The sequence below is a fragment of the Miscanthus floridulus genome, chromosome 2, assembly GCF_019320115.1.
Source record: "Miscanthus floridulus cultivar M001 chromosome 2, ASM1932011v1, whole genome shotgun sequence".
Taxonomy (NCBI): domain Eukaryota; kingdom Viridiplantae; phylum Streptophyta; class Magnoliopsida; order Poales; family Poaceae; genus Miscanthus; species Miscanthus floridulus.
This window is the reverse complement of record NC_089581.1, coordinates 17,095,338-17,165,738: the sequence shown is the minus strand read 5'-3', so window position 1 is coordinate 17,165,738 and position 70,401 is coordinate 17,095,338. Positions and strand designations below refer to the sequence as shown.

At 45.7% G+C, this 70,401-nt stretch overlaps 4 protein-coding genes and 2 pseudogenes across 9 annotated transcripts; 2 read left to right on the top strand and 4 right to left on the bottom strand.

Moving 5' to 3' along the window:
* Positions 1-36,261: 36,261 nt before the first annotated feature.
* LOC136536155 (calcium-transporting ATPase 1, plasma membrane-type-like) lies at positions 36,262-38,196 on the bottom strand (annotated as a pseudogene).
* A 655-nt stretch (positions 38,197-38,851) lies between these two features.
* LOC136518507 (protein NDH-DEPENDENT CYCLIC ELECTRON FLOW 5-like) lies at positions 38,852-40,598 on the top strand. The gene is made up of 3 exons (XM_066512174.1): positions 38,852-39,462; positions 39,550-40,005; positions 40,107-40,598. The coding sequence occupies exons 1-3, from the start codon at positions 38,887-38,889 to the stop codon at positions 40,296-40,298; spliced, it is 1,224 nt and encodes a 407-aa protein (XP_066368271.1). The 5' UTR covers positions 38,852-38,886; the 3' UTR covers positions 40,299-40,598.
* A 129-nt stretch (positions 40,599-40,727) lies between these two features.
* LOC136518494 (probable helicase MAGATAMA 3) lies at positions 40,728-48,624 on the bottom strand. 2 transcript variants are annotated; one of them, XM_066512155.1, is made up of 22 exons: positions 48,519-48,623; positions 47,804-47,853; positions 47,474-47,604; positions 47,239-47,377; positions 46,972-47,111; positions 46,327-46,524; positions 46,024-46,221; positions 45,889-45,924; positions 45,597-45,682; positions 45,192-45,242; positions 44,627-44,735; positions 44,433-44,538; positions 44,158-44,255; positions 43,983-44,087; positions 43,814-43,906; positions 43,637-43,690; positions 43,094-43,152; positions 42,929-43,013; positions 42,492-42,851; positions 42,218-42,340; positions 41,453-41,539; positions 40,728-41,368 (listed from the first exon to the last, which is right to left on the bottom strand). In XM_066512155.1, the coding sequence occupies exons 2-22, from the start codon at positions 47,832-47,834 to the stop codon at positions 41,147-41,149; spliced, it is 2,511 nt and encodes an 836-aa protein (XP_066368252.1). In that variant the 5' UTR covers positions 47,835-47,853; positions 48,519-48,623; the 3' UTR covers positions 40,728-41,146. The 2 variants fall into 2 exon arrangements, with proteins under 2 accessions (XP_066368252.1, XP_066368260.1); XM_066512163.1 differs by lacking the exon at positions 47,804-47,853 and having other exon boundaries at positions 48,519-48,624.
* A 57-nt stretch (positions 48,625-48,681) lies between these two features.
* On the top strand, positions 48,682-51,060 carry LOC136518530 (probable helicase MAGATAMA 3; annotated as a pseudogene).
* A 384-nt stretch (positions 51,061-51,444) lies between these two features.
* On the bottom strand, positions 51,445-56,637 carry LOC136518516 (PHD finger protein ING2-like). Of its 4 annotated transcripts, none has more exons than XR_010774525.1 (8): positions 56,026-56,637; positions 55,855-55,926; positions 54,818-55,002; positions 54,188-54,251; positions 53,845-54,095; positions 53,695-53,733; positions 51,850-52,986; positions 51,445-51,767 (listed from the first exon to the last, which is right to left on the bottom strand). XR_010774525.1 is itself a non-coding variant. In XM_066512201.1 (8 exons), exons 1-7 carry the CDS (start codon positions 56,069-56,071, stop codon positions 52,885-52,887), a joined length of 759 nt encoding a protein of 252 aa, XP_066368298.1. In that variant the 5' UTR covers positions 56,072-56,637; the 3' UTR covers positions 51,445-51,711; positions 52,869-52,884. The 4 variants fall into 4 exon arrangements, 2 of the variants coding, with proteins under 2 accessions (XP_066368298.1, XP_066368281.1); XR_010774527.1 differs by having other exon boundaries at positions 51,445-51,811; positions 51,937-52,986; XM_066512201.1 differs by having other exon boundaries at positions 51,445-51,711; positions 52,869-52,986.
* Positions 56,638-58,412: 1,775 nt separating this feature from the next.
* LOC136518478 (YTH domain-containing protein ECT4-like) lies at positions 58,413-62,561 on the bottom strand. 2 transcript variants are annotated; one of them, XM_066512140.1, is made up of 9 exons: positions 62,260-62,561; positions 61,976-62,040; positions 61,700-61,859; positions 61,540-61,607; positions 60,755-61,306; positions 59,928-60,512; positions 59,642-59,854; positions 59,092-59,238; positions 58,413-59,004 (listed from the first exon to the last, which is right to left on the bottom strand). In XM_066512140.1, the coding sequence occupies exons 1-9, from the start codon at positions 62,294-62,296 to the stop codon at positions 58,852-58,854; spliced, it is 1,980 nt and encodes a 659-aa protein (XP_066368237.1). In that variant the 5' UTR covers positions 62,297-62,561; the 3' UTR covers positions 58,413-58,851. The 2 variants fall into 2 exon arrangements, with proteins under 2 accessions (XP_066368237.1, XP_066368243.1); XM_066512146.1 differs by having other exon boundaries at positions 60,755-61,303.
* Positions 62,562-70,401: the final 7,840 nt, after the last annotated feature.

Genomic DNA, 70,401 nt, shown 5'->3' with positions numbered 1-70,401 from the left:
ACCTTGTAGGATCATGCCGTTCGCACGTTCTACTTGGTCGTTTGTCCTGGGATGTCCTACGGCCGACCAGGCCACACGGATGTGGCGGTCGTCGCAGAATGTCAGGAACTTGTGGCCGGTGAATTGCGTCCCATTGTCGGTGATGATGGTATTTGGGATTCCGAACCTGTGGATGATATCCGTAAAGAACAGCACCGCTTGCTCGGATTTGATCTGAGTGATCGGACGAGCCTCGATCCATTTGGAGAATTTGTCGATGGCTACCAGCAGATGGGTATAGCCCCTAGGTGCCTTCTGCAGAGGCCCAACCATGTCCAGCCCCCACACAGCGAATGGCCATGTGATGGGGATGGTTTGGAGGGCTTGGGCCGGGAGGTGCGTCTATCGAGCGTAGTACTGGCATCCCTCGCAGGAGCGTACTAGCTTCGTGGCGTCGGCCACTGCTGTTGGCCAATAGAAACCTTGGCGGAAGGCGTTACCCACGAGCGCCCGAGGCGCCGCGTGGTGCCCGCAGACTCCCGCGTGCAAGTCCCAAAGTAGGGATTGGCCAGCCTCGGTGGTGATGCATCGTTGGAGAATACCAGATGGGCTATGCCTATACAACTCGCTATTGTAGAGGACGTAAGTCTTGGCTCGTCGTGCAAGCCGTCGGGCCTCGGCTCTGTCCGCAGGGAGCTCTCCTCGAACGAGGCGATCAAGGAAAGGGACTCGCCAGTCCGTTCCTTGGTCGGCCTTGGGAGGCTCTGCGTTAATCGCCATGGCCTCGGGCTTGGCTGGCGGGGTCTCGGTGGTAGAGGGGGCCTCGGGCCCTGCGGTGGGCTCGGCCGATGGGCCCTCTTCCGTCACCGAGGCGTAGTCGACGGATGGCTTGTGGAGGTCTCTGGCGAAGACGTTCGGGGGGGCCAGGGTCCGCGCCGACGCCATCTTTGCCAGTTCATCTGCGGCCTCGTTGAACTTTCGCGCAACGTGGTTGAGTTCGAGGCCGTCGAACTTGTTCTCCAGGCGACGTACTATCGTGCAGTACGCCTTTATTTTGGGGTCATGGCAGCTTGACTCTTTCATCACCTGATCGACGACGAGCTGCGAATCACCCCGTACGTCGAGACGTCGCACTCCAAGTACAATGGCGATTTGTAGGCCGTTGATGAGGGCCTCGTATTCGGCCACATTGTTGGAGGCGGCGAAGTGAAGCCGGATCATGTAGCGCATGTGTACTCCAAGGGGCGAGACCAGGAGCAGGCCCGCGCCAGCCCCAGTCTTCATTAGAGACCCGTCGAAGTACATGGTCCAGCATTCTGATTGGATTTGAACGGGTGGCAGCTGTGTGTCGGTCCACTCAGCTACAAAGTCGGCCAGGACCTATGATTTGATCGCTTTCCGAGGCGCGAAAGACAAGGTTTCCCCCATGAGTTCGACAGCCCACTTGGCTATTCTACCCGAGGCCTCCCGGTTTTGGATTATCTCTCCCAGAGGAAAAGACGACACCACAGTCACCGGGTGGGACTCGAAGTAGTGACGTAGCTTGCGTCGAGCCAAGACTACGGCGTAAACCAGCTTCTGGATGTGGGGGTAACGCGTCTTAGTCTCGGAGAGCACTTCGCTGATGAAGTAGACAGGTCGCTGGACGGGTAGAGCATGTCCCTTCTCCTACCTCTCGACAACTACGGCTGCGCTGACCACTTGGGTCGTCGCGGTGACGTAGAGTAAGAGGTGTTCACCCTCGGTGGGCGGAACCAGGACGGGGGGGTTGGTGAGCAGTGCTTTGAGCCTGGCGAGGGCTTCCTCGGCCTCGGTGGTCCAAGAGAAGCGCTCGGACTTTCTCAAGAGGCGGTATAGGGGCAGGCCTTTTTCGCCGAGGCGCGAGATGAAGCGGCTTAGGGCCGCAAGGCATCCCATGACCCTCTGCGCCCCTTTGAGGTCTCGGATCGGGCCCATGTTGGTCACGGCCGAGACCTTCTCCGGGTTGGCCTCGATTCCACGTTCCAAGACTACGAATCCCAAGAGCATGTGGCCAAGAATTGGCGCAAAGCCCCAGGGTTGTGGAGTTCGGAGAAATCCACCCCGGGCCATGCCTCGTCCTCGTCCGAGGAGTCGGAGTGGGTGCTCAGGTCGAGAGCGAAGTGCTGGCGGCGTTCCGAGGGGTGCTCGTGAGCGGCAGTGTAAGCGTAGGCATAAGAGGCGGCGGCATTTCTTAACCCAAAGGGGTATGGGGACAGTGCCGTCTCTAGATTCTACCCCGCCGGGGTCGGCTCTTTAGGGAGTGGTGGAGCGGAGCTAGACGACTGGGCATCGCCGTGAGCTTCTGGCGATTTTCCTTTGTCCATGCTTAGGCCAGACAGGTCCCCGGCCAGGGACCCCGTACCAACAGCTGGTCATAGGATATCGGCGGGGAGTGGCGTGCCGCCCCAGGTTCACGTAGCGTCGGGGTGGCCTTGCTCGCGTCGTGCCTGGCGGGCGCGGCGAGAGCGGCCGCCCGGGCGCCGCCTACGCCTGGGCTGCCGGGGCGTGACTTCATCGTCGGACGGTGGGGCTCAGGGAGTGAGGAGCACCATGTCGTACTCATGCCCTAGAGACATGAACTCTAGGCTCCCGAACCAAACTACGGTGCCGAGACGCAATGGTCGTATGGGGTCAGCCATCCGAGTTCTGCTGGGATGACGAAGACGACACGCAGCGCCCCCTACCTGGCGCGCCAACTGTCGATGTTTTGGAACCGGGGGGTCCTCAACCAACCGACTAGTGAATTTGTGCTGCGTGCTCCTGAACCGGATGGTGATGCAAAGAGACACAAGGTTTATACTGGTTCAGGCAATCGAGGCCCTATGTCCAGTCTGAGAGATCGATCTTGTATTCCTTGCACCGGAATGCTCATAGTAGGGGGTTACAAGCTAGGTGAGAGAGGGAGCTAGCCCCAAGTCTCGGCGGAGGTGGTGCGGGCTGCTTGAGGCGTTGTTCTCAAGCAGCGTGGAAGCGTGTAGTTCTATTGGGGTGTTCGTCTTTCTGTTCGTTGCCCTCCTTTTAGAAATGGTACCGGCTACCTCCTTTTATAGCCACAAGGAGGAAGCCAGAAGTACATGAGAAGTTTACTATTTGCTGACGTATTCTGCTCCCTGGAGCAGCGCGGCGTCGTGGGAGTTCCCGTCGGTGTCTAGTCGGTATGGTCTCCAGGCCGACGACATGTTGCGCTCCTATACTTTTGTTGACTTGGTGAAGTGCCGAGACCTGGTGCGCTGAGGTCGAGACCCGCTGTGCTGAGGCCTTTGCAGGCGGCAATGCGGGGTCTTGGCGGCCATCGTCGTAGTTGATTTAGGCGGAATAGTGCGGAACGTGCGTCTACAGGATATGGTACCCTGTATTGTCAGTAAGGGATGGTAAAAAGGCGATTTGACCGTTGTCTCGTCGCTCCTGTCGTGGCGCACTGCCGATCGTGGCTTACGTAGTGGGTGCAGCTGGGCGCATTGATTGGATGCGACAGCCCGCTAGAGCGACTTTTGAGGCGGAGGCGACGAGGTTGCAGGACAAGCCTAGCCTCGAACGAGGCGGAGCATGGCCAGCTCGCCCGAGGCCCTACCGGGAGTCTCGGGCGAGGCGGAACTCGGTCAGTTCGCTGGTCCCGAGGTCACAGGAACCCAGTTCTGACTCCCCACGTCGTGTTCGTCCTTGGTACAGGAGTTTAGGTAGCACTGTAGCTGGTAACCCCTGCACAGTCCCGTCGTGGATGGCAGGGCGCCGACGTGCTGGTCATCGTGCGATGACGTCGTAGGGAGCCGTGGCTCTGCAGATGCCGAGGCCGAGCCATCGTGGGGGCTCGGCGGACATGGATCCTCAGGCTACCGAGCCCCTGAAGCAAACTGCCGAGGCCTTGGAGGGAATTATTGGTCCTGGGTACTGATTCCGAGGCCACAGTATCCCAGACATGGCTCCCCATGCTGCGTTGTTCGCGGAGCAGGAGTCGGCAACACAGTGAGGCATGGGCATCAACCATGTGCATAGTGGTTGGCACAGTGGCGGGTAACCCCTGCCCAGTCCTGCCTCATGTCCTGTCGGCCATTCCGCTGTACTGTGTCGAGCATGCGGCCGACGTCAGGGGCAGTAGTTGGCTGAGTTAATGCGACACGACGTTTTGTCAGAGGGATGGGTGAAGGAAGAGGCAGCAGAGTGCTGCCGAGCCCGCCTTGCGCAAGACGGAGGGTCGGTGGCCCGGCCAAGGCCTGCGACGGGAGGGGGTCGGCCGAGGCCTTCGGTGGGGGATCGCCCGAGGTCAGCGGTGAGGGGGCCTCGGGCGAGTCGGAGAATCGGCCGAGGCCAGCGGTGTTTAGCTGGTTTCGATCTTTACGAAGTCTAAGCAGTCGTTTTTTGGTTCTTGCTTAGGGTACCCCTTCTCATGGTATCCGACATGTAGGCATACTCGGTGGTGGCGCTAGAGGGCTGCAGGAGAAGGAGCGGTGGTGGCAATGGAGGTTGGCCGCGGCAGCCATGGCGGCCGTGCTCTGGCACGCATGCGTAGGCGCAAGGTCGGAGCGAGAGGGGCGATGGGAAGCACAGAGGGAGTGAACGGGAGTGGAGGGGGGGCCTCTGGCGTCCACTAGGGAGAGCGCAGGGGCACAGGTGCACACGGCATAGAGGTGGGGGCGCTGCTCATGCATGTCCGCCACGCACGGGGCACGCGTCGCCCCTTTGAGGCATTCCAAAGTGATAGTGTCAGCGTGTTGATAACGGTCACGGGAGGTCGCCTTCGGAGGTCAAAACTCGGTCAAACTCAGTGCAACTTTTTGTATGCTCTTGTCCATAATATAACCTTCAACTTTTATTTTTGGACCAACTCAAGTTGCTTAGCAAAATTTGGAGAACATGGGATGTCGATGTTGTTGCTTAGCGAAACTCTAGACAGAATAATTCTAAGTGCTGAAGACTGCAGCAGAATCAATCTTGTGACCTTTGTTTGTCAAGCTTAGAGATAGATTTAGACTTGGGTCCTTAAATAAAGTTTGTAGTACACAAACTATACTACAACTTTTATTTAAGGTCAAACCTTGTATCTTGAATATAAACCATTCTTTCACTTTGGTCAAAGCAGCATCTCGTTAACCCTAGAATTAGAGTTTTCGACCAATTGAGGCCTTTTCTTGACATGTGCTCAACATGAACCTTTCATGACTTTTGTTGCAGAGTTCATCTAGAGTCATTTGGGCAAGGTTGCAAGGTTTGGTTGATGACCTACATTTCCATTCACTTAATAGTGCAATTCAAGCACTTAGTAAAGTCATTCTAATAAGGATATAACTTATCATTTCATGTGACTTTTTGATTCCAAACTTCATAAAACTTTTCCAGTGATCAATATAGATGGATATTGATGTGACACATGAAAGAAGTACATCCAACATTACTCAAGCATACTTTTTGAAAAGGCAACATGTAAGCAATGGTGCATGGTCCAAGTTTAAGTGGTGGCTCATTTTCATATGTTTGACCTAACATCTCCAACACCACTTAACATGTCATGGTTTAGCTCAAACCCATTGCTTACTAGTGACAAACACCTAGGGTGTTACAGCCCTCCCCCCTTAAAGGAATCGCATCCTGAGATTCGGTGCAAAAGACTTTTAAGGGAAGAGAAACTTGTTATCCAGTTTACAACATCAGTGATAGCATTAGGCTACTTAACTTCGGAGTATCAGCGAGGCTAATTTGGTCACGACACTTTCTGATACTTGCTCTTCGTCGTGAGCTGTTGTCTAGAGAATTTTCTTTGTTGGCGTCCATAAAGCATTGTTACATTGGGAGGAATCCAAGATAGCACTGTCATGCGTACTTCATCCTCGATGTATGGAGAGTGATTCAAGCGTAGACTAAATACTTGTAACATCTACTTCCCTAGTGGATATAGCATAGACCTATGGACTTTGCACTAGACCATAGTCTGTTGACGGATATTCCTTGCAATGGTGCTATATTTGTTCCCAAGGGTTGAAAAGCAGTTCTCTACTAAAGTGGCTTGAGCACAACTTTTTGTAAAGGATGTGATCATAGACGAGGTAAACATCCTTTGAGGGTATGAGAAGCTAGTTAACCAATATCCAAACTGGTTGTAGCGGTGTAATCACTCATATGTCAACTGATGGAAAGCTACATAATGTTCCATGTGTGCAGTGCTCTTTCTCTGATAACAATACTGTATTACCTGAGTCCATTGAGTGAGCGGTGAATGTGATAGCTGACTCCATTGACTCAGCGTTTTCGACGACCATTATTTAAGGGAATTCTCGTATCCAAGCGGCAACAGTTATCTGAGTTGTATCTGAGGCAACCCCTTGGGTAAAACACATGGAAGGTACCAAAGGACAAGTCCGCCTTGAAAATCCTTGCTGAAGAAGGATGTTAGCAAGGCTTGGAGGTCAACAAAAGTTGCTAGTATACACCGACTAGAAAAACAGTACACTACTAAGTAGGTTGAGCACAATTTGCCTTCATGGTGTAGTGGCGTAGTAAGTTGGGTTGACTTGCACTGTCGCAAAAATTAGCTTTGTGGGACTAATTTCGATATGGGGGCTTCATTTCTAATGGCAGTCAATATCTCCAAATCACAATTGGAAATATGTTGTTTGACACCTTTCAAATTGCTTCCGATTTGCAAGGGCACAATTTGACTTCTAGAACACCTTGACTGCTCACGCATTGCTGATCTAAGAGGGCAAAAGCAAGGCTCATAGGGGTGCAATTAATCTTCTCAAGGGTATGGAGGGTTGTCTAACAGCAATACACCTACAAGTTGTAATTTCTTGGCATGAATTACAAACACAACCGTTTAATGCAAAGGATGATCGCAGTCACAGCGAAATTGTAGATTCTGTACTCTTTTATTTTCTATTCATATCTCACAAACTACTGATCCAATATGCACAAATTTTGGTGGGCATGTAGATCCATGGGCCTTCTAACTACTCACCAAAATTCAACTCAACCGGACACCGTTTGACCATCCAAACAATTTATCTACCAAAACTGCTGTGTTCTGAAATGGCAGCAAACCGAGCCGACAAGATATCTCTCAAATCTGATGTTTTACTCAACCAATACTCAAACCAACTTAAGACATTGAAGGGTCCTAAGCAAGGAATGAGATCACTAAGTTTGGGGTCAATCCAACTTCGTTTGAGTCACTAATCGCCGGCTTGAAGATAACTGGTTTAGTGCCACAAAATCTGGATAGATTTCGTGTTCTCCCTTTTCTTTGCTTCACACGTTGAGGTGTGTGTTTTGCACTCTCTAACCTTTCTCATAGCAGCAGCAGCCTTTCTCTGAGGATGTAGACTAAGGTTTTCCATATGTGGTTCTCAGGAAACAACTTAAATCGTTTGATTTAGACACCAACTTGATGATGCACAAGCATTGGACTTGTGGCTATGTTTTCATAGGGCACAAAGCATACTCTTCATGGAGGGACTATCCTACAGAGATAAGGAACCATTCCTATATATCCTTCGGCACTTTGTCCAATAGAGTCTGGACACATGTGTTAGGGGCACCTAGGGGCACAAAGATGCTGACTGAAACTAGGGACATGCTTTTGCTAGCTCCTACATAGCCGATACAACATCTTGTACTAACTGTGTGATTGTCCAAGATGGAATTGACTTGATAGCACAGGTTTTGGAAAACAAAGCAGTAGTTGAATTGCTAAATGGCTTGTTGTTTCATTGCTTACATTGCTCTGCGAGACATAGCCTTCATAATTAGCAAAAATTGTCACCTAGCGGGAGGTGAAGCTTCATACTAGTAACTAATCAGTTGGCTCTCAACACTAAAAAGGTCCCAAATCTTCACTCTTGACAATAAGAATTGTGGTCGAAGCATAAACCAATGGTCGCCATTGAAGTCAGCAGAAAAGGGGTCACACTAGAGATTATTGATCTCGACCGTGCGATCAGCATGCACATAATAATCAAGACTTGGATAGCCAGGTCATAATCATAATGTGACGTTCGATTCTTATCGGACTAACAACTTGTCCAACATTAAGTGTTGTGTGCCTTTCTGATCCAACAATGATGACATAAGTTGTTCACTAGGTGACGGACATCAATACTGGGACAACCAAGTGGAGTCACTTGTCTACCACCTCTTGTAGTCTGTTAATGTTTATGTCAGTGACCAGTTCTTCAAAGGTTATCCTTTTTGTGACTTCAAAAGGAAGCTCTACTACTTTCGGTCTGATATATGGATCTTCGATAAGATATGGAGAGATAACCAAGGAAGAGCTCATGTGAAAATAACACATCGGTGCAGTTCGGCAATGGATCATGACTAGAAACCTCAATATCAGCGCGCACCCAGCAGCACAACCATGTGCCAGCCGGCCACAAGGAGGCCCTAGGTTCCGTCGTGGCACCGTAGTTGCTACTCATAACACCATTATTGATCACACACCCAAAGTGAATTTTCAAGTTGCACGGATTGGGTCATAAGAACAGGCACTATGCAAAGGAAGGATAGCAAACAAAGGTAGTCACAAGGTTAGGACTCAACAAGGAGGCGATTAGAAGATCAAAACACAGCGCAAAAGGAACATAGCCTAATTGCCGAAGGCAACTAAGCAGGAGACTCTTGCTTAATTTCCATAAACACCTTGTGTCCACCAAGGTGATTACCAGGTAAAGATTAACATGAGATTTGGTCTTGCCGAGCAGCAACATGAGATCAAGACTAATAAACCTCCAGAGACCTGAAAGAGTTGGAGGCAAAACAAACGAGACTCGAGGGACAGAGCCAATGCACTGACTAGAGATTCAGTTGATAAAGCAACGACATGATCTATGAGTAAAAGGTTCCAAAGCCAGGGTAGATAGCGATTAGCGTTGCACCAGATCATCTGTAAAGGAAGGAGCAATGAGATCTAATAAGGATTTTTGCAGCAGGGTCCTCCCACACAGGAGCGGAACAACCACAAAACATGCAAGCATTCAAGGGAACTAAGCTTGGGCCTAAGGTCAAGCAAAGGCATGGATAAAGGTCTTCATAGCACAACATTCAAGGGCTAGCAACCTTGTGTACATGACCAGGCTCCTAAAAGAGAACTTAATTGGGGATGACAACCATGAGATCATCAAAACTTGGACGTTGTTCTAGGATAATGCTCTTCAACACTCGTATGCTTACCAAGGACAAAAGAGGAGACAGCTATGGCACTACCTAGATAACGAGCATCCACACATACATCATGGTCTTAAGCAAGCATTTCGAATATACTCAACCCGATTAGCTTAAGCGACTATTACTAAGCACAAAGCTCGCACATAACAAGTAGTCACCTACAGCAGCACCAATACACATAAACTTGGTAGTAAGGTGTTGTTATCTTTTTATTTCCTTTTTACTGAGTAGGTGGATACCTCTACAAAACAAGTTTTACTTACATATAGCAATTTAGTTTTCGAAGGGGTGAAGTTTTTGCTAATTAATAACTTGTCATCTATTTCCTTTGGAAGCAAACATACAAGACGAAACTAATCACACACTACCTTCAAGCATAGCTATTCAAGCAGCATGGGACAAGGCATTTTGGCTAGCTTCACACAGGGAAAATAGTGACATCACATTGATCACAAGTTACTTAGCATTAGAACAAGGTGAGGGAAGCATATTTATGCACAAGCACAATCATGATGCATGCTCATCCTATTCATCCTCACAAAATTGCCAGCCTAAGGCGGCAATCATGTTCTATGTCAGTGGCATAACATGTGCTCTCTCGATATATAGCTAGTCGTCAGCTACATTCAATCTATGCATTCATGGTTAGCGTACCTACAGGCAAATTCATTGCAGCCCATCCCCACAAGAGATAATTAAGCACACAATGAAAGCAGTAAACTAAGATACTCTCCATATATACATCCCTAGATATATATACTTCGGTATCCATAGCTACCCAATAGATATACCCATAATTAAGTACCTTCATATATACATGTGTGTAACATGTAAATATTCCAGTAACCATAGCTAACTCTTTCCTAGACCGACAGTTGGACGGTCATGCTCTCACAACTCACACTTACCTAGGCGTAGAGGCAATTGATCCATACATTACCATTCAAGCGAATGGCATCCATACAATAGCACGCCGTATGGACGACGAAAGTAAAACCCCCATGTTAGTACTTAGATAGCCACCTAATAGTCCTTAACTGGGCATAAAGGAGGATGTCGCTAGCATAGTTTTGCAAATTAATTTTTGACAAATTTGTCTGTAGCTAAAGTTTTAGTTAAAATAGGCTTTTTAAAACCAAAACTTTGTTTTTAAAATGACGTACATGACAGTATTATGCTTAATCTTGCTCTGATGCCAGCTGTGACAGAACCGCCCAATTTATACAAGATCAAGTACGGTTGTCCCCGCTAACACGTTGACACGCGCATACTTTCACTTATATAAACCCGGTAGTCCGCCGAGTGTCCCGAAAGACCTCGGTAAATCAACATCACAACCAAGATTACATGATTAAGTAAATACACATCACATACGCAGGGTTATAGCAAAAATAATATTACAAATGGGTTCACCAATAATAGTACAAGTTTGGGTTTCAAAACTGATTAGTGAAAACAACATAGCTTTCAAAAGATTACATTAATATAAGTTCCAAATACATTGCTAGCATAAGTGACATCCTCCGACAAAAGCGTATAGATGAGAAGTAAACATAGAATCACCGAGCCCACCGGCGGTTAGCCACCATCTTCAACAGGCTGAGAACTTCACCTGCAACATGGTGGGATAAACCCTGAGTACTCAAATGTACTCAGCCAGACTTACCCGTCGGAAACCAAAACAAATGACACCAAGGATCATGCATAGCTTAATTTAGTGGATCTGACTGGACAACCTTTTTGCATAAAAGCTTGAGTAAAAATTAGCATTATTCACCTGTACTAGCAGTGACTTTTAGCCATTACCTACCATCTATATTAGCACCTGTACTAATCAGTCACTTAATGCAACAATTGGTTCCAACCAATTCCTATACTTAATGCATCATCAACAATAAAAGATACTCAAGATATTTGTAAAAACATGGGAGGCTTAGAATGCTCTGGGGCTTGCCTGGGATCTCACACTGAGTCAGTGTTAGTTAGATGACACTCGCTAAGTGAGCATCTCCCATCCTAGCACTTGTCCAGTCCTTCCACCTTTGGGATAGTTCCACCATACACCGTCTTCGGGTTCGGCTCCAACATCACGTCCTTCACATGGTTCATCTAGCGCACCTAGATGAGATGCAAGATGCAAGTGCATGAATATGAAGAATGGTAATACAAGAGGCATCACATAAACATTCAAGACAAACACAAGATTATGCAAGACATAGACATCAATAGCTATTTAACTAACATCACACAACTAACTATAGAGAGCAAGCACATCAAGCATGACACAAGTTTAACAAGGTCACAAGTATCATAACTTGACCATCAATAAGGGCATAAGCCACACTTAGCAACACATGGTGTAAACAACCACAACTAGCATATGTCTATTTCTGGACTGGAAACAATAGCTTCATGTTTGAATCATAACTAGAGTTATACAAATCCAATAGCCATACAACAAGACATTCTGGAAAGCTTATAAAATTTTCTACAATTAATCTTTAATCATCTTAGCATGATTCTCAAGTTAAGTGGGTCAAAATTATATATTTACAAAAACTGGTCCACAATTGACAGAGAGCAGCCATTTCTGAAACCCAACTTTAAACAGGCATAACTCACAAACCACAAGACCAAATACCACCAAATTTTAACATCAGCTAGATACATGAATTATCTACAACTTTGTTATTATCACCAAAAGCTCAATCAAATCCTAACTAGATCAAACACTAGCATCTTTTAGATCTGCTCAGAATACAATCAAAACCTGACAGAAGACTTAAAAGTCATGTAACTCCTACACTATCAGGCCTATGGCCTTACAATTTGAACAAAAGCAATATCATGAAATTTTCTACAACTTTTGTATTCACTACAACCATAGCAAACATCATTTACACCACAAAAATAATTGCACAAGCAAAACTACAAATGCAACCCAACAGCAGTGGTACAGAAAACTAATAGGAACTTCAGAGAAGCATAACTGGAGTTCTAGACCTCCAACAAACATGAACCATAACATTTTGAAAATCTTAGGAAGTTACCTACAACTTTCTTATTCTCATATTAAGATGATTCTACAGTTAGAAGGGTCAATTAATCCAACAATTGCATCTCTGTCCAAAACATAGACAGAAACTGACATACCACTTTAAACAGCTATAAATGGAGTTATACATGTACAATAAATATGGTTCTAGACTTTTTAGAAATATTATCAAATTATAAACAACTTTGTTGTAAACACCCCAAGCTAATTCTACTATTAAGAAGGCCCCACAGTAAGAACAAGGAAACCCTCTCTGGGTTTGGGCAGAAACAGCTACAGAGATTTAAGCAAGTATAACTCAAGATCTACTTAACCAAAAATCATGATATTTAACTTTTTGAAAATTTAATGAAAAGTAATACAACTCATGTATTATCACCCAGACATGATTCACAACTTAACTGGTCCAATTAATTTAAACATGCAGACTTATTCAGGATAGGAGCAAAGCAACATAGGGAATTTGTTATTTTTATAACTCTTACACAATCAAGCCTAAACTCCTGAAATTTTTACCAGACATCAAACATCACCAGAGCAACACTCCATAAAAATTTCACATTTATTTGAGCACCACAACTTCAGTTATGAAAAAGACAAGACATAACTAGTATTAAGAACCTAACTGCATATATCTATTTTTACAACAAAATATTTAACCTAAAACATGTAATATTATAGATCTAATACATAGACAATTTCACAAGGATTCCAAAAGGTCCTCATTGACTATTTTACGATTTTTCTACTAATTACTATGAGTTTTCAAAGTTAATCATTCAAATCTGTAAAAACAAAAGAAAAGACATGTAAGTCTTGTATCGGGGTCCCTGCAATTTACAGAAATTAAACCCGACAAAAAGATCCTTTACTGCACTATTCATCAGAGTCACTGCTTATTCACTTAACCCCTTCTCTTATTCCTTATTCGAGCGCGAAGTCCTTCCTCGTCTTCCTCACGACGGCACAGCGGGGAGGACCAGGGGAGGGCCGGCCGGCGGGGCAGCGTTCGACGGCAGCAAGGAGGGGCTGCGCTGGGGCTTTGCCGCGGCCAGCCGTGGCCTCGCCTGGCCCTAGCCGGCCAAACTGCAGGTAGTAGCGGCGCAGCAGCAGAGCAGCGCCAGGACAGCGTTGCCGGCAGCGGCAGCTTCGGCAACGGCAAGCACACAGTGGGTCACGGCTCAGCCTCGGGCTTGGGGAGTCGGTCGCGGAGCCGTAGGCGTACTCGGTGGTGGCGCTGGAGGGCTGCAGGAGGAGGAGCAGCAGCGGCAATGGAGTTTGGCCGCGACGGCCATGGCTGCCGTGCTCTGGCACGCGCGCGCAGGCGCGAGGTCGGAGCGAGAGGGGCGATGGGAAGCGCAGAGGGAGTGAGCGGGAGTGGAGGCGGAGCCTCTGGCATCCACTAGGGAGAGCGCAGGGGCACGGGTGCACGCGGCATAGAGGTGGGGGCGCTGCTCATGCATGGCCACCACGCATGGGGCACGCGTCGCCCCTTTGAGGCATTCCACCGAGCGGCTGGTAGGTGACGGAGCGGGCCAGTTGGATCGCATTATTGGGCTTGTTCTGGTCTGAACTAAGTCATGGGGCCTTAAGCAAGTTTGTTGTCCACATGATGACCTACAAATTTCATTAATGGACCATGGCCATTTGAGAAATGGATTAGCAGTTAATTAGGCTCCAAAGTGATAGTGTCAGCGTGTTGATAACAGTCATGGGAGCTCGCCTTTGGAGGTCAAAACTCGGTCAAACTCAGTGCAACTTTTTGTATGCTCTTCTCCATAATATAACCTTCAACTTTTATTTTTGGACCAACTCAAGTTGCTTAGCAAAATTTGGAGAACGCGGGATGTCGATGTCGTTGCTTAGCGAAACTCCAGACTTAGAATAATTCTAAGTGCTGAAGACTGCAGCAGAATCAATCTTGTGACCTTTGTTTGTCAAGCTTAGAGATAGATTTAGACTTGGGTCCTTAAATAAAGTTTGTAGTACATAAACTATACTGCAACTTTTATTTAAGGTCAAACCTTGTATCTTGAATATAAACCATTCTTTTACTTTGGTCAAAGCAGCATCTCGTTAACCCTAGAATTAGAGTTTTCGACCAATTGAGGCCTTTTCTTGACATGTGCTCAACATGAACCTTTCATGACTTTTGCTGCAGAGTTCATCTAGAGTCATTTGGGCAAGGTTGCAAGGTTTGGTTGATGACCTACATTTCCATTCACTTAATAGTGCAATTCAAGCACTTAGTAAAGTCATTCTAATAAGGATATAACTTATCATTTTATGTGACTTTTTGATTCCAAACTTCATAAAACTTTTCCAGTGATCAATATAGATGGATATTGATGTGAGACACATGAAAGAAGTACATCCAACATTACTCAAGCATACTTTTTGAAAAGGCAACATGTAAGCAATGGTGCATGGTCCAAGTTTAAGTGGTGGCACATTTTCATATGTTTGACCTAACATATCCAACACCACTTAACATGTCATGGTTGAGCTCAAACCCATTGCTTACTGGTGATAAACACCTAGGGTGTTACAGGTGCAGCGAGGATCATCGAGTGAAGGAAGGTGCTTGTCTCTGACTCCAATCATGGTGATTGTGAGGGGTTCTTGACCTTTCCCTGGTGGAGAGTCAAAAGGTACTCTAGTGGATTGTTGCTGGCTTGTGTGATCCTCATCTTGTGTTGGTTTTGCGGCACCCGATTGTGGGTTAGGCGTGTGATGCCTATAAGCGTGTGAACCTCCAAGTGAGTGAATCACCACAACGGGGACTAGCTTGCCAGCAAGCAAGTGAACCTCGGTGAAAAATCATTGTGTCATCTCTTGCCACTGGGATTTTATTATGATTGATTGATTACATCTTGTGATTGGCTCTTTCCTTGACAAGGCGGTATAAATTTCACATCCCCTCTCTTATATTTACATTTCTAGTGTTGCTACGCTCTTTAGTGTAATTAGTTTTAAGAGCTAGCTTGTGTCGGGTCTAGTGGTCAGTGAGGCTCTATAGTTAGTCTTTGAGAGCTCACTAACTTAGTGTAGTGACATAGCCTTTATGTGTATAGAGACTATAGAAACTCGAATTGTGGTAGGTGGGTTGTATTTTTGGTAGGCTAGCGTAATATTCGCTTCGCCTCATTATTATCTAACCATTTTGCTTAGTGTTGTATTTAGATTTTTGTTATAGGCTTTTCAGCCCTCTGCTCAGGACCTTTCACCTACACCTGGCCGTAGCTGGCCATGCCGCTGGCTCCCGCACCCGCTCGTAGCTTTCTTCATGTCGTGCGTTGATGCAGTTGCTACGAGATACGCCGGTGACGAGGCCGGCTCCCTCCGCGCGCGCCTCGCCGACGTTGATCTAGGACACCCACGCCAATGCCCATGCCTCCAAGTTCTTCGCAGGCCATCGGGCCGCTTGGATGGATGCCGAGTGTTGTGTCTAGGTCCACGCTGCCGTCGGGGACGAGGCCACCTCCCTCCACGTGTGCCTCGCCGACAACGAGGCCGATGCCACGCATCCCCCCACACCCCATAGCAACAAGCTCAAAACCAACGTACACACCGTGTCGCATTCCCCATGTTCAACAAAAATATCCAATCAATTCGCCCATCTCAGCTTAACCCTATACGAATCATAGACTAATTGTGCTTCCGTTTCCAATTGCCTAGGTAGAATCACTGATCGAGATGTTACGGAAGTCGTAGAGCCTGAGCCTCCGCACATGACCAGCGGCTATCCAATGCCCCGCCCCCCACCTTGGTCGTGCGTGCCTACATCCTTCTCTTCTTCAGCGAGACGAGCCGACGCCGGTCGGCCGGCCACCATCAAGGTTCACGAGCGGTCGCTTGAGGAGGACATTGTTGCGCAAGTCACTAGGGACTTCCACAAGGTGATGCGTTCTTGCTCTCAGCTCGCCTATTTTCCTTGCCAGTCTTCACCTGGGTGTTCAGTGCAATCAGTTGGTCAGTTATATGTGTTCTTTTTTACATCGGCGCTGGTGGAATTACAAAATAGTGTATTTGAATGTTTGACCATGCGAATCAGAGAATCACTAACTAATGAAACATTACGCGTCCGACGCTACGTTTTGGGGGTTGAGATACAAAATAAGGTTGGGCACTTAAGTATGGATAAAGGGTACCCAGCTTATATATTTCTGAATCCAAATTGTAGGTTCATACGTCAGTGTCATGAAATTGAAAACTCATAGTTGTAGCATAGGAGTAGGGCAGAATCATTTTCTGACTTTTCCTCTGCTATAGGTCACTTGATTATTTCTCCGTGGCATTATCCGGGCACATATATTTATTTATTGGTTTCATTTTTGCCATGTAGGCAGATTGATGGCAATGGAGGGGACCTGTTTTATGTCGTCCTTTGATGCAAGTGGAACTGCATGCTGTTGTGCTGATCAACAACTCCCTTACCAAATCCGAGAAGCTTGGGACTACATTGTTTGGTGCCATTTCAAAATACAGGAACATTTCAAGATTCATTTCTCCCATCTCAGCCATCTACAAACAACATAGGTCCATGTTGTAGCTTCAGCTCGTCTTCTGATGGCAATGGATACATGGCTGGGAACTTTAGCGAGAGTGATGAAGATTATGTTAATTCTACTATGCTAGAAGCAGGTAATTCTTCACACAAGGTGGTCTGCTTTTATATGGAGAATGCCATGCTACATTCAAGTTTTACTTAGGCTTTGTTTATTTGCTACGCTGGACTTAATATTCTGATGTGATCAGTTGTTTGACTTTCTATGTTCTGCTCATTTAGCACAAGTATCTTACTATGTGAATAAAAATCTGAATGTTTTCCATTGTAGTTTGTAGTTTATATTGTAACTATACTGAAATTTGAAGCCATTTTTTATTGGTATGTATTTCAAAACCCATTATTTTTTTCTCACGAGTTGGAAATGACAAATGTATTTGAGCTCCTTCTTATTGTTGTTTCTTGACTAATAATAATGCTCTATATTGCTGCATGGCAGTTCTCTCCCATTTCAATTGGACTATACTGGATTTGGAATTCTCATATTTGGATATGGCAAGAATTCAGTTCATTCGGATATGGCCTATCTGATTCATTTGGTGTCTTTTCTAGATGCAGCAGATACCAAACCAATAGAACAACAATTTTGGAAAGAACGATTGGAGTAGTCAGTCAAACACAAATATTTTTGCCAGCCAGATTTGACATGGTGATTCTGCTAACTCAAAAAAAACAGCCTGACAATTGATGATTCCTATATTGCTGATGGTCTACAACTATTCAATGGGAGTACATCATTTTCTTTAACTACTCTATATCAGTCATCTCGAATATCACTAAGGCACTGGTCACCACTCACCAGTATTTGATCTCTGAAACTATTGCCTTTCAGACTGCAAATGGAAGGCACAAGCAGGGAACATTTGTGTTAGGTCATTCTTTTTTAAGACCACAAGATAGGTCATTCTTTTTCAGAGCTCAAGTGCAAGCTACCAGACAACTAAGTTACTCCCTCTATCCCAAAATAGATGACGATTGTCTAGATTGTAGATTCATAGCCAAAGTGCCATCTATTTTGAGACAGAGGGAGTAACTTAGTTGTCTGGTAGCTTGCACTTGAGTTAAAACTATACTTTGCAAGTATCATGAGGACATGTTTCACAAATCTGACATGTCATTGTTTTTGAATTATAGGCTACTCCTAGGGCTGGAGGATGACCATGCAGTTTCTTTGCACCCATACAACTTCCATGAAGTAGTGAGGTCCTGGGATCGTGCGACTGGGAGTTCATATAATGTGGATGGGATGATCAAGGAGCAGAGCTTGTTTACGAGGGGGTGGTCGAGCATGGGATGATGCTTTGATGGTGTTGAAAACTTTAGACATGTAGAGGTTCACTGGAATTGGATGGTGCTCGGGAGGTAGTAAACCTGACAGCCATCAACCTCAATGAAGAGTTGATGCTTTTCTTTGCCAAGCAAATTTAAAAACCTGTGTTATAAGGTGGACAAAACTTGATTTTGTGGTTTTCTGAGAAGATAGTTTTCCTTGGGATATGGTTTGAAGTTTACCCCAAAAAATTTCCCCTGAAATGGCATTATTTACTCTACTTGTGCGTTTATTTCCATGTGTATTAACATTTGCTTCTATTTTCATTGTAATCCATTTATCTGAACAATGTTTGAGGTGAGGGCACGGTTACAGTTTTTAGTAGCTTTGCGATATTGTTCGAAGCTATGAGATGATTGATGGCTTGCAATGATCCTTTCATTAATTTTTTTCTATCTATGTTTAATTGTTTATTCAGTCTATTTTATAGGCACGCCCGTAGATAATGGATGATAAAATTCAAGCATCCATAATTTATCTCTTTGACTTTGAGCATGAGTTTTGTTTTATATTTTTAATTGATATATTGTCCTTTTTATTTTTACCATAGTGTTAGCACGAGCATGCACAAAATACGAAGATGTCTTTACACTACAGAAATCTTTCAAGAAGAACATGCATAGATTATTCTTGTATTGAATATTATACATATATACAATCACCTAAATATTCTAATTAAACTACAAAATTTTGAATTAGGATACGAGGTAAGACATGCAAACAAACATTTCAAAACTACCTATAGAGTCTAAAGAACTTAATAAATAAATCCTTCTGGAGGCTATGCAAATTTTCTCTATTCTTTCATTTGGTGTAGTTAGTGTTATCATAGTACCTACATGTATTTATGGAAAATAAATCATATTATTAGGCAGTACAAGGCTTCCTCCAAAGATCAGGCAATTCCTTCAACCTTAGAAATTATATATCAATTGATTGCTGAAGAGAATGATGTAAGGTAGAGATGCCAATATCCTTGAGGCAGATCACATAAAGGATGTGAGTCCCTCTATGAGATTGCTCACAAGAGACTCAAACTTATATCTGATCATGGTAATATTGAATTGCTTTGCACCAAAAGCATCAGCAATGTTAAACGGGGACGTAGGTTTTAGTATGCATAGTGGAGTAAAACTCAACCTTGGCCTTCTCAACAGCTTTCATGAGCCTCTACAGTGCTAACTTGTTCTTACTCAGATAGTCAAGAGGTGCACCATAAAATTATGCACCACCAAAGAAAGTGTCACCATTGGTTGCCTTGACCTAAAAAATGTGTCAACACTGAATTCAACATCTTGGCACAGACACTCAAGTGGATATCATATTCTACAATATATGTCTATGTAGAATAGTCCTAAAGCCACACATATTTATACAGTAGGTATAACATATTTTGTTTTAAGATTTTGTGAGAGATTTTTTAAGGCACGTAGTATTATCCATGTGACAGGCACTAATATTTACATATATACTCGAACCATTGTACAGGATGGTATGGAGATGCGGCGAAACTTATTCGTAGATTTATTGGCACATGAAAGAAATGGATATCGAAGATTTATTCCTGCTGATATAAAATATTATCTTAGCCGTATCACAAAAAAGTCTATAAAACAGAGTTTGTGAGCCAGTGACGTCGCGTTCTCCGTGACTATGTTAATTTATGAACTTTGCTTTTTGAATTAAATGTCACTCTAACGTCGGTATTTAATTTTACAGTATTATTATCTTATCATGAGATCCATGTGTTTTTAGTACAAAAGATTTAGTTGTCCCGTAGCAACGCACGGGCATGCTACCTAGTTAACATATATGAACTGAGTGTAGCTCAACTGGTTATATCCTATATTATGGTGTAATGTATCTACTCAGGTTATTAAGTCCTCAACTTGATGCAAGATTGGTGCTATCCTCTCAGTGCTAGGTGATGTCACTATTCATCCACACTGTCGTTTAGCCTATTTACACTGAGCGACGTACCTAACTGAAGCATCTGCTTAGGGCAGTCCTAATAGGACATTAATGGTGGCTTCTATTCCTATTAAATGAGATGCCCATAAGCCAAATGCTGACATGGCAAGCTAATTAACGAGGAAAGAGATGAAAATTTGTAGAAATTGTTTCCTGAGAGAGAAACGGCGTCTTCTCTTCACCCAACGCACAGAAAGAAACGACGAGTTCACCATTGGGAAGAAACCACCGATTTCTTGCAGGCAGCGCAGGCTGCGCCCGCTCGCCGTTGCCCGCTCCACTCGGTCACGCCACCGCGCCCCCTCGCCTTTGCTCGCCCTAGAGGCCTCCTCTGCCCCCTCCTCGTCTGTGCTTGTGCTTGGTCCCGAGGAAGAAGAGAAGATGCTAGTCGGAGGGGAGTACAGTCGAGGGAAGATGGTGTTAGGAGAGAGAAAGAGGAAAAAAGGCAACATTTATTATAGCCTTATAGGTAGACACCCCCAATGTATGGGGTAGTTTCTACATATAGTTTGTTGCTGATGTTGTTACTATGGAAACATGCATAGTTTCTATTACTGGGACGGTCCTTAATCTTTGGAGGGGTTCGAGGGGCTCGTAGAAAAAGGATGCATATATGAGTGTTTAGTTTTGTACCGTTATTCACAAGACAGAGGGGGCGTCATATAGGGTCTGTTTGGTTGGGTGGTTGTGGGGGGTATGATCCTGGATACCCAAGGCAGACCACATGGGATGCGCCCTCATGGGTGGCCCAGCCCACAAGACGAAGCCTTGCAGGGCACGACTCTGGTCGGCGCCTTCCGCAAGACATCTGGAAGATATCCCAAAGATACTATGAGATCTGTTAGGATATGTATGATCCCAAGATTCCTATAATCAGTTATTACTTTCCAGTTATCTCTTAGATCTAACTGACTTATAACCCTGCTCCCCGGACTATATAAGGCGGGCAGGGAACCCCTCCAAACACACGCAATATCAGACGATAGCTAATACAAACCAACAGACCATAGGAGTAGGGTATTACGTCATACTGACAGCCTGAACCTATCTAACTCGTGTGTCTATGTTGCCTTCTTGTTCTTGATCTCATGCTCCTCTACCGATCAATCTACCTTCGTGAGATACCCCTCGGAGGACTGCCGATGATATTCTGTCTACAGTTGGCGTGCTAGTTAGGGGTTGTGCGTGTTGTTTCCTTGTCAGACAAGATGGCTTTTTCTGTAGGCTCTTCATTCCTTCCGTAGCCCGGCCAGATCTTCACGGTTGGATCCATCTCGTGGGTCATCAACGCTGATGGAGTCAGAGAGCTCCTTGAGCCGGTGCAGATCATTTCTGCGCCGACCACCCCCGCACCTACAACTGCAGATCTGATCTTGGAACCACTTTCAAGGTTGCCTTCACCAACGATCTGCCATCTGCTTACTCGCTACCAGAGGAGGTAGATCAACAATGACGATCTGATCGAATCCATCGATCGGGTCAGTCTGAAGCTTGTCGATTACCTCTCTGTCGCCGAATAGGCCCTAGATACTTTGGTTCAGCACCAACCACCCTCCAATCTAGATCTATCGGAGGTTGCTCGAAAAACTCTAGAAGTTGTAGCTCTGCCCTTCAGGCTCACCAACATTGTCGTTACTTACCAAGACGCCCTAAGGGGGAAATTCACCGACCAGGTGGGAGATGCCCATCCACTCGCCGACCAGCTCACCATTCAGCCTCCATCAGCCGTCAACATGCTACACATAGGCTGGTGCCCTGGAGCGTCCCTCTAGACCATCCCGGAGGAAAATCCAGGCTCTGAGTCTCAGGGCTCTACAGAGAACCTCGCCGAAACCTTCACCGAGTAGCTCCTTTTCCCACCCTTCTGGGGTGGCGCGATCTTCATTATCAGCATCGATAGCCCTCCTCGGAATGGCGAAACTGAGGAGGAATGCGTTGCTCCTGAGAACTAGAATATCAACCGTGCGCAGTGCCAAGAAAACGAGGCAGCTATTGCGTGGGCCGAGGCTGCTCGAAATAATCGGCTTGACTCACAAGGAAGGCCACTTCCACTCCACCGCGACCTCAACGAAGAGTTTCTCCACGTTGACAGCCACGATGTCTTCAAGACTCCAAGTGCCAATCTGGCAGTGGCCGCCAACGAGCTCGCCCACCTCCCCTAGACGCCCGAGCTCGCCAAGGTCACCGCCATGCTTAAAGCAGCACACTGTTAGGTTAATGAGATTTGTGAGGATCAGAGACCTTTGTGCTCCACGAGCATAATCCACCGATTAGCTGCGTCGAGATCCAATCGCCGCCCTAGTCAAAGCTGTTTTGCTGACCAATCACTGTCTCTACAGGGGGGAATCGGGGGCCATCGCGCCAAACACCATCGCCAACATGACTAGGAGGTCGAATAGGATGCTCGAGTGCACCTCAGCAACCTCCGGGATGCACGATGGTGCATCGAGCAACGTCGCTTCGGTCACCATGAAGATGAAGTACGCCGCCACCAGGAGTACGAGCAGGAGTACGAAAACCCAGACTCAACTCTCGAGCAGATCGAGGCCGGCAACGCTGTAGCCGACATCGACCACAACCCCGAAGGGCCTCCGGCGTTTATGAGGGTGCTCCGAACACTCCAATGGCCCCATGATTTCAAAATCACTAGGGTCGAGCCCTACGAGGGAAGGATGAACCCAACACAGTGGCTATAGGCTTACGCCACCGCTGTCCGCATCGTCGGAGGAGACACCGGTGTCATGGCAAACTATCTCCCCATCATGCTCACACCACTCGCCATGAGCTGGTTTACTAGCCTTGCCCCGGACTCCATCGGATCCTAGGAAGAGCTAAAAAAGTCTTCACCGACAATTATATGGCTACGTGTACTCGGCCAGGCACCAAGCATGATCTCAACTGCATCAACCAGAAGCCGTCTGAGCTCCTCCATGGCTACATTCGACGCTTTTCGAGATGAGGAATTCTATTCCCAACATCACAGAAGCTGAGGTCATCACCACCTTCACTCGAGGACTCCACCATCACGAGCTTCGCTCCAAGTTCAACCGCAAGCCGCCCACAGGCATTGGCGAGATGATCACTACTGCCAACCAGTATGTCAACGCCAAGGAAGCCGAGGTGCACTTCAACAAGGATGTGGGCACCCATCGCCAACCTCGCCGCCACGACGACCGCCCCAATGACCGATGCCACAACGACCACCGCTTCGACGACCGTAGTTACCATCGTGACAGCGGCCGTGATCGAACAAAAGGACCCAAGCCTGGCCAAAATCGTCGCCGCCGGCCAAACCACATCGTCGCCGCCATCAATCAACCTCGCGTCAAGCGCAACTACGATGAGAAGTACCAAAAGATCCTCGATGGCCCATGCCCTCTTCACAAGAACACCAAACACAAGATGAATAACTGCCTCGGCTTGGCTATGGAATTTTAGGACAAAAAGCTGGAAGATGACGCTAATGATGGAGCTAGAGACCGCCGACCACCTGGGGGTAACAACAATGCATTCAAGGACCACGACAAGGTGGTCAGCACCATCTTCGGGGGCCTCGCCACCACCGAAAGCAGAAGAGAACGGAAGCTTGCCGCACGGCGGGTGCTCTCATTCACTACAGAAGACGACACCGCCAACCCTAGTTATCGCCCATGGTCTGAGGTACCCATCATCTTCAGTAGGGCCAACCAATGGGCAGACATCCCCTATGTAGGGCGTTTCCCCCTCGTCCTCGACACAACCGTCCAGAAGGTGCTTTTCAGAAAGGTGCTCGTGGACGGTGGGAGCGCCCTGAATCTCCTCTTTGCTAGAGCCCTAAAGGAGCTGGGCCTTGGATTATCAGATCTCACACCCTCCGACTCCTCCTTTTGGGGTGTGGTACCTGGTAGGGCCTCCAAACCACTTGGGGAGATCACCGTACTAGTACAGTTCGGCATGGCAAGCAACTACCGCGTCGAACACATCAACTTCTACATCGCCGACTTCAACACCGCCTACCACGCCATACTTGGTCGGCCAGCTCTGGCCAAGTTCATGGTTGTACCGCACTATGCTTATCTGGTGCCAACCTCTCCATCGCCTACGCCTGCGAGACAGAGAGTCTCGCTCTCACCGAAGCCACCGACCTCTCCATCTAGATGGCCAGTGTGGTCACCGAAGCCAAGACGTTGCCCACCGATGACATGGAGATCCTAGAGCTGGGGCCTCTCCATGCCTCCGCCAAGTCCAAGAAAATAAAGGAGGTCAGCCTCGGCCTCGACGACCCTTCCAAGACTATGAAGATTAGAGCTCACCTTGGCCCCAAATAGGAAGGCGTGCTCGTCTCCTTCCTACGTGCCAACGCCGATGTGTTTGCTTAGAAACCTGTAGACATACCGAGGGTACCACGGGAGAAGATTGAGCACTCCTTAAATGTCTCGCCGACCACCAAACCGATCAAGCAGAAACTCCGCCAATTCGTGCCAGACAAGAAGGAGGCTATTAGGGCAGAAATAAAACAATTGTTAGCTGCTAGATTTATAAAAGAAGTGTATCATCCTGAGTGGTTAGCAAACCCTGTTCTCGTTCAAAAAAGAATAAGGAATGGAGAATGTGCGTTGATTACACCGATCTTAACAAACACTGCCCTAAAGACCCCTTCGGTTTGCCTCGGATAGAAGAGGTTGTAGACTCCACTGCCGGCTGCGAACTGCTCTCCTTCCTTGACTGTTACTCTGGCTATCACCAGATCTCCCTCAAGGAAGAAGACCAGATCAAAAATGTCGTTCATCACGCCCTTTGGTGCATACTGCTACACAACCATGTCCTTTGAACTTAAGAACACCGGGGTGACCTATCAAAGGGCCATTTAGATGTGCCTCGATCAACAGATAGGCCGCAATGTCGAGGTTTACATCGACAATGTGGTTGTCAAGTCCAGGACCGCCGACAATCTTATTGCCGACCTCGAAGGAATGTTCTCCAACCTAAAAAAGTACCGATGGAAGTTGAACCCTTCAAAGTGCATCTTTGGAGTTCCATCCGGTATACTGCTGGGCTACATTGTCAGCGCTCATGGCATTGAACCCAACCCTGACCAAGTCTCTGCCATCACCAACATGAAATGGCCAACATGTGTCAAGGATATACAGAAACTTATAGGCTGCATGGCTACTTTAAGCCGCTTCATATCGCGCCTCGACGAAAAAGGGCTACCGTTCTTCAAACTCCTCAAGGCCTCCGAGCGCTTTTAATGGTCGAAAGAGGCCGATACAGCTTTCGAGTAGCTCAAGGTGTTCCTAACAAAGCCTCCGATCATGATGGTGCCATGGCCAGATGAAACTCTCCTCATCTACATCGCTGCTACTTCCTGCGTCGTCAGCACAGCCATCGTGGTCGAACGCGAGGAGGCCAGGCACGCCTCTAAGGTGCAACGCTCGGTATACTTCATCAGCAAGGTCCTTAATGAGCCCAAAACTCGTTATCCTCAGGTCTAAAAGCTGCTATATGCCATCTTGATTACATCGCGTAAGCTCCGCCACTACTTCGAGTATTACAAGGTCGCCGTGGTCTCCAAATTCCCTCTAGGGGACATCCTCCATAATAAAGAGGCTAACGGCCGTATCATCAAGTGGGCTATTGAGCTTGGAACTTACTCCATTGAATTCAGGAGCAGGCCTACGATCAAGTCTCAGGTGCTCGTTGATCTCGTCGTTGAGTGGACCGAGATCCAAGAGCCCATCGCCGCCACTTGCCCCGAGCACTGGGTGATGTACTTCGATGGTGCCCTTAACATCAATGGTGCTGGTGCGGGCATTCTATTCATTACGCCCACAAAGGGTAAGGTCTGATACATTCTCCTGATACACTTTCTGGCCTCCAACAACGTCGCTGAATATGAAGCACGTCTCCACGGACTCCGTATAGCCATTGAGCTCGGCGTCAAACTCCTCATGGTATACGGGGACTCCGCGTTGGTCATCAACTAGCTTAACAAAGACTGGTCTTGCTCCAGCGAGAAGATGGTCGCATATTGCGCCAAAGTCAGGAAACTTGAAGGAAAATTCTACGGCATCGAATACCACCATGTGGTACGCAACCAAAATCAGCTCGCCGACCATTTATCCAAGTTGGGCTCTTCTCATGCCGCGAGTCCACTGGGGGTCTTCGTTCAAGATCTCTTAGTACCATCCATTAAGGAAGATAAGGAGGTATAGGAAGTTCCTGCCGCCGAGTAGCTGGTACTATCGGTTCCTTCATCGGCCGCTGATTGGAAGGAACAATTCATCAAGTACCTCACCAGCACCGAAGTACCCACCAACAAGACTAAAACCGAATGCCTAATTCAACGAAGCAAGCATTACGTGCTGGTAGACAGCAACTTGATGAGGAAAAGTGCCAAGGAAGGGATCCTATAGAAATGCATCACCCAAGAAGAGGGAGTGAAGCTACTTCTTGAAATTCACTCTGGTTCCTACGGCAATCACGCGGCCTTGAGAACACTAGGCGACAAGGCTTTCCGAGCAGGTTTCTAATGGCCCACAACCATCTCTGATGCAGAAGACCTTGTACGACGTTGTGAAGGATGTCAATTTTTTGCCAAGCAAATACACATGCCGGCACAAGAGCTGCAAACCATCCTAGCTTCCTGGCCCTTCGCATGCTGGGGACTGGATATGATTGAGCCTTTCAAGCCAGCGCCAGGTGGCTTCTGGTATGTATACGTCGCCATTGATAAGTTCTCCAAGTGGATTGAGTATAAACCGCTCATCTCGGCTACTGCAAAGAAAGCAGTTGAGCTCTTCGAAGACATCATCCATAGATTCGGTCTCTCGAACAGCATCATCACCGACCTCGGAACTACATTTACTAGCCATCACTTTTGGGACTTCTACGAAGACCGTTGCATCTCCATCAAATACGTCTCCATTGCTCATCCTAGAGCCAACGGACAGGTCGAACGGACGAACAGCATGATCCTTGATGCTCTCAAAAAGAGACTATATAAGAAAGAAGAAAAGCACCCGGGCAGATGGCTCAAGGAGCTACCAGCTGTAGTCTGGGGACTGCATACTCAAGCTAGTCGCAGCACCGGTGTGTCTCCATACTTCTTGGTCTACGGCTCAAAAGCCATCCTACCAACAGACATTGCCTTCCGAGCACCTCGGGTGGAAAACTTTGATGAAGAGCAGGCTGCAACTGTTCGAACAGAGGACGTCGACAGGGCCAAGGTGGCCAGCCCTTGGCCTAGTCTGCTGAGCCAACTTGGGATTGTTTGGTTCCCTGTTCTTGGGCTTTAGCCAGGCCAAAACTAGCCTCCATACGTGCGCTGGCCTGGCTTTAAAAGAACAGATCGGTGATCCATTTTCATGGGGCCTGGCTTGGCCAGCGCTCGATGTGGATTTGCGTCACCTCTGGATCGGACGAGGATGACCCCCATGAGACCTCCCCCCATGCTCCCGCCGGCCATCGCCACGTGAGCTCCGATGAGGTCAACACAGATCTCCACCAGCGGCCACCACTCCAACCAAGCTCCCATCGGCTCCGCTAGGACGCGAGCTCTGGCCCGTGCTCTTGCGACCACCACTGCTCCGGCGAAGATCCAACCATACTTGGCCACCACGCGAGCTCCTCCTCTTCCCTCAGCCATCACGATGTGCTTCGCTGACAGCTACACCCCCCCCCCCAGCCCGCTCATCCACCTGCTATAGGAACGGGAACGGCAACTGCGAGTACTTCCTCAAGGGCTCCTCGCACCTCCTCCTCCCTCAGCCACTGGCACTGCACTAGGACACCTCCTCCTTCACCTTCAGCCGAGACAAGAGGGCCAGCTGCCACCACAAGAACTGGAGCACTAGACATGGAGGTGAACTCATTATAGGTGATGCCCACCAAGTGTTTGATAGAATGTGCGATAGGGGGTGAAGTTACCAGGAAGAAGATAAGGTGATTGATGAGGATCACTCCTTTGGATGTACCTGCTGATCCTCCAACCATCATGCAAGGTCCAATGACCCGGGCTCGAATGCGTCAACTCGATTTAGAGGTGAGCTCGTTCTTAAGCGATCCTTTTCATACTTTTGAGAATAGACTACTACCTAATGATGTTATCTTACTTAGGAATAGTGGAGAGGGTCATGAGGGACTTATAGGAGGAGGTGGAGGTGTTGATGACCAGCAACGACGTTCAACAGAAACCGGAGGCCCGGTCCAACATGATTTCGAGTCTGCCTCGGCCTCCAGGACCAGTCTGCCTTAAACTGGTCACCCAAAACGCATCCAGACTCCGTTTTTGACAATCCACATATGGTTGGAAAGATAATTTGATAAGGAAGACAATCCCAGTGGTCTCACATAAAAACACCATCAGAATCAATGGGAATCGTCAAAACAAGTCAGCGTCCAGAATATGCCAGGGTGCTGCGACACTGTCTTTTGGTCCGTTGGACCGTGTATCGTGTTTGGGCCCATTAGGGGGCGCGTCTAGGGTAGGCGATGACCCTAAGACCTTTATAATCATACGCCACCACCGTCATTAGGTTTTTAGGTTTTGCTTAGATTAATCTATCAAGAACAGTTTTGCCGTTCATCGGTTTGTGAGACCCCAACTTCGTGAGATTAATCATTCATCTGCAATTTGGTTGTTTTCTTTCTTGTTCTTGCTTGTGTTCTTCGTTGCATAGGCAGGGAATAGCCTTCTTGGCAAGGTCAACCAGATCCATGTCTCGGTTGATAACCAGAGGAGTTGTGGTGCTAAGATTGCAGGGTTCGATTTTTCGATCTAAAGCCGGATCGGTGTGTCATTCTCTGCCACAACGATAGTTATCACTACCTGATGGAAGATCGGGATCCCCGTTTCCATTAAGTAGTAATCAGAGCTAAGGTATACCGTCAGGTTCATATTTATCCCCTAGTTTGGAGTGTTTCGCATTTGTCCCATAGTCTAGTGCCATACTTTTTTTTCCTATCCTAGAACCTTCTGCGCCATAGCCTTTGCATATTTCAGTTTCAGAGTTCGTCGTGTTGAGTTTGTGTCCTGGTCGAGGTCTTGTTGCTGGTTAGGTCATGTTAGAGTTTAGTTCGTGTGTTTTCCCCATCGTTTTCATCAAATCTTTGCTTCTGTGACTAATTTTGCGCACATTGTTCCTGTTTTGTCCTCTAATTCGGAGCCAATTCTTAAAACTAGTCTAGTTTTCGCATACGAACTTGGATTTCGACGATCCATATATCAAAATCTATCAAAAAAATTTTTTGGATCTGTCCATCCCTCGTCTTGTCGGGGTTGGAAAATTTTAATTTGGTCAAAAACTGGTCACAAGATCCTCTTTTCGTGGTCACAAGTTTTTTGTCGATTTTGAGCACGTCTTCTGAAATTTCCACAGGCCACGTCTTTCACTTGTTTAAGCTCATATTTTATGTGGTTACTTCTTTTGTGCTCCTAAGTGAAGGAAAATATCAAAAAATAAAAATAAAAAGTCAAAATTTCCCAAAAAACAATGACAGCCTAAAAATAGAAAAAAAGAGGGGCAAAAGAGGAATAATATCTAGAGGAGCACATAGAGAAGGTCAAAGTGAGCTGTGTTAGCGTGTGCTATCTGGTTTCTTGTTTATGTTGCTGTTGCCATCCACCATACTTGTTTTTCACACCCCTGTCACCTTGCTATCCACCATACTTATTTGTTACACACCTGGTACTCAGAACATTTTAGACCAGCAACAAGAATAAGTACTTTGGACTATAATTCAACATTACTTTCTGTTACTAACTTGTGTGCCAGATATACATATTATTATTTGTGTGCCTTCCAAGCTCCACAAACTCTTTAGATCAGTACAGAAAAAAGGGCCTTGCAATCTTGGTACCACTGCCCCACAGGTATCACAAACCAGCCGCCGGTTGTACCGCCCACTGCTTGTGTTGGTAAAAACTTTGTAAGAGCTTGGTAAGACACTTTCACTTGCTGTGAAAAGTGACACCACTACAACCACGTAGTCATTTGGTAGGGATAACTTTCACTGTTTGTTCCTATTTCTGTGTTTACAATGGCAGGAGGTGATCAGACTAGAGATAACAATCCTAAGGGTTTCAACGAGTGTGTCAGCCAAGAGCAACTACAAGCTATTGTAGAGGATGCCCAAAAAAGAATGAATAAGGCCATTAGGAAGGCCATCACAGACGCACTCATTGAACTCAACATTGGCAACAGCATGGAGAGATTGGACAAACGAATTTCCATGCTAACCGATAAGGTTACTGAGCTAGAAACCTTGGTGGCAGTCAACAACAATGATGTCTTTGGCAGCAACACCGATGGTCTCTTGCCAGAAGACATGGTGCATGATGTCGTTGGGAACATAGATCGAGCAGCCTTCCGACAAGCAAGATTATGACGACGTCTTCGCCACAACACGACAGGTATGGGTGGTGGCCACCACCATCAAGGTAATAATCACCGTGTACCCGATGATCTTTATGCTAAGATTAAGTTCACAATACCATCTTTTTCGGGTCATTATGATGCTAAGGGATATCTTGATTGGGAGATGACAATAGAACAAAAGTTCGCTCACCTTGTGCCTGAGCATCATAGAGTTCAACAAGCTACTAGTGAGTTTAAGGATTTTGCCATTATTTGGTGGAATGGGCTAGCTGCACAGGATGCTTTACCCGATTCATGGGAAGAACTTAAGATAGCTATGCGTGATCGTTTTGTTCCTCCTTATCATAGAGACTTGAGTAAGAAATTGATGCGTTTAGAACAAGGAGAAAAATTTGTACAGGATTACTATGGTGAGCTCCAAAAGGGATCGCTGCGTTGTAGTGTTGTAGAGGGGAACGAAGATTCCATTTGTCATTTTTATTCAAGTTTGAGGCGTGAGATTCAGGATATTGTTGATTATAAAGAATTTAACACTATCAACCAGTTGTTTCAGTTTGTTATGCTTGCAGAAAAGGAATTGCAGGGGCGTGAACAACAGAGCAAGGGCAAAGTCAGCACCACATACACGCCACGATCGGCACCATCTTTAGGGCTAACCAAGCCAACCACTTTTCGGCCACCTCCACCAGCGAGCAAGTGACCAACAGCCTCTAGAGTTACCGCTACACCTAAGGCACCTCCCGCACGACCTTTAGATTCAGGTAAAAATTCTTTGCAGGTGCCTACCAAGAGTGCCTCATCTGTTGCATCGATGGGACGCACTTCAGACATTCAGTGCCACCGTTGCCATGGCATTGGCCATGTGCAGAAGGATTGCCCAAGTCAGCGGGCATATATTGCTACAGAAGATGGTTACATCAGCACCTCTGACATTGAGGATGAAGAAGACCAAGATGCAGATGAGGAGGATGGCAAAGTCCTTGGTGACGAGGCCACGACGTCCTATAGGAGTATCATTGTACAGCGGGTGCTCAGCTCACAAGTACAGCAACCTGAGAAGCTACAACGCCATAACTTGTTCTAGATTTTCTTCGTCATCAGCAACCGTCAAGCACGTGTCATTATTGATGGAGGTAGCTGCAATAATTTGGTGAGTTCTGAATTGGTCAAGAAGCTTGGCTTGACCACACGCCCGCACCCACGTCCATACCATATTCAGTGGCTAAATGATTATGGTAAAGCAAAGGTAACACAAACTTGCAGAGTATCATTTTCTATTGGTTCTTATGCTGATTCTGTTGATTGTGATGTGGTACCTATGCAAGCTTGTTCACTCTTATTGGGTCGTCCTTGGGAACATGATAATGATGCTACACACCATGGTAGAAGTAATAAATACACCTTTGTGCATGAAGGAAAGAAAATTACTTTGGTACCTTTGACCCCTGCTCAAATTGTACAAGCTGATAGAGAACGCGCTGCTAGTTTGAATGATGTTTAATCTGAAAATCAGCAAGTTGCTAATTCTATTCTCCCACCTAAAAAGGATAAGTCTACATCTATTTCTAGGGCCGAAGGGATTAAATTGAAGGGTGGAGTTATGCTTGCAACAAAATATGACTTTGCTGAAATTTCTGATGATGATATTTGCTATGCTTTGGTATGCAAACGAGCTATGTATTCGCGTGATGATATTGTTAACTCGGTGCCTCCTGCTGTCACTAACCTTTTGTAGGAGTATGAGGACATTTTTCCAGCTGAGATACCCCCGAGGCTGCCACCTATGAGAGGGATAGAGCATCAAATCGATTTGATTCCGAGCAACCTTGCCCAACCGAGCTGCCTATTGAACCAATCTTGAGGAGACTAAGAAAATTAAGTGGCAAGTCCAAGACCTTTTGGACCATGGGTATGTACGTGAAAGCCTTAGTCCTTGTGACGTTCCTGTACTTTTGGTTCCTAAGAAAGATGGAACTTGGCATATGTATGTTGATTTTAGAGCCATCAATAATATTACTATTCGGTATCATCATCCTATTCCTAGGCTAGACGATATGCTTGATGAGTTGTGTGGTTCTATAATTTTCACCAAGATTGACTTGTGAAGTGGCTACCACCAAATTAGAATGAAACTTGGAGATGAATAGAAAACCACATTTAAAACCAAATTCGGGTTGTATGAGTGGTTAGTAATGCCTTTTGGTTTGACCAATGCACCTAGCACTTTCATGCGCTTAATGAATGAGGTTTTGAGAGCTTTTATTGGTTGTTTTGTGGTAGTTTACTTTGATGATATATTGATTTACAGCAAGTCTTTTGATGAACATATGGATCACTTACGTGTTGTTTTTAATGCTTTTATGTGATGCACGTTTATTTGGTAACCTTGAGAAGTGCATCTTTTGCACGGATCGAGTTTCTTTTCTTGGCTATGTTATAACTCCATAGGGAATTGAGGTGGACGAGATAAAAACTGAAGCCATAAAGAGCTGGCCGGTTCCTCAAACCATCACACAGGTGAGGAGTTTTCTTGGTCTTGCAGGATTCTACCGCCGCTTCGTCAAAGATTTCAGCACCATTGCTGCCCCGTTGCATGAGTTGACGAAGAAAGGGGTGGTGTTTCATTAGGGAAAGGCATATGAGGAGTCCTTTGACACTTTGAAGGACAAGCTCACACACGCACCATTGCTACAACTTCCAAATTTTGGTAAGACTTTTGAGCTAGAATGTGATGCTAGTGGAGTTGGCATTGGGGTGTTTTGATACAAGATGGTAAACCCATTGCTTACTTTAGTGAAAAAATGCATGCTCTTGTTCTAAATTATTCCACTTATGACAAGGAATTGTATGCACTTATCCGTTCTTTAGAGACGTGGCGTTATTATTTGTGGCCTAAAGAATTTATTATTCATTCGGATCGTGAATCACTTAAGTATCTTCGCTCTCAACATAATCTAAATCATAGGCATGCTAAATGGGTTGAATTTATTGAATCTTTTCCTTATATTATCAAACACAAGAAATGGAAGGATAATATGATTGTTGATGCTTTGTCTAGACGATATACATTGCTGTCCCAACTTGATTGTTGGATTTTTGGGCTTGAATTAGTAAAAGAACAATATGCGCTTGATCCTGATTTTAAGGGCGTGTTGCTAAATTATAGAGAGGGACGTACATGGAATAAGTTTATGATCAATGATGAGTTTTTGTTTAGAGCTAACCGCCTATGCATTCTAGTTGGCTTCGTTCGTCTTTTGTTGTTGCAGGAGGCACATGGAGGCGGATTGATGGAACATTTTGGAGCTAAGAAGATAGAGGAGGTGCTGTCCACATATTTCTTTTGGCCTAGGATGAGGCGAGATGTAGAACAGTACGTGGCTCGGTGCACCACATGTCAAAAAGCTAAGTCACGGTTAAACCCACATGGTTTGTATATGCCTCTTCTTGTTCCTTCTACTCCTTGGGCTGATATATCTATGGATTTTGTGTTGGATTTGCCAAGGACTAAGAGGGGGAGGGATAGTATTTTTTACGGTGGTTGATCATTTTTCTAAGATGGCACATTTTATTCCTTGTCATAAGAGCGACGATGTTGTTCATATTGCTGACCTTTTCTTTCAAGAAATCGTTCGCTTGCATGGTATGCCTTCTACTATTGTTTCAGATCGCGATGCAAAATTCTTGAGTCATTTTTGGCGCACTTTGTGGAATAAATTAGGGACCAAGCTGCTGTTTTCTACAACATGTCATCCCCAAATTAATGGGAAAACTAAGGTAGTGAATCGAACATTGTCCACCATGTTGAGAGCAATTTTGAAGTGCAATTTGAAGATGTGGGAAGAATGTTTGCCGCATGTGGAGTTTGCATATAACAGGGCCGAACATTCCACCACCAAGGTATGTCCTTTTTAGGTAGTGTATGGTTTAACCCTCACACTCCTATTGATCTTTTGCCTTTACCTACCACTGAAAGAACACATAGTGATGCTAGAGAGTGTGCTGATTTCATTCGTAAGTTGCACGAAACAACTAAAGCAAATATTGAAAGAATGAATGAAAAGTATAGAATTGCTGGTAGTAAAGGTAGAAAAGAAATTAAACTTGAACCAGGTGATTTGGTTTGGTTACATTTGAGAAAAGATAGATTTCCTGAGCTGCGTAAGTCTAAATTAATGCCAAGTGCAGTTGGTCCTTATAAGATAATTGAGAAAATAAATGATAATGCCTACAAACTTGAGTTGCCATCCGAGTTTGGGGTTAGTCCCACCTTTAACATTGTAGATTTGAAGTCTTATTTGGGAGAAGAAGATGAGCTTGAGTCAAGGACGACTCAGTTTCAAGAGGGGGGATGATGAGGACATCACTCCTTTGGATGTACCCGCTGATCCTCCAACCATCATGCAAGGTCCAATGACCCGGGCTCAAATGCGTCAACTCAATTTAGAGGTGAGCTCGTTCTTAAGCGATCTTTTTTATACTTTTGAGAATAGACTACTACCTAATGATGTTATCTTGTTTAGGAACATTGGAGAGGGTCATCAGGGACTTAGAGAAAGAGGTGGAGGCGTTGATGACTAGCAAGGACGTTCAACAGAAACCGGAGGCCTGGTCCAACATGATTTCAAGTCTGCCTCGGCCTCCAGTACCAGTCTGCCTTAAACTGGTCATCCAGGATGCATCCGGACTTCGTTTTCGACGATCCACATATGGTTGGAAAGATAATTCTATAAGGAAGCCAATCCAAGTGTTCTCACGTCAAAATACCATTAGAATCAACAGGAATCGTTGAAACAAGTCAGCGTCCACAATCTACCAGGGTGCTGCGACACCGTCTTTTGGTCCGTTGGACCGTGTATCGTGTTTGGGCCTATTAGAGGGCGCGTCTAGGGTAGGCGACGACCCTAAGACCTTTATAATCATACGCCGCTGTCGTCATTAGGTTTTGGGGTTTTGCTTAGATTAATCTGTCAAGAACAGTTTCGCCGTTCATCGGTTTATGAGACCCCAACTTCGTAAGATTAATCATTCATCCGCAATTTGGTTGCTTTCTTTCTTGTTCTTGCTTGTGTTCTTCGTTGCGCAGGTAGGGATTAGCCTTCCTGGCGAGGTCAACCGGATCCGTGTCTCGGTTGATAACCAAAGGAGTTATGGTGCTAAGATTGCAGGGTTCGATCTTTCAATCTAAAGCCGGATCGCTGTGTCATTCTCCGCCACAATGATAGTTATCACTACCTGACGAAAGATCGGGATCCCCGTTTCCATTAGTGATTCTATTCAAGCCAAGTTAGGGAACCAAACACACCCATTCTAATCCAGGCTTAGATAGTCCATGCAACCAAACAAGTGCATGTTGACTTGCTAGGACCAGGACAAGCCTAGTCAGGTTTCAATTCTAGCCAGGCTTCCATGGAGACAGAGAACCAAACAGACCCATAATGTTATCGTCTAGAAGATGTTAATTAATAAATACATATGACATAATTTTCTTTTTGACGAAATTGGAGGGGCTTGCACCCTGCAGAAATCTATTAGAAAGTTAAAGCCAGAAGGCAGGTACAAAAAAAGAAGAGTTAAATGCACCAGAGATCCATTAACTTGTGAGGATGTTTCAGTTAGGTCCATCAACTTTCAAAGTGGCTTTTTGGGTCCATAAACTTTATATGCCGTATCACTTAGGTCCATATCTCTCCACATGGGCTTTTTATGCTGATGTGGCTGCTGACTTGGACCCTTCATTTCGTCGAACATGTGGTGGGCGCGTGAGCAGGTGCCGCTGCCGCGGCCACACAGGCGTGTGAGCGGCCGGCTGCCCGTGCTGGTGCAGTCACACTGCCACGCGAGCACCCAGAAGCTGCGCCGGGCAGCCACATTGGGGTTGGTCGAGCGGGCTGGCTGCCGCGCGAGGCCGGCAACGGTGCGGGTTCTTGGTGCCGAACGTTGTGATGAGCGTGTACCCGTCGCCAGGGACGTCGCAGGCGCCGCCGATGTCCTAGTACGTCAGGCAGAGCGTGCACAGCGCCTCGCACGCAAACGCATCGATGGCGCTGGCCACGCGCTTCGCCTTCGCGTCCGTGAGCTTCTCCACGTTGCTAGTGCTGTCGAAGACGGAGCTGCACCGGCTCAGGACCACCTCGGACGCGCCCTTGAGGAACGCGCATGGGTGGCCGGCGGCGTTCGGGGACGCGATGACCACGGCCATCGTCTTCTTCACCGAGTTGAACGGCTCCACCTTGAGCTTCTTGGCGCCGGCGTGCTCCACCTTGGTGTACTTCTCCACCTCGAGGCCAAACTCAAGGATGGCCGTCTCGGTGGGCATGCCGCGTGCCCATGACGCTAGTCCTTCTGTCCTTGCTCGTGACGACCTCCGAGCCGGAGCAGTGGAAGACGCCCTCGAGCAGCACCCGCGTGAAGTTCTCCGACACCGACGACCGGAGCTCATCGAAGCCCTTGGAGGTGCTCACCGTCTGCGCCGCCCTGGACGCCCAGACCTTCTCGATGATCATGTGGTTCATGGTGAGCGTGCCGGTCTTGTCCGTGCAGATGCAGCTCGCCGACCCCATGGTCTCGCACGCCGAGAGGTGCCTGACGAGCGCACGCTCCTGCATGAGCTTCTTCATGGCGAACGCCAGGCTGAGCGTGATGGCGAGCGGCAGCCCCTCGGGCATGGCGACGACGACGATGGTGACGGCGACGGTGAAGAAGTTGAGCACCGAGAGCGCGTCCTCTCCCCTCCACCACAGCAGCCCGCCGGGCGCGTTCGCCCTACCCACCAGGAACCACGCCATGAGCACGGTGAACGTGAGCACCGCGAACGCAAGCCCAATCTTGCCGATGATGGTGGCCACGCCGTTGAGCTTGACCTGGAGCGGCGTCTCGTCCTCGCCTCCCTGGCTTAGGGTCTCCATCAGGTTCCCCCACTCCGTGCGCATCCTGACCGCGGTGACCAGCATCCGCACCGAGCCTTCCTGCACCTTGGTCCCGCCGAGCAGGAACGGGTTGGCGCTGGATGGGTGCACTGGCTCGCTCTCGCCGGACAGGCTCGACTCATCGACCACGAGCGAGTAGCCGTCGATGTACAGGCCGTCCGCCGGTACCTGGTCGCCGATGGACAGGTGGACGATGTCCCCGACGACGATGTCGTAGATGGACACCTTTTGGCGGTAGCCGTCGCGGGTGACCTACATGTCGATCTTCTTCTTCTCCCTGTCCAGGTCTAGGAACTGCAGCGGCTACTTGTAGTCGCTGGCCGTGGTGATCATGACCACGAGGAAGATGGTGAGCATGATGCCGAGGCCGTCGTACATCCCGCTGGGCCACCCCTCGGTGGCGAGCCCGATGACGACGGAGATGAACGCGCAGAAGGTGAGCAGCAGGAGCGTCATGTCCTGGCTGGCGTCCCACAGGAACATCCAGAACGTCCACGACGGCTTCTCGGTGTACTTGTTGGCGCCGTAGACCTCCGCCCGGACGCCCGTCTCGTCCGACTTGACGCCGTCGGCGAGGGAGACGTTCACCTTCCGCGCGATGCCGTCGACGCCCCTGTGGTGCCTCAGGCTCTTGCCGTCGTGGTTGCGAACCACGGTGGCCAGCTCCTCCGGGCTGGCTGACGCGTGTGCGGTCGTGTTTGCGCTCCCGCGGCGGCGGCGGTGGCACCTGCTCGCGCGCCCACGACATGTTTGACGAAATGAAGGTCCAAGTCAGCAGCCACATCAGCATAAAAAGCCCATGTGGAGAGATATGGATCTAAGTGATACGGCATACAAAGTTTATGGACCCAAAAAGCCACTTTGAAAGTTGATGGACCTAACTGAAACCTCCTCACAAGTTAATGGACCTCTGGTGCATTTAACTCAAAAAAAGAAACAAGAAAACAGCAACAAAAGACCTAAGAAACAAAGAAGTTCAGGAAAAAAATAAGGAAAACCACAAAAATTACCATATGACATATAATTGGGCATATTATTGAACGCATGTGGCAGGTTTCAATTCTATTTTTCGAGACAAACTAGAAAAAAAGTATCAATGTTATGAGATGAAAGTCAAATTGACGAGGCAGTGACGTAGCATAAGGCTCTTTGGTGAATTGAATTTTATCTATCGCAGAAATTAAATTGGTGATATTTTTTTCTTTTTTCTTAGGAATGGTCCAATACAAACCCCTTCTTAATATAATTGGAACTTATTCAATTATACTGGCTAAAAAAATATCCGTTCATATACTTAGGACAAACCATTTTATGTGATTTTTTTCCGCGCGGAAATAATCTTGTCTTGCCCCGGGAAATGATTGGTACTGTGCTCCAAAATTGAAATAAAAACAGCTTGAAAAATATCTAAAGCCAGCTGAAAAGTGGAAAAGGACACCGTTAATCCAGCACGGAATATTTCCCAGACCTTGTAGATAAGGCTACACTCAACTGATCACACGTTCCTGCAGGAACTGGCAGGCATGGCGGGCTTCTGCACTCCTGCTGCCACTGCAGCTGCCCATGCCACTCCAACCCCTCTGGCCAGCTCAAGGAAGCACATCGTCATGTGCCTCTCCCCCAAGCCAAGCGGCGGCGGCGGCGGCGGCGGAAGCAAGAGGGTGCGGCTTGCGAGTACAGGCGCAGCTCCTCATCAGGTGCGCGCGCTGGCGCCGGCGACCGCGGCGGAAGAAGCGGCGGGGCCCTCCCCCGCCCCTCTCAACGTGGAGTACCTGACCGCCGAGTTCGCCGGCCACGGCGTGAGCTTCGAGCCCGTGGGCAGCAGCTGCGCCGTCAAGATGGCGCTGCGCAACGGCAGCGTGGCGCACGTGCTGCTCCCCAGCGGGCTCGTCACGTCCTACAAGCCCGCCATGTGGCACGGCACGGTCACGGAGGTGCTCCACACGAACGTCGCCGAGGGCCCCGGCGGGCGGGCCGTCATCCGCGGTGGGGTGTCCGTGGACCTCCGTTGCGCTGGCGGCGACGGCGTGTGGTCGCCGAGCGCGAGCAGGGCGTGGTCGCTCCGCGACGTCCGGGGAAACCCAACCACCTCCATCGAGGTACGCCAGAACAGTACAGTAGTGATAAGGCTCCCAAGCTTCGGAAATTAAAGGCCATTCGTCATGGCACGTCGCGTTTCCTTGCAGATCGAGCTTGCGTCGGCGGCGCCGGGGAACGCGGCCGCGGCGAGGTGCGTGGTGACGCTGCACCCGGAGGCGCTGGCCACGGAGCTCGCGGTGACGAACGGCGCGTCGTCGCCGATGGCACTGACGTGCGCCGTGCCTAGCCACCTGCGCGTGAGCACCCCAGACGCCACCTACGCCCTGGGGCTCCTGGGCTCCGACTACCGCAGCGTGGAGCCGGCGCTGTCGGAGTTCAGCATCATCCCTCCGGACTACGGGGCTGCGCAGCAGTCCGCAGAAGGGACGACAGCCCGGCACCGGTGGGCAAACAGAGGCTTGGACATGATCCTCTCGGGCGGGCAGGACCGTGGCGCGGCGGACGAGCCCGACGGCGAGGAGGACGACGACTACAAGCACATTTCGGATGCGATGTGCCGTGTGTACAGCAACGCGCCCAAGGAATTCACCATCATCGACAGGGTAAAAACCTTCGGCGATTGGCCATTCTCTGGTTTATTCAGTTGACTAGAAATTCAGGACCGGGTGACTGATGCGAGCTTTTGCGCGGGAACCGCTTGCAGGGCAGGAGGAACTCCGTTAGCTTGCACAGGAAGGGGTTCGAGGAGCTGTACGTCTTCAGCCCGGGATCCCAGTACCAGTGGTACGGCAAATATGCCTACGTGGTCGTAGGGCCTGCCATGCTGGAGCCTGTGATGCTGGGGCCCGGAGACACGTGGCAGGGGGCTCAGTACCTGCGCAACCCCAATCTTTAGGCATGCTAGCTGGGAGAACTGATGACCCTGGACACGTCACATGTTCGTCGTGTACGTGTATCCAGATCAGCAGATGAGGCCAGGCGAGACGCAAAATAATTGGAAATCCAAATAATTAGCGACCACAATGGTCTACAGATGTTGGAAATGATGTCCATAGTGAATTGCTGATGACAGTGTTCAATATTAGAATTATTGGTCCCCATAAAAAAAAGAATTATTGGTCGATGTCGAATGCGATAATGCAAGGTGACCCGCGACCGAACAGCACCAATGAACACCACCACAACGTTAATTTCACATCAGACCTGCAGCCATAAACGATCGTGGATTATAAGCTAGAACATTATTTTTCTCTCACACCAAACTAGCCAGCAATAATAATCCACGATCGTTTTAGCCGAAAAGAACAGACTGCTGATTGACTAGCAACCATCTGTGTCAGATGAAAAAAAAACATATATATTGATCAGTAAAGTATCGAGATAGCAGCATTTGCTTCAGTTCAAACTTCTCTACGTCAGTACGTTCCTACTTCACCTAAAACCAGTGCATGCGAAAGACGCATCACAGGATGTTAACTGTGAAATTTAACTGCCAACCATGGAAAACATACATAAGAGACATATCTATCACCTCTGCAGTTTCACAATAAACAATTTTCGTAGTGCCCTCTGAGATAATCACTTTCTCTAAAAATTAGATACGAGAAAAGAAACACTACTTCAAATTTCTATTTTTCAACCCTCAGCAACCTCCGTCCATCCAAGAATGCCAACTCCTCTTTGTAATACCAATACTCTACATAACTGCTCTACCCAAGCCATTCAAGCCTTTGAATCTTACAATCAATCATCGCCACCTCCATCATCAGCATCCATAGCAGCATCATCGTCATCCCCTGCATCTGCATGGTCAGCAGCATCATCGACATTCATGAGCTCCTGCCTTACAACTTCTTGATTGATTTCTTCCAGTACTTGAGCATTCGGCACTGGCAGAGGATACTTTTCCACCTTCATAGCCTTCAGGTTATCCTCTCCAAAGAATGTGGTGAATGACTTCGGGACCTGCAAAATGTGCATAGTGTGACCCATCCAGATGCTGTGTACTCTTTCATGCTAAGGAAACAAGATAGCAAGTCACAAACACACCTTGAAGAAGCGGTTTCGCTCCTTGGCACTCTCGACAAGGTTGTTCCAGTGTTTATCTTGCTTCAATGTTGAAGCAGAACCTACAACCTGCGGCATGCAGATTATTATTTAGATTTACAACAAAGTACTCCCTCCAATCACAAATATAAGCACATTGAGATTTCTCCTAAGTTTTTTTTAACTTTGACCATCAACTAACATTTTATATGGACTGACAACACAAGATGACAAGATTGGCATTACTCACACACACACAGCTCCTTCCAAAAGAGAATAGATTTTGCCAGTCAAAGTGTCATATTGGAGACTTGTCTGTTCTAAATTTATAATGGACTTACAATAGTGATTGGAGGAAGTATATATAAAACATGAACAAATAGCGGTACAAGTGGGGGGGTATGGGTGTCCACATGTCAGTTAAATCTTGAAGACTGGATGGAGCCGTGAAGTTACATCAGGACATTGATCTCAAAAAGGCATTCTACCATTCATCTTAGATACCATAACTATAAGCAGCATCCTTGAACAATCGTATCTACTTGCATGTATGGATGCATGAGAGAATCTCTAACTTTATGTGTACATTTTGTTAGGCAACAGAGTTCCTTATTAAATTTATAGCCTGCACCTGCCTCTACCTCTCAGTTCAGACTAGAGTGCATATTTGAATTCTGTGTCATGCAAACAATGGAAACTTTGAAGCTACCATAATGCAAAAACAAAATAGTAATGATGAAATTTGAAACATGGAGAACAGGGGCTTACCAGTACAGCAGATTTTGCTCTCGTGATGGCAACATTCATTCGTCGAAAATCAGAAACAAAGCCAATCTTTTGCTCCTCGTTGCATCTTACACATGAAAAAATTACTATTTCTTTTTCACGTCCCTACATACAAGCAGTCGGACATAACATCAAATCATAGTGGTCACAAAAAGAGCGAGAAAGAGATATAACATCATAATCACTGGTACTTGCAAGAGTATTGAGGCATAGAGGTGATTTGTACAGAAATCCCAAAATGCATTTGAACTAGTACCTGAAATCCATCAACGGTGCTTACATCTATCAATCCTTTTGATTGATCCCCAAAGGTTGATCGAAAACTGTCCTTCAATAGTTTTACTTGATGCCTGTATGGTGATATAACACCCACTTCAGGACTAGATTTGAGTTCTGGATAGCGCATTGCCAATTGGTGATACAGGAGAGTTATGAATTCCACTTCATCCTGGTTTACCCAAGAACCACTTCCAGATGGCTGGGATTCAATACCATCAACATCAAAGAAACAAAATGGTCCAAAGCAGCTGTAGGAATGCCATGGACGTTTCCTGCTGAGGCCCTCCCCATCTTGTAGTACACCTTCATAAAATTCTTTTGAAGGGAACATACTAATCTGTATGGGAATGGATAATGAATTACAACAATCATTCCAGTTTCCAGCTTCAGATATGCTGAAGATATGAGATTCACCTCTGGGTGCATGCGATATTGGATTTTAAGCATTTGCACCGGAAAACCAGCAGCTTGAAATCTTTTGAACAAGCTTGTTCCATATCTGAGAGATAAATGAGCATTGTCTTAGCATATTACAGCACCTGGAAAATGTGTGCCGGTATAAAAAGAAGATCATCTTACCCCAACTTCTGAGCAGTCTGTGAAATGACAGTTGCAGGCAACTGAACTGGGTCACCAACCTGATAGGAATATTATGAGCTAGTTATCATTACCAAAAGCTAAAGTGATTGTATTCATGTGCACAGATTAACCTGATAGGGATATATTATGAGATATACAGTCAAGAGAAATGGTGAGACTGTGCAAACATGCACACCAACAAATGAAAGTATACTTTTAACGTAAGCCCAGATAGACAAGTGCTACTATAGGTACTAAAGAGAAGAGAAAATATTCAAAATATCACCTGGGCCTGACCTCTGTCACATAACAAGGTACTATATAAATAAATAGGAAAGACCCTATAAGTTCAGACAATATGCTACATTCTATGATATCCTATTCAATCCCCCGGTTAGCATGCGATGATCGTCGTGCTAATAAATCCTCTCTTCTTAAAGCCCAAGTAGGACAAATATACATCTTGCACAGGGGAAAGCAAGATGCTTAAAGAAAAGGAAAAACAAAACAATATACAAAAAATGAGAAAATTAGACAACATACAAGAAAAATTTGTCTGCAGCCATGGATCAATGGAATAAGAGTTGCAGGTTCCACCTGAAAAGAAGGGGATACGTCTCAGCTTAGGAACTTAATTAAACAGAGGCACAGAAAATTCTATTATCCAAATTGATAACGTCAATGCTCCATGATGAAAGCAATGTTTAAAAGTTTCCTCACCGCTTGTGCAGCTTCATCAATTATAACAACATCAAAAGCACGGGTCATCCTGCTAAAAATTGAGGATCCACTGAAACTCAGAGTAGAAAATACCTACAAATTTTGCTTGAAAGTGAGAATACTAAAATAGGTATAATCAGCAAACATTTATAATTAATCAGAAGAGTACAATGGCTGCTTCGTCCAGTATTGAAGCTCTAATCCGATCATATTCACCAGCACCTCTTCTCCCACCATCTAATGTGCGATCTACACCAGAAAGTTTTTGTTGAATCTGCAAGGTTGAAATCATTGTAGTTGACAGAAGTTATAAAGAAAATGTATTGCAACTTTATGTCACTTACAAGGTAATCCATGGAAACTGCTTTAATAGAATGAAGGGCCTTCACTCCAATGCGCACAATTTTAGGGTTGTAAGTGTTGTTATTTTCATCTCGGATTCCTGAAGCAAAAAAAAAACATCATTTCATTACTTAATTTGTGCATGATGCTTCCTAATGATAGCATGAGTGATGAGTCTAAAAATGTATGAGCACACCAGATGCACAAAAAGAAAAACAGAGAGAAGGGTTGGGGAGCATTGTGTCTGTACTGGATATTTAGCATCGAAAACCTTTACCTGTCTTAAGAACACGCAACACGATCTCATCAAGTGCTGAGTTGGATGGAGCACAGACCAACACATGGGCCCGATACTTGCGATTGGAACTTACGACTTCAGGTTTCTGTAAAGATTTTTTTTTGGCCATGTAAGGGATAAAATAGTCCAGGAACCTGAGTAAAATTTAGCAAGTATGCCATATAAAAGAGTACCAGTTCATTTCCTGTTGGGTAAAATCCATCATCGCCATCAACAGGCATAATCAAATCTCGAGGATTTGCACCAAGTAACCAAGGAGATGCCTTCATCCAGTGTGCACGCCTGTCATGTGAACTCCCCAGTTATTGGTGCCGACAGAAATTTGCAGTCGCATGGTGTTTGAAAAACTAGAATCAGTAATCCATCAAAATAACATAAAATTCTTAGCTGTTCCACTTCCCACACAGAAAAGCTAGAAAATAAAAAGGCTACAAAATATGGTACCATAAACAAAACAACCTTTTCCTCCAAGTACTCCCTAGTTCGTTTGGAGGATTTGAGATATCAAAGGAACAAAAGCAATGTCAAAACTAAGATATTCTATTTTTCTAGTAACCAACACATAACCATGCAGATCTATAAGAGAAACCAGTTAAGGATGGAGCATTTCAAAGGGAAACTCACAATTTGAAGCAGCTAGATATTATTAATCAGCTTTATATCCTTCCCATTTTCCATACCCCAGCCCAAAGTCAAATAAATATATTAGAAACTAGGAGGTCTGCATTCTTAACATACTTGCCATCAATGTCCAGTTCTGGCCCATGCTTTAGAACATCAAGTCCTCCTCTGCATTAAGCATCATAAAGCACATGAGATGCATGCGCGAAATTTAAAGGGCGTACCCAGTGCAAAGAGCTCCCGCTCTGTGCGGGGTCTGGGGAAGGGTGTCAGTGGCAAGCCTTACCCTCGCCTGTGCAATGCGAGGAGACTGCGACTCGAACCTGGGACCTTCCGGTCACAGGTGGTAAGACTCTACCGCTTGCACCAGGCCCGCCCTTCATGCGCGAAATTTAAGATTTCAAAAAATGCAGTATAATTACTATCTCTCATATATGATAAACATGGAGATTTTCTATCCTCACAATTGGAATTACTATTCCATACACCAAAATATAAAGAATAACCAAGTGAGTTTGTTACTTGATCTGCATTCTTGCAGGAGAAGAATGGAGAACAGCACTAAGGAGTCCAAGAATAGTTTGTGTCTTTCCTGTTCCTGGAGGGCCCTGCAAATAAGCAGATAGAACTTAGAAGAACATAAATCAGCAAATCGTGCATTACTCTTAAATAGTGTTAGGTGTTCGATCTGCACATCATTCAAAAGAAAAACATATAGTTAAAACAGCTCAGGTATTTGCAATACTTTCACATAACTAATCAAGACAGGTCAACAATAACAATGCAAATTAATAGTGGTAAAAAAATAACAGACCTGAATAAGGACAAAGGATCTGCGTGAAAGACCTGCCTAGAGAAAAATTCAGTAACTATCAGAGCCATGATTTTAAATAAATATTAGGAACACAATACATACACCAACAATGCGAAAATCACAAAGGATGCTTACATTGACTGCTTCCAGCTGGGAATCGTTAAGATTTGTTTTGAGGTAATCCATAAGTGGCTCAGGAACATTCCACGCACGACTTTGATCATCACCATCCTTGTGCTTCTCAGTAGCTGAAAGAATCAAATCCTTAAAAGGTAGAGAAGCTACAGAATGCATAGCTGTGAACTCTCGCATTATTGTAGACAAGCTGCAGACCTGAAAATTTAGACGAGAAAATGGCATATCAAGCAGTACATGCCGTCAATAAACGATGCAACCATGAAAAACTCAGGTGCTTGTTTTAGAACAATTGAGACTCGCCTTCAGTATCCACAGCAAGCTGTTTTGACTTGCAATGGTGGAAGCAAAATGTTGCAGCCTTGTAGAGTTCACAGGCTTTGCAACATTCAGATTTACAATTTCACCTGCCACAAAAGTTCTAAGCGAAATATGTAAGCCACCACCACGCTGTTCCACCAATGCAAAGGCGTATGCATTAGGGGTTGATCCCTCCTCAAACTGCAAAAGTGCAGGCACATCAGTTCATCACATAATGTACTCGGCTACAGGCTACTTGCCAGATTGATTTATTTCAGTATAGTTCATCACATAATGTACTCGGCTACAGACTACTTGCCAGACTGATCTAAGTATGATATCACAGCCATAACTTATGGCACATTTTGCTCTGTTCTTAGACAAAATGTCCAAAATGTAAGAACTAAGAACTCAGGAAATACATCTAGATATTTTATGGGTTTCGGTTATTAAATATTATGTCCAAAATGTAAGAACTAAGAACTCAGGAAATACATCTAGATATTTTATGGGTTTCGGTTATTAAATATTATGCAAATGGCCACCTACCAAATAAAAGTTTGACACATTTCGTCCCAATCAATCATTACCTTGGTATTTTCATATCAGGACCAGCTAAAGTACAAAATTTACTTGCACAACACTTACTTTCTCCTTGGAGAGAAGCAGTAGGTCATTCTCTGACACATTATCCTGAAAATTGTCTTCCACCGCCACAGAGAGCTTGTGGAACCCCTCGGACTCTGTGCAAGATCCCACTGCCCCCCTCCGCCAGTCCATCCCATATTCTACACACACCACACAAGGTCAAAACATAAATTTAAAAAAATCCCAATTGGCAACTCACCAGCGAAATAAGAGCAAGCAACATGCTGCGTTGAAAAAGAAGCAAAGCGCAGGAGCGCGCGCCCTAACCTTCCTCCTCGTCACTGCGTCCCTGTATGATCTGCGCCTTGACCTCCTCGAAGAGCAGTGGCTCAAAGACACCGAGGTACTCGGCCACCGAGTTGTACGTGTTCTTCACACGCTGCAGCACCTTGGCCTGCTTGCCGCCCTGACCCCCGAGCCAGAGAAGGTTAGGGATTTAGAAAATTTTGTTATGGATGGTATGGCGGGCGGGTGGTGGGTGTGGTGAGGTTGATGTGCGTACCTTGGATTCGGTGATGAGGCGGAGGTAATCCCAGCTTAGGACAATCTTTTGGAAACGGTCCATGGTGGAGGAAGTTGGCGTGCCGCCGCTGGACTTCTCCACCATCATTGGAAGGGCGGCCACTGGTGTACCTAGAATTTTAGCTTAGGTTATGCCATGCCAAGACTCTTAACATAATAACTCCACGAATATCCGGTAAATAATTATTAAATTTGCTGAGCGATTCAACAAAAAAAATACCAAAAACGCAAGGCATCAGCAATCAACAGTGCATCAAAGACCAAAGATGGGAGGCAGTAAATCATTTAATAACTAGTTTGAAGTCTGTACCTCTATATATAATTTGTATACTGCTGAGCATCAGCAATCAACAATGAAGTCTGAAACAATTACCAAAGAGGAGCAGCTGTACATCAGTTTGTTAACATTGCATTTCTTTTCTACACTATAGTCTGTACTATTGTACATCAACCAGTAAGTGGTTCACATAAATACATAAAATTTCTCCACATCTCATTTTCATCCCATATCTACAGACCAAAGTGGCAAATAGGAGAGGCAGCCGGAGTGCCAGATAGACACAGGAGCTATGTTGCTTCAATACTTATGATATGTCATGTGTAACGGACACCCGAATATGCAAATTCTCCACACACACACAAAGATGATACAGGGATATAGCTACGATCTTTTAGCGATAATAATTAAATCAAATAAAATAGTAGCAGCGACTATTCAAGAACTTAATAATACCACAGTACAAGTACATTACAGATAAGAATTGAATTGCTAACTCAGTTAAAGGCATAGTCATAAATCACGTTGCCAGTTACCATTCACCACACACACAGTAACAAACAACACAAAAGAAGATAACTACCGACATCAGACCGGAGCGCTGCTGCCGGGGGCGGACCCAGTAAAGGGACATGGGTGTACACATGTATACCCGATGGTTTTTTGCAAAAAGTTGGAAGGTAGTAGGAATCAAATAGCCAAAGCTCAATTTCGCACAGCAACCAGGGAAGAGAAGGGGTGGGAATACCTGGTAGGTGCTCGTCGCCGGCGAAGAGACCACCGAAGGCCTCGGCACCTGGCGTAGGGCAGCGGCGGCGGCGGTAGCCCTGGCTCGGCTCCTGGCGTAGAGAGAGAGAGCGGGGGGGGGGGGGGGGGGGGGGGGGGGGGGGGGGGGGGGGGGGGGGGGGGGGCGCGGAGGAGCGAACGCGGGGTGGGCTACGGAGAACTGATTCGGCGGCGGCGGTAGCTTGGATCCGTGGTCCGTGGCAGGGAGAGGCCGCGTGGTAGGGTCGTGGGCACGCACCTTGTGGTCGGACTCGGAGGCGGAGGCGGAGGCTCGTCGCTGGCGGCCGGCGAGTAGGGACGGAGGCACGTCGCCAGCGAGCGGAGGCGGAGGCGGAGGCTCGTCGCCGGTGGCCGGCGGCCGGCGAGCGGGGTTGCGGCGCGACGCGCGGGCGCAGCCGTGAGCTTGTCGCCGTGCGGGACTGCGGGAATGCGCCGATGCGGACTGCAGGCGTCGGGGCAGAGGATAAGGTACGTCTTCTGGGCTTCTACTGGGCTGGGCTGGACGACGGATACGTGTCCGGTGGCGTATCCGAATATTACAAAAATAATAAAAAACCGGATATTGTTGGATACATATCCTAGACGTATCGGACATGTATCCGTCGGATACGCAATACGCGTCTTCAAGGAAGTATCCGTGTAACATACCCGCCATACCATCCATAACAAAATTTTCTAAATCCCTAACCTTCTCTGGCTCGGGGGTCAGGGCGGCAAGCAGGCCAAGGTGCTGCAGCGTGTGAAGAACACGTACGACTCGGTGGCCGAGTACCTCGGTGTCTTTGAGCCACTGCTCTTCGAGGAGGTCAAGGCGCAGATCATCCAGGGACGCAGTGACGAGGAGGAAGGTTAGGGCGCGCGCTCCTGCACTTTGCTTCTTTTTCAACGCAGCATGTTGCTTGCTCTTATTTCGCTGGTGAGTTGCCAATTGGGATTTTTTTTTAATTTATGTTTTGACCTTGTGTGGTGTCACTGGTGTGTGTAGAATATGGGATGGACTGGCGGAGGGGGGCAGTGGGATCTTGCACAGAGTCCGAGGGGTTCCACAAGCTCTCTGGCGGTGGAAGACAATTTTCAGGATAATGTGTCAGAGAATGACCTACTGCTTCTCTCCAAGGAGAAAGCAAGGGACTCTTTGGCACGGCTTATGTCGGCTTCGGCTTTATCTATTTTACGTAAATCGAGATACTGTAGCGTGAAGCCGTTTTGTAAGCCAGGGTTAAAATGAACTAGAAGCCGAGAAAAGCCAGTTTTTCTGGCTTCACCGGCTTTGGCTTCACCGGTGAAGCCGTTTTGGAAGTAAATTTTGTACTTTAGCTGGTCCTGATATGAAAATACCAAGGTAATGATTGATTGGGACGAAATGTGTCAAACTTTTATTTGGTAGGTGGCCATTTGCATAATATTTAATAACCGAAACCCATAAAATATCTAGATGTATTTCCTGAGTTCTTAGTTCTTACATTTTGGACATAATATTTAATAACCGAAACCCATAAAATATCTAGATGTATTTCCTGAGTTCTTAGTTCTTACATTTTGGACATTTTGTCTAAGAACAGAGCAAAATGTGCCATAAGTTATGGCTGTGATATCATACTTAGATCAGTCTGGCAAGTAGTCTGTAGCCGAGTACATTATGTGATGAACTATACTGAAATAAATCAATCTGGCAAGTAGCCTGTAGCCGAGTACATTATGTGATGAACTGATGTGCCTGCACTTTTGCAGTTTGAGGAGGGATCAACCCCTAATGCATACGCCTTTGCATTGGTGGAACAGCGTGGTGGTGGCTTACATATTTCGCTTAGAACTTTTGTGGCAGGTGAAATTGTAAATCTGAATGTTGCAAAGCCTGTGAACTCTACAAGGCTGCAACATTTTGCTTCCACCATTGCAAGTCAAAACAGCTTGCTGTGGATACTGAAGGCGAGTCTCAATTGTTCTAAAACAAGCACCTGAGTTTTTCATGGTTGCATCGTTTATTGACGGCATGTACTGCTTGATATGCCATTTTCTCGTCTAAATTTTCAGGTCTGCAGCTTGTCTACAATAATGCGAGAGTTCACAGCTATGCATTCTGTAGCTTCTCTACCTTTTAAGGATTTGATTCTTTCAGCTACTGAGAAGCACAAGGATGGTGATGATCAAAGTCGTGCGTGGAATGTTCCTGAGCCACTTATGGATTACCTCAAAACAAATCTTAACGATTCCCAGCTAGAAGCAGTCAATGTAAGCATCCTTTGTGATTTTCGCATTGTTGGTGTATGTATTGTGTTCCTAATATTTATTTAAAATCATGGCTCTGATAGTTACTGAATTTTTCTCTAGGCAGGTCTTTCACGCAGATCCTTTGTCCTTATTCAGGTCTGTTATTTTTTTACCACTATTAATTTGCATTGTTATTGTTTACCTGTCTTGATTAGTTATGTGAAAGTATTGCAAATACCTGAGCTGTTTTAACTATATGTTTTTCTTTTGAATGATGTGCAGATCGAACACCTAACACTATTTAAGAGTAATGCACGATTTGCTGATTTATGTTCTTCTAAGTTCTATCTGCTTATTTGCAGACCTTAGAGTTGGGAGTGGCTACCGGAACTCGAGCCGGGAGCCGGGTTTAGAGTTGGGAGTGGCCACGGCCCACGGGCGATGGCGAAGGCATCATCAGCAGGATAGTGCCCGATCTAGACTGCGAGCTGCGGCAGGGGAACAGTGAGATAATGGAGGGTTGCCAAAATTAGATATTTTTTCCAATTTTGTGTGTGTGCGTAGTCTAATGCATGTCCAGTCGTATGCATTAGCTGTGTCCAGATCGCAGGTTACTTAAAAATGGTGTGAAACAGGATAACATGGTCGCACAAGTAGCAATGCTGGAAATGCTGAAATGGTGGCAACGATGTTCAATAATAAGATCTTGCTCGATGTCAAATGTGATAATGCTAAATTGCTCAATGTCGAAAGAACAATATCACAACTACAAACATTTCTGAATCTGACCATAAGTTATTCCAAGCAAGGAAAATCAATGCCAAGTATATACATCTCCAAGAGATGATGGACAAGTCTCTAATGTTAAACTCACTCTAAGCAACAACTCCGAGCGACCAAGTTGTGACAAGTTCTTCACACAGGACAACCTCGGATTGAAGATCCTGCATTTTGAGCAAAACGATTATTCCAGGTTCCATTCGCGCCCACGGCCTTGGTGCTGTTGAGCAAAGATGCACTAGTTACGAGAGAAAAATGAGTTTCCTAAAGGGAATGAAAAAACAAGTTTATCAGCTTGCCACCTCAAACAAGATCATGGAACAATTGGTTTCTTCTCTAGCTTTCAATAGTAATATGTTGCGGGCCTGGTGCAAGCGGTAGAGTCTTACCGCTTGTGACTGAAAGGTCCCGGGTTCAAAGTCGCGGTCTCCTCGCATTGCACAGGCGAGGGTAAGACTTGCCTCTGACACCCTTCCCCAGACCCCGCACAGAGCGGGAGCTCTCTGCACTGGGTACGCCCTTTTAGGATTGTAAAAGAGATCTTGTAGAACGCTCCCCTAATATTAAGCTGCCCGAGCTCAGTTGGTCAAGGGTGTAGATGCGAATTTGGGTGCGAGTCCTCCTAAATGTGAATTTGGGTGCCTCTATTTTCTTCATAATAAAATGCCACATAGTTCCTCCTAGGTTGGTCTGGTTTTTTAGAACATTCCCCTAATAGCTTTTGTTGGCAATCACAGTAAATATCATGCATGTCTGCAATATACAATATAATATGCACGATGCATGCTAGTTTATAATTGCAATTTCTCGACGGGAAGAATCTCTAGTCATGTTTAATTCTGCCACCCCACCAAGCTGTAGGTAGCTTCGTCAGTGCACCACTAATCCCCATGCATTTTGGAGTTTTTTCTCTAAACAACGAAGGAGAGCTACGTGTCATTTCATTTAAGAAAATTAGTATATATATGTGCAAATAGAAATGGAAAAATGTGAGGAGCCACTGCATTTTGGAGTTTTTTTTTTCGAACAACGCAGGAGAGCTGCATGTCATTTCATTTAATAAAAAAATAGTAAAAGGAGAGATCAAGAGGCCTCTCCAAGACCAACCCCTTACCTTACATTAGCACCTATTACAAAACTTTGGAGTTAATGTGAACAGCTAATATTTAAATGACAATTTTCTTTTGTAATGAGGAAAGGCTGTACAAAAGGAATGGCTTAACATGGTTTTAAAAATTACTATGTCCTATATTGACAAAGGACTCGGTTTTATAAAATTCAGATTTCTGGAAATCGATAGTGGTTACTAGCATCATCATACCTACTTGGAGAACCTCTTACTGAAGATTCCTGCATGTTGGGCAAAACCATTTCCCCTTGAATCTCGTTTCTGGTGTCAGACCCACACACGTGTAATGGAACCATTCACCTCCTTCACACTGTAGCATCAAGGTGAAATAGTTAGCATTTATAAGAGAGAGGTTGCTCTCACACAAAAAAGAAATTTTGTATTGTAACATAACAAGCTTTGGTGTTTCTAATGTGATGGTTCAACACAACTGTGGATTCGAATCATAACATTTGTTCGTCAGAAACCTTTCTTTAGTAATGATGTTTGGAAATCATACTTATTATAGTGCAGGCTTTAGCATGATCACAAAGAGTCATACACCATGCATGTAAGCATATGACCATGAATTGTTGACAAAAAATATTCAGATACACCATGTAGGTTCTTTAACTGGTTTACAAAGAATTATTTGTTTCTCTATTTTCTTTCTTCGAAGGTGTATACATTGATAATAAGTAATAACAGTTTATCAAACATCAAATACTGGCAATGCTCAACGACGTAAGATGGCCAATGTATGAAGCAAACCAATTGAACAGGGTTTTGTTTTTGCTGTGCACAATGGCAACAGAAGAAAACTACAAACTGGAAGATAATATCATAGATTATCAGTCAAGCTGCAACAAAGCATAATGAATGCTACATTCTGTTGTTTGAAATGGGAAAAAGGAAATCCTAAAATCACAGCAAAGATCTAAAGCTTATCCTCTGATTAGACTAATACGTAAAGGAAACTATAAGTTTACTCTGAAAGATAACTCATGAGGCATGATTATTTGGCACCAAGATGGCTTACATTCTCATTGTCACAAGCAATCATGTCACCATATGAAATCTGAAATAGCAATAACAAAGAAATCTTATTCAGAAAGTGATTGCGACATAAAAATTGTTTCATGCAAATAAGTTTCAGGAAATATTAACACATATTATCTTCAAAACTGACCTGGTGGCATATACAGTATGTCGGTTCATTTGGGTCAATTGTTTGATCCACATCCATAGATGTACCTGCTTTCTTGCTGCTACATGGAGGGGGCATTAAGTCAAAGTCCATACCCCTTTCCCTGTCCCATTCCCTCTCTCTAAATTTCTTTGATGCTTGAGGCGTACTAAAACCAAACCTCCTTTTCTCATCCCTGCTAACCACCGGAACTAGAGGAAGGACTGTAGGTTCATCTGAAGGTATCTTCCCTTCTGCAATTAAAATAGAAAAAAAAATCTGTTTGACGAAGATTTAAGGATGGCAGCCCACAATAATGCCTAGCATCTGCCACGATTGCTAATACCATGCTTTAAATCTTCTGCAAACTGGCCCAAGTCTTCATCAAGGCGTTTTATATGGCTCTCTATCTGTACAATAATGCACAAGGTGCTTGCGATTAGATATCCACGCAAAGCCAGTGACACTGAATAAATGGTAAGACTATAGAAGTTGGTATTTCATTTCTAGATTGATCCACATTCACCAAAATCTCTTTACTTAAAGTGGGCGTAACACCTGTTAGGCTTCTAATATAAACATCTAATCTTAGATATATGGAGGCATATCAAACAATATAAATCGTATCAGGCTCTTCACATTCAAATTCAATTTCTTCTTGCTGACCATTATCTTGCTGACCATTATCTAGTAGCTTACAACTCAGAACATATCAATGACTGCAAAGACTTGACCCTAGAATTAGTTTAAAGTTTGTATAACACTACAAATGCATACTCTCATAATGCTTTTTGGATTTCAGATAAAAAAAAGTTGGACCTGACCGTAGAATAGAAACGAAACAGCAACTAAGATAGTTATTAAATATGAAATAAATTTATTGTTGCACTAGGTGAGCATTTAAAATTGAAAAGAACTCATACAATAAGTTTCTTGAACCTAGGACCACAGGGAAACAACAGGAAGGAAGCAGTACCAGGTCATAAGCTTGGCGCGCCAGTAAGACTTTCTCGGTGCAAAGATTCAGAGCATTGTCCTGGCTAGCTTCAATGTCCTTCTTCATCCTCTCTGACTCATCATCATCCATGTTTGACCTGTCATACCCATGGGATGATACTCCCAGAATATACTTTATCTGTTCTTTGGTCTGACCCATAATGCCTGAAACGCAAAATCGCATAGGCAAAAACAATTATCCACTCATCATCACATCACGAAAATGCCAACTTAGCATCAACTGACACTAAAAGAAATTGTCTACATACTCCGTCCCAAAAAGAGTGGCTACAGTTCTAAGCAGACCATATTTAAATTGAGCAAAAATTGTACAATAAACTAGTATCCCTAAGATTTATGACATCAAATAGGTATCATTATTCATCATGTAACATATTTTCATAGCTCAGTTGTTGATACTATTTTCTACAAACTTAGTCAAATTTAAATTAGTCTGACTTGGACAACAAGCAAACATATAAGCTATGCAAAATTTCGAACTGGTATCCTTATATACTCCCTCCGTTCCAAATTATAAGTCGCTTTGACTTTTTTGGTTCATCCATTTTGCTATGTATCTAAACATATTATTATGGCCTTGTTTAGTCCTCCTAAAATTTAGTCCCTATCACATCGGATGTTTAGACACATGCATGGAGTATTAAATATAGACTAAAAAATAACTAATTGCACAGATTGCAACTACTTTGCGAGACGAATTTTTTAAGCCTAATTAATCCATAATTTGAGAATGTGGTGCTACAGTAACATATGCTATGACAGATTAATTAGGCTTAAAAAATTGTCTCACGGATTACTGAGGACTTGTGTAATTTGTTTTATTATTACTATCCGAACACTCCCACGTGACACCCGATGTGACACCCCTAAACTTTAGCCCCTGAATTTAAACACCAACAAAATGGACGTAGCATAAAAAAAAAGTCAAAGCGACTTATAATTTGGAACCGAGGGAGTATATACTTAGAAAAACAGAAATGGGGAAGAAATCATCACCATGTGCCCTGTCATCGAGCTCGCGCATGGTGGAGAGAATCCTCTGCAGGTCGCCGGCCAGGGTGCTCGAGTCTGCACGATTCCAAACACAAAATAAACTGGTACGGACGAACAATCGGAGGGGGGGTAGCAAACTCAATAATCCGTGAAATAGGGGCGCGTAAGTCTAACACTCGAGGTAGTCGTCGACGTACACGCCGGTCCGAGCGATCGCCATGCCTGTCTACGATTGCTCCCGGATTCCGCGTCTCCGGACAGGGTTCGATGGATCGATGCCTCGATTTGGGGAACTAGGGGTGGAGAGACGCACCGTAACGGGACGGAACGGCCCTCTTCTCACTGGCGTTTGGATGAGGGGAGAAGTGGGATGGGCTCGTCCCACAGGCGAATATCCACCGTAGATGCGGGACGGGTCTGCCCGCACAAAACGAAGGGACGGGGTCGTCCCGCTTGCAGGGCGTGAAGCGCCGTCTCCCGAGAGGACGAGCTCGAGAACAGCGTGGCGGTCTCCGGCGAAGGTGTGGGAGCGCAGGGCCAAGGGGGCGTGGACGAGCTCCGGTGAGGGCGCTGAATCGACCTTCGACCGCTGGCTCGGGGAAACGCAAGCAGGCAGCGACTCGGGGAAGCGCTGGGGAGCGAAAGCGCGGACCGGCACAGGGAAGCTCGAGCGGCCGGCGACGACGGCGCGGGGAGGCCCCAGCGACCGAGTGGGCTGTGGGCGGCGGCGAATCTACCCGCGCGAGGTCACGATACGCGAGAAGATAGGCCGTGGGGAAAAAAGGAGTTCACGAAGTGGGCTGAAGGTAATGGAACATGGCCCAATAGTCACCGGGCCAACAAATCGTTTTCAGGGAAGCAGCAGGCCATCAGGGAGTCATCGACCGTCAGACGTCAGATCAACCTCACCTTACACCATGTGTTCTTGGATGTTGATGAGTCAACCCCTGGGTTTGTAATTGTAACTGAACTCTTGTATGGAGATTTGCCTAAGTCTAGTGCTTAGTGTTACTGAGAATTCAAAAAAAATAACTCACCTTACCCAATTTGTTGCCGGTGCATTGCAACGGAAATTATGTTTATCATTATACGGTCATCTAGACAATTTGCAGACCCAAGAATGATCACGGTCATGCATTTCAATTCATCCTACAGTCACACTCCACAATATGCTTGAACGTGTGCCACTCTAATTCATATGTGCACGAGAAGTTTAAAGTTTTATTGGTGACCGTGTCATGCACTTCAATTTATTTCAGAATCAGACTCTCCATGATGCCCAAGTATGTTGCTCTAACTCATATAGTCCGGAATTGAATGAAAGACCATACAAACAAAATGAGTTTAATACTATATATAACTAGCAAACGTGTTGCAAGGTGATGTGAATGTACATGCCGTGTGGTCACTTGATTCTGTCGAGCCAATTATAATAAGTTATTTCCTCTGTTTCTAAATAAATTAATTTCTAAAATCTGTGCCAGTCAAACTTTTGTAAGTTTGACTAACTTTATAAAAAAGAGTAACAACATCTATGACATAAAATGAGTACATTATGAAAATATATTCTATGGTACATCTAATGATACTAGTTTGATATCATAAATCTTGATGTTTTTTCTAGAAATTCGGTCAAAGTTTAAATTTTTTGACTTAGCACAACTCTAGGAATCTATTTATTCAGAGACAGAGGGAGTAGCTATCTTTTGTTCATTTAGTTGAGTTTAGCTCAACCTATTCCATTTGAATCAAATGAATTCCAAATTTCATAACAAATGTTAGATGCAAAACCAAAGAATGTCGCCATTAAATTAATAGAATTGATCTAGGAAATGTAAGTATAGTGCCAAATTAAGGACTTAATAAACTGAGTGCGCATATTCCAAGGAAGAAAAATATCCATAAAAGTCGTCAACTCTGAAAGGAGAACCGGCACAAAGTTTTTCTCATCCGAAAGGCTAAAAACCCCTAGGAACAGAGATCTTACGAAAAATGCCTCGAGATATGGTGCTAACAAGGTTCCACTTGTTGAAAAACGCCTTGAGATATGGTGCTAACAAGGTTGCACTTGTTACATTTATTTATTTATCCATGATCGTATTCTCTTTTCTTGAAATATCCGGTAGTACCAGTTTATATTAATACTTCCGCTTTTCTAAATTGTAAGCCATTCTAACATAATATATATTTAGGTGCATACTAAAAGCTATGTATTTAGAAAAACTATATTCATTCACAACTTACCACATGACCTGCGTGAACACACAAACCCAAGATACCTTCTCCTGTAACTTTAGCATCCGTGATTGGACAACGTATTTTAAGAGTTCAAAGCACGACGCAGTGACTTGAAGACTTGATTAAAGGTAGTTATTACGCACCAATTTTAAGACATTCTCCTCCAAACACACAAACCGAGATCGCTGAACGCTGTATAGTGTACGTGAACACCGTAGTCAGTCAGGGCTTATCAGCCAACCAACAGTGTTTTCCTCTCACAACGAACCAGCATCAGCCGGGCTTATCAGCCCAGAAACCAACCAGCGAATAGGCTGAAAATGGATGAATAACAAGATATAATTATACAAAATACGGGGATAAAATGGCTTAAACCTAGAGTTTTTTTGTCTTATTACTCTCCACAGTACCGCAACACGCAAAAAAAATCTACCTTAATGTTGTTCAAAGTATAGGAAATCGGCTGCTTCGCTAACAATAATAGAGCTAAAACAAAAAGGCAAAAAAAGCAAGGCTACAACAAACCCGGTGTCACAGGGTATGTAAGAAGCCTAACACGGGTAAGACACCAAAAACCAGTCACACAACTAATAATGAACAGACAAAATAAGTAAAATCTGGTTCATTCCCATGATGAGCCCCAGCTCATGAACTCCAGTACCAAACGAAGTCTATAATTCAGGCAGAATCAATAGGTTTTGATTTGCAGATACCACAAAACCTGCAGCATATGCACCGATAGGCGACCAGTATACATGATGCTTAGTTGCCATTTGATATGCCACTTTCAGCTACAAGTTTAGAGGCATTCGCCGCCGCCTCAGCAGGAGTGCCTTCCTTGCTCAATGCCTGTTTCTGTGCCCCTGGTTTGCCATTAGTTGCATCCTTGTCCTTCTCTTGAGAAACATCGCCCCCCTGGACAATGCGAAGAAACAAGGCATCAGAGACTATCATTTAAGCCATACAGAACCACAGAACACTGTAATAAGAAAAGATACTTGCCTGGCCTTGAAGCAGTTGCTGCTTTGCCCTCTTTTCCTGCATCAACTTTTGGCGATTCTCGTAAAAAGCAAAATCATCCAAAATTGATGTTTTAGTAACATGTTCTTTGAAAATCTTCAACATTTCAAGACCTTGTTCCAGCTTAACCTGCAGCATTATAGACAGCACAGGGTCACTATCATAAGTAAGTTTCTCAGAAGACCAACAATATTTATTATCAACAATTCATAGTGACACATAAATTTTCAACCACCCTCTTCAACAGAAACCAAGTGAATGGCCAGACAACATTATGAGTTGTCATGCAGACTCGCTAAGGCCCCTCGGGTCATGGCATAGTCATACATGACTGTAAACAACGAAATAGACAGATCATATTTTGCAGTTCCATCTAGCTAAAAGTCCCCCCCTGATAAACCAGTAAAATTTTTAAATATCCTGAAAAGAAAGTAACCAAAACATTATCTTTACAGTACCCTTAGCCCATTGCATCATGATGCAATTAATCACTTAATAAGCATCTAAGCCAGGTAACTTTCAGGAAATATACCTCTTGTGTGTCACGGCTGTTTGTCACAGGCTTATTATCATTGTTATCCAGTGTAATATGCTTCAAGATGTTGTTGGGCACATCCTTGACTATGTGCCACTTGAGTGGAAAACAACCATTCCACTTGTCTTGTTGCCAATACTCCACAGTCTTATCAAAGTCGACAGGACCAACCATTTCAGCAACACCAACAAACTGACCACTTGTGTTCACCTAAGGGACAAGCTCAAGGTCAAAAAGGGACTGCCAAAGAGAACAGTAATAATAGGGAAAGATGCTGACTTACGGAGAAAAACAAGAACACTGGGCAGTCGCTGGATTTCTCCTGAGCCTCTCGGTACCCAGCATCCAGCTTCTTATTTCCATTAGGTGTGCTAGCCCACACATTGTATTTTATACTCTTGTGCACATCATCCTCACTATATGATTTGATAACAAAGAACTTTGCATCCTTGTAGGCTAAAGGAAATCCTTCCTGGTTAAACTGGCCTTTGTCTGGAAGAGCACTGTTCTGTTTCCCCACTGAAGGGAGGGCCTGGCCCTTCACAGCAATAGTGACAGTAGGCCCAAATTGTTTTTGGTGCTTGAAACCACCAGACCTTGGTCCTCTGTTCAGCTCGGTAAAGCCATCTTGATTCTCACCACTAAAACCAAAAGGTGCACGCCCTCTGGGCTTGTATTTGGTATCCACGACTCCCCACCTCCCATTGTTTCTCGAGTTATACATGTTTGATCCAAAACCAAGGCCGCTTTTCAGTGTATTCCCGTACTGACCATACTGTCCATATAATCTGTTGTCCGGGTACATCCTAGAAGGATAGCTAGGTGAGGTCAGACCCATTCCAGAAGAAGGCATCTGTGCATGTATACCCTGGAAATAAATGAAACCAACAACTACGCTTTATTCAAGAACACTGCATACTTCTCATAATAATCCAAATACGCAAACACATCACATTTGTATGTGCACAGTCTTAAGAAAGGCAGTACAATTCATTATAAATGGTATGTGAGAGCAAGCTTAAGATGTCATTGATTGCCAGACATAATTAATTACTTAAAAAGAAACTCTGCAACACAATATTATGAAAATGATTTGTTTGGAGAACACACCATGAGGTTTGTTGTAGGACGCTGGCTCTGACTTTTCATAGAAGATGAATTGGAACGGTAAGATGTGGAACTAGCAGTTGGTATCTGATGCCCATTCGAGTAAACTGGACCATCGTACCATTGAGTTGGAGAACGAACACCGCTGTGACCATAATTGCTTGCAGAAGGTCCACCACCTTGCATAGGTCCTCTTCCATATGAACCATTGTTTGCTACTGATACATTCAGGTGGGTTTGCTTACGCGGCAGCGAACTGTTGTGAGCAGTCGTCATACCATTAGCACTCGTGTTTGGAGTTGCTTTTGTTGCATCTACCAAAACTCGTGCCTGCTGACTGGCAATGGAGGGCAGTTCAGGTTGAGAACTGGCACCATTTACACCATGTTTTGCGTTTGTTGGGGTTGGTTGCTGATAATATTGAGTCGGGTACTGATATTGCTGAGAGCCATATGACTGGCCATCATGCCCAACACTTGGTACAGGAGAACCCGAAGGATATGGGCCATATGGAGCATAGCCATATCCATGGTACATGTCTCCGAACACACTCTGCTACATTATTTCAACAGAAAAGAAAGTATCAACTTCATCCCTTATGTTATCCACAAGAGTAAATAAGTGAATTCACCAAAATTCATAGTTCACAATCTGAATGTGTACACATGCCACTATATTTGTTCTCAGATTTCTAGAGGAAGTGGAAGCGCATATAATTCAAATGTATCTTAAACCCAAAAATACACCTAGTTGAGATAATTGCACAGTCAACACAAATGTTAACTTACAGGGGGCATCTCCATTCCTTCATGACCAGAATACCTTGAGTCCCATTCATTGGCTGAGCCATCATAACCTGAGAAGCAGCATACAAGAATCAAACATTGCCATTATTGAGCTTAGCTACCTACAAAGGTCTGCGGCAACAAGGAGCACAGGTTTATGTACCACTAGGAAAGTAATAAGCTGGAGAGGCATATGCATTGGGCTGGTAGAAGAAGTTAGGATCCATGGCCTCTTGTAGTAGAGGTGTTATCGACCTGTCCACCTGCGAAGCAGCGCTCTGTGCATCTCCAGCGTGGGCAGATCCATATGGGACCCCAGAAGGCTAGAATTATACAATTTAGGAAATCATTAATTTTTATCCTCAGTGAATTTCTCCTTCCGTTAAGAATAATTCTGCAAAACGAAACAGTGGCCCAAAACAGCCTAGACAGCCTATACCTTCTTGGCAGCGTCGGAGCCATCCTTGCTCTCCAGAGACAGCTTCTGCAGGAGATTGGTGGTCTCTGAAACTCACGAATCAAGGAAGAAGCACGTGGAATTCAAGCAAGCACCTCGTAGTTCAATCAATACAGTTTACCTACTGAAAACAAATAAAAAAGTTTTCCCCCCATATAAGCGTGACCAAAAAAGAAATATTTCTAAAAACCGCCTCCTAAAACACTGCTCCAAGGCCCTAAACACGGATCAAACCCGCCACAAAAAGGAACAGGAAGCAAGGATACGGTCAGCAGCGGTAGGGGCAGGAGCAACTGTCGCCATGGCTTCTTCCCTCCGGGTCAATTCGATCTAGGACAGACGCCTGCCGCAGCTACCACCACCACACGGCTGCTCCTGAATCGGATCCAAGGCCGATGTAATAATTCGATAAGATAATTATTGTCTATGGCGGGGAGAGGCGGTGGGTAGGTGGTGGTGGAGGATAAACCCTAGGGAAGGGGAGGGGGAGACGAGGCGAGGAGAGTGAAGGGATAGCCGCCACAGACGCGAGGGGAGGGAGAAGGAGGCCGCCAGCCAAGAGGCGAGAGAGGGTTTTAGCGATTCGAAGGCGGTGATTCAAATACCGACCCGGCCCATCCCCGCCGCTCGTTTATCTTCCCAACCTCTTGCTCCAGGTACACAAAACTTGTCAACATATTGGAAAAGGGTGTAAGGGCGTGTTTGGACGACGGCCGCACCGCGCCACAGCTCGCCACAACTATCACGCCCAAGCTTCGGCAGCGGTTTGGTTCGTCGCTGGACTTACAGCGTGCCGCAACGCAGCCACAGCTTGCCAAGTCATTTGCATGCCACAAGCTACCAAAAGTCCTGCGCCCGAAACGGACGCCGCGTTTTTGGCGCAGACGCAGCTTAGGCGTGATCCAAACACGCCCTAAGTCTTCAAGAGAACAGGATGATACAACTATATTAATAAAGCTCCTTAGCTCAGTTTATGGTGAAGACATAGGAAAAATACTAGAGAAAACTAACATGTAAAAGAGGAGAAGATGATGAAAAAAACTAGGTATGGCGGAGGCCCTACCTAGCCATACTCACTCCTCTAACGCACGCAGGTGGGAAGTAAGGAATAACCTTTATTAGCACGCGTTTTTACTGAGCCCGTCACGCGATTTCCTTTCTCTCCTACCGTTTATCTTCTTCAATAACCAAACCTCATGTTCTCCTTGTTCAATGAACCGCGCAAGCCTGTTGTCGCCTCTGGCCTCTACTACCGCCCCTAGCTCGCAACTCACCCGTCGACCGCTTTGCCAGCCAGCCACCTCCGCTCCTCCAGCCCCACACTCCCCTAAATCCAATCAGAGGAGAAAGCTTGCCACCTTGCCCCCACCCCCCAACAGGTCTTCCACCACCTGCTCAGCGGCACACCTTACCACCCCTCAACTCCCACCACCGCCAAAACCGATCGTTGTCGCTAGGCCCCTCCCTTTCTAAGCTAACCATGCATGTAGGGCTTCCCCAAAAATTTTAAACCCTAACCCCAATGCTCCTCTGAAAATCCAAAATCCAAAACCCTAACCCCAAATCCCATCGCTGCCGCCTCCACCACCCGACTCGCGACAACCTCGCCGTCAACTGCTTCGCCATACATGGCCCGCGAAGCATTATGCATACAATTGTTTCATATTTGGAAATATGTACATGCATTGCTATGATTTTTAGGTCGACTCTTATACAAGTTATTATTGTGTTCTCTTTCTTCCTTTTCTTGATGTAAATGATTTGGTCAAAGCAATGCCTTTCATGGAGTTTAGCCAAATAGCAAAACCAGCTCCATTAGTGATAGTGCTGTGTGCGATGGTTCAAAGGTTTTCTACAAAGTTGGTGTCTTGGTGAATATTAATCTGGCTTGGCATGGTTTGAATCGATGGATATGCATGTTCGAAGATGCTGTTCCACATGCATGCACGTATAGTGGCATACATGCTACTTCTTCTCGCCATGCTTCATGTAATGCTTCTTTGGGGAACATGCAGGGTACTTCTTCCTGACAAGCTTCATGCAAGGCTTCTTTTGTGGGGTGAAGGTTAACCAAACTCTTGGTTGTGTGGCTTAGTTTATTGTCTGAAACACCATATAGAAATGACTGAACGTTTCATTATGACTTGTATAGGTACATTAAATAGCTAAATATTATTTGTTTATCGGTTTGCTTATTACATACCAACAAATGTACCTTATCTCCCTTTGTACATGTTACATCTCCGTTGTGCACTGAAGTATTCCGATACATCCGTTACATGTTTGCAAATGCTCTAGCATTGTACCGTGCATGATGGTGACCCAGATATAGACAAAATTACATCATGCATATGAATGTTAATTGGTACATCACTCAATGTCTCTAGGACTACGTGAGTAACTGAGTATGCTGACGACGAGGTCATACGAACACACTTAGGTTATTTTATATTTCTACAATGTTTGTACGCAAGGCAACTTATTAATTCAGCATTGTTGACATCTATATTTTTTTTGCAAAAAATTTAACTCGTTGGGTAGTACTTACTTCTTAATTCCCATACTAACATGTGTTTAGAATGGTTATTATGGTCATATTTAAAGATTGGATTACTTGGAATTATAAATAAACTAAAAGTAAAATCGTGTTTCTTTACATATCGAGAATTCCCGTTGTTAATTGTTATCCTACCTATCCATATCCATGGATGTTACCATTATAGAGGCACTATGTGATTCACAAACATACGTTGCATATCGTTTTTCCGTGTGGCTGTGTCTGTGTGTGTCTCTAGCATTAATCTATATTTTAACTACTTTAGCAGGAAGACAGAAACCCTAGGCTCCGTTGGGCCAGCCCATGACCCAATCAGGCCCATGCTCTGTGGCCGTGGTCCTCGGTCATTGCAGAGCTTTCTCCACAAAGCTCCGAGCTTGTTCTTATCTGGAAGCGGTTTCGTTGCTTGACGAAAAATCTCTCTCGGTGCTTTGCTTGTCCTCTCTTGTCCGGTCGTCCCATGGCAACTGGAGCACAGCTAATCGGCTGTTTGGTGTTTCCATGTCCACTTGTAAAGCCAGGAGCCAAGCGCACGGTTTGCAAACACGACCGTACACATTTTCTTTCCCTGGCTGGAAAACACCAGTACTCAGTAAGAACAAATAATCGTGTGTCCCAGAAGTATCCTTTAACAGTTGACACGAGTGTGTGTATAGTCACAGTTGTTTCAGGCGACGCGTCGACTGACTAGTGGGGGCGATAAAGCAGGAGAAGCTACTGCTCTCCTCGGTCCCAAAATAAATACTTGATTATTATTTTTTAATTTAATTAAATATGTAAAAAATATTAATATTTATAATAGTGTAATTCGTTTGATCTTTCGTAATAAAATAGGTTAGAGATATAAGTTTCAATATTATTTATATTTATCTAGTCCAAATTTAAGAAGTTTTACTTCTCTAGAATTGAGATATATATATTTATTTTGGGATGAAACGGAATATTGGTTATTGGTATGAATTAAATATTGTAGAACTAATAATAATGATTAAGATCTTATTTTTGAAGGTGAGTTTTGTTCTCTAAACCAATAAACCATTATTGGAACTAGACTATTCTGTTTTTTAGTTTTCTATATAGCTCTTATTAAAATAAAAGGGTAGTACTAGTAAATTTTGAAAGGTTATAAAGGACGTGTGTTTTTACCTTGGTATAAGCTTTGAAGTTTGAACAGAGTTGCTTACTTCAGGCTCGCTCTGTATAAGTAACAGGACAAGGTGAGTGGTCCCGGTCGCGCCGTTTTTAACTTCGGACCTCCTGGACCCTGGTGGGTGGAGGGAGGGCTGGAGGGTTCTCGTTCTACGAGCGTGTTTGTTATTGCGGGCTTGCTCGTCTCTCCATGACTCGATCTGCCTCCGGCGCGCAGACGCGACTGCAAATATCTCGCCTCTAGATACTGACGTGCGCTCGTTTTCTTGGCCGAGATGACGCGGTTTCTAGCTGCTCCAAGGAGACAAGGACCAAGGGCGGGCGGCGCAGCTCAGCAGCTCATCTGCACATGAGAGATGAGGCATGATCAAGTCGGCGGAAATATCCGACTACTAATCGGGTCCCTTTTCAAGCTCGGGACCCAGAGCCCACCAGAATCGACGAAAATGCACGAAGACAAAGTGGTTTGTAGTTCGGTTTTCTGTTCATGCGTGCTGAATGAACAGTTTTTCCCATTTCCACACACACGTCTTGTACATCAGTGATCATCATCAATCATCTAAGGCCTGCTTGAATCATCTCCTCTATACTTTAGAGCTCTAAACTTTAGAGCTAAGACTTTAACATGTGGTCTAAAATTACTTCTGAGTTTTAGCTCATCTTACATTAGAGTTTTAGATCTTAAATATGAGCTAAAGTGTTCTAAACTTTAGAGCAGGGGATTCAAACGTATCCTAAATAGTCGCGGGGACGAAGCGGACGACGAGAGGAATGAAAGAACATTACTCGTGTTAATAGGGAGACGATAATGTTTCGCGTGAAAGGATATGGCTCACCAGTTGAAAGGAACACACAGTTTAGGCATCCGATATGATTAATATTTTCCACATTTTCTCAGTTTTTCGGATGAGTATAAAGTAGAGTGCTACCCCACGGTGGCGGAACCAAAAGTTTCGAGTAGCAGATCGATCAAATATAGTCGATCCATCGTAATACAATGTAACCATCGTAATACCTTCCTGTCTAGTAAGTTAAACATGTTTTTTTTCTTAAATGCATTAAGACAAAACAAAATGGACTATACGCGATGGCTTAACGTGTGATTCACATGCGTCCTGCCTGCCTGACGAATGTTGAAAATTTGAAATTGCTTGGTATGTTAGCTAGCGTGCTGCAGCATTCCTTGTTGTAGGCAATCTAGGCACAAGTCTCCCGATACTTGACGTGTTTGCTGGTTGGTTTCTGGACTGGTTTGGATTAGCTGATGCTAGTTCGTTATGAGAGAAAAATACTGTTGACTGGTTAAATAAGCCTGGCTGAAACCAACAAGCGAACATGAACCAATAGTCCACGCTAATGCTATGGTAAAAAAAAATTTGCAGCGCATAGCGATGAAGTGACGCATCCTGCCCCTACCCAATAGTCCATGCTGAAATTGCTTGGCGTGTTGTTCTATGGATTTTTGTCTCTCTGTTTTGCTTGTGGATTTAGAGAAGACCCATCTCCTGCTCGGAACGGGGGCAGCAGTGATGAACTGATGATCATGATGCATGCACCGCCGTTGCCCATGAGGCCATAAAAGCAGAAAAGAAAAAAATCGCATGAGTTCATTCCAGATAAGCATCTGAAGAACGGACAGTCAGAATAGGGTGTCCGAGACCGTCCCCGTGTATCCACATTCAATAATGATCCAACACGGGTGTCTGTCCACGCCGTGATCTTCCCCTATCGTCGGTAAAGATGGCAATGGCCTCCGATACCCGATACCCGACGGGTATTTGATCCATTAGGGGATGGGAAAGGGATCATATCTTTACCCGCGGGCATCTAAATGGGCAAGAATCCATCCCCGACGGGTATAGCGGGTATGAGAATGTTTCCTGTTTACCCGTCCCCATTACCCGTTGGGAACTCGACTATTTGAGCTGTCATGCGAGTATTAGGCCCAAAGAAGCTCAACATAGGTATTTTGGTCCAAATCTGAACAATCATATATAGTTTGTGTGTTCTAGGAACCATAGTTTAATTTTTCCTCACCATCTCCGCCAGCAGCATAAGCACGCCTTCCTCACGAGCGCTCGTGCCCCTCGCTTCCTCAGTTCGGTCTCTCTGCCACCTTTGCTCGTCCTCCTCGCAACCTCGCTCCTTCTCCTCGGCATCTCCGAGACTCCGACACTTATACCCGGGTGAAGAAGAAACATCTCCGATTGTAAAGCTACGACCCCAAGTGTCCTTGTTTATCGGGTATGCAGTACCCGTCGGGTATCTGTTACCCGACCGATACCCGACGAGTACGGGGATGGGCAAGAATCTATACCCGAGACAGTTAACGGGGATGGGGACGGGATGAATTCTCCGTAGCGGGGAAGAGAACGTTCCGGCGATACCCGACGGGTACATCCCTGTTGCCATCCTTAATCGTCGGCCGCGCCGCGCGCCCTCACTCCCTGCGCCGCTCGCTCCCACGCCGTCCATCCGCTCGGCGCAGCTCAGCAGCTCATCTGCACATGAGAGATGAGAAATGATCAAGTCGGCGGAAATATCCGACTATGAATCGTGTCCCTTCTCAAGCTCGGGACCCAGAGCCCACCAGAATCGACGGAAATGCATGAAGACAAAGCGGTTTGTAGTTTGGTTTTCTGTTCATGCGTGCTGAATGAATAGTTTTCCCCTTTCCACACACATGTCTTGTACATCCGTGATCATCATCAGTCATCTAAGGGCCTGTTTGAATCATCTCCTCTATACTTTAGAGCTGTAAACTTTAGAGCTAAGACTCCTAACATGTGGTCTAAAATTATCTCTGAACTTTAGCTCATCTCAAATTGGAGTTTTAGATCTCAAATGTGAGCTAAAGTGCTCTAAACTTTAGAGCAGGGGATTCAAACATATCCTAAATAGTCGCGGGGACGAAGTGGACGACGAGAGGAATGAAAGAACATTACTTGTGTTAATAGGGAGACGATAATGTTTCGCATGAAAGGATATGGTTCACCTGCGTCCTAGCCTTTCCCTCCCTATATTGTAAATGTACGTTTCAGATGTTTTAGAGGTATATTGTAATTGCTATTGTTGGTGTTTCGAACAAACACCGGCTAGTAAATTTATAATTGTTGCGCGTTAGGCCCGGATGGTGCACTAAAGGACACAAGGTTTATACTGGTTCGGGCCGAATGTCCCTACATCCAATCTGCCGCTGCTCGTGTTATCAGTATCGAAAAAGGTTCGTAGTAGGGGGTACAAACGGTCGAGAGAGGGAGAGGTCCTAGGTCTCTGATGGAATGGTCGAAAGGACGCCAAGAGCTTGGTCGCTGCTTGGCTGTATGCGTGATGTGTTGTGTGTGTTGAACTAATCCGTCAAAAGTCGGTTCCCTTAGTGGGGGGCCCTGCCCTCCCTTTTATAGACCAAGGGGGAGCAAGGGTTACAGATGGGAGAAAGAGAAAAATGCCAAAGGTATAGAAGGTCCTTTGAGGGAGCCGGGTCTTTCTTTTTCCCTATGCCTACCCTGCTTAACATGGTAGACTGTGTAAGAGGTGGCGTGTTCGCTGATCCTCATAGGCCATGCCCTAGCCCCTTTTAGCAAGTGGGTGCGTCCCATCCTACGCCGGCGAACGGTGCGGCGTGCCAGAGAGCCGAGTTGTGACCCCTCGGGGAGTAATCGGGGAAGTGACCATACGTCTGTCAGTGTAGATGATGTGAGTTCTGTCTTGAATCGTAGTGGCTGTCGTATGCCTGTGTTAGTGTCCGTGCCCGAGGGCTGAAGGCGGCGCCTACTACACTGTGGGACAAAAGTCGGCGCCTACAACACTATTCGGGTACTGTTATGTCGAAAAGGGCTTAAAGCGCCCGTCCCATCATATCCTAACGGTACCTTTCTACAGGCGTGCAGGGCATGGTCCTCGGTACTGCGGTTGACTCGAATGTCCTGTCGTACCCTATGCTTGTCATCACGAAAGAGCGGGACGCAATCGTCGGGCAAGGCGGAGCCCGCCCTCGGACGTCGGGCGAGGCAGAGCCAGCCCCTAGCCGTCGGGCGAGGCAGAGCCCACCCTCAGACATCGGGCGAGGTGGAGCCTACCCTCGAACATCAGGCGAGGTGAAACCAATCTTCTGTCATTCAGGCAAGAAGCGTAGTAGTGTTCTTGTCTGACTGGAAGCGTCAACGTTCGATGGTTATTAGTCCCACCTCATTGGGTACCCTGGTATTAGGTCCTCGATAGTAGCCCCCAAGCCCCCGGGTGATTCAGATAGAACCGCCTGGGGGGTAATTTGATTCACCAGAGGGTGCGTGCGAGCACACCCGTCGGGTGTAGCCCCCGAGCCCCCGGGTGATTCGGATAGAATCGCCTGGGGGGTATTTCGATTCGTTAGAGGGTGCGTGTGAGCGCACCCGACGGGTGTAGCCCCTGAGCCCCCGGGTGATTCAGATAGACCCGCCCGGGGGGTAATTCGATTCGCCAGAGGGTGGGCACGAGCGCACCCGTCGGGTGTAGCCCCCGAGCCCCTGGGTGATTCAGATAGAACCGCCCGGGGGGTAATTTTAGATCCTTCGTGGGTAAGGCTGTGGGATTCAGTTTTTGTCAGCTAGATAGTTTTAAGGGAACCCTGGTATCCCATTCGTGGGGATTTCATCTAGGGTCAGCCTGGCTAGGACTCGATTGTTGACCGAGACCCCCCTAATGCTCGTGTCCCTGAGTCCTG

Coding starts and splice junctions, on each gene's coding strand:
- LOC136518507 (XM_066512174.1), top strand. CDS start 38,887: ATGGCGGGCTTCTGCACTCCTGCTGCCACTGCAGCTGCCCATGCCACT. Junction 39,463..39,549: donor ACCCAACCACCTCCATCGAG/GTACGCCAGAAC, acceptor GTTTCCTTGCAG/ATCGAGCTTGCGTCGGCGGC. Junction 40,006..40,106: donor AATTCACCATCATCGACAGG/GTAAAAACCTTC, acceptor AACCGCTTGCAG/GGCAGGAGGAACTCCGTTAG.
- LOC136518494 (XM_066512155.1), bottom strand. CDS start 47,834: ATGCTCAGCAGTATACAAATTATATATAGAG. Junction 43,907..43,982: donor TACTGGACGAAGCAGCCATT/GTACTCTTCTGA, acceptor CAAAATTTGTAG/GTATTTTCTACTCTGAGTTT. Junction 43,014..43,093: donor CAGACTGCTCAGAAGTTGGG/GTAAGATGATCT, acceptor TTTATCTCTCAG/ATATGGAACAAGCTTGTTCA.
- LOC136518516 (XM_066512201.1), bottom strand. CDS start 56,071: ATGGCGATCGCTCGGACCGGCGTGTACGTCGACGACTACCTCGAGT. Junction 54,252..54,817: donor CGCGCCAAGCTTATGACCTG/GTACTGCTTCCT, acceptor ATTATTGTACAG/ATAGAGAGCCATATAAAACG. Junction 54,096..54,187: donor TGCAGAAGATTTAAAGCATG/GTATTAGCAATC, acceptor TTTTAATTGCAG/AAGGGAAGATACCTTCAGAT.
- LOC136518478 (XM_066512140.1), bottom strand. CDS start 62,296: ATGGCGACAGTTGCTCCTGCCCCTACCGCTGCTGACC. Junction 61,608..61,699: donor AGCTTATTACTTTCCTAGTG/GTACATAAACCT, acceptor GCTGCTTCTCAG/GTTATGATGGCTCAGCCAAT. Junction 59,005..59,091: donor AGCAACTGCTTCAAGGCCAG/GCAAGTATCTTT, acceptor CGCATTGTCCAG/GGGGGCGATGTTTCTCAAGA.